This window comes from Rhinatrema bivittatum, unplaced genomic scaffold (assembly GCF_901001135.1).
Source record: "Rhinatrema bivittatum unplaced genomic scaffold, aRhiBiv1.1, whole genome shotgun sequence".
Classification (NCBI taxonomy): domain Eukaryota; kingdom Metazoa; phylum Chordata; class Amphibia; order Gymnophiona; family Rhinatrematidae; genus Rhinatrema; species Rhinatrema bivittatum.
In genome coordinates, this window is record NW_021821234.1 from 5,855 (window position 1) to 77,943 (window position 72,089).

Here is a 72,089-nt window from a genome sequence, read left to right on the forward strand (position 1 = left end):
AAAAAACAAAACAAACAGTAACTCACAGTCTGTACAAAGAGTAGTAAAAATCCTCTTTCCCCAGGGATGAAGACTCCAAATGGGTGTCCTCAAAGTCTCAATTTCTTCTCACAGTTCTCCTGCAAATCTGGAACTTCCTCTTTTCTGTTAGCCGAATGCCAAGTTGGAAAGGGATGCAATCTGGAACATGCAGCTCTCGATGTTCTTTGAGAGGCCAAGAAGAGGGATACCAAAAATCTTCCTCCCAGGTCTTCAGCAAAAAACTCTGCTTCCCAAACTGAGGTAAACACCAGAAGTTCCTGATATCAGGTCACCTCCTGAGGTTACAGAGGGGCAGATCTTCCCTAGCCTGGGTCTCTCAAAAAGGGGGTTCCCCATGCCCCCCCACCTCAGGCACTGGTCTCACCAGGCTTCTTACAAATAAATCTGTATCAAAACAACCCAGGATACGGTCCCTACCCACCAGGGAGTGGATGGGCAGAGCAGATCCCCGACCTGTCTCACAGACTCCAGGCAGGGTTTGCTTGAGTCCTACAGAGGCCTCGTTCCAGAAAAGCTCCAACACCTCCTATAACTTCTAAAATCAAGTATACTGCTCCTAAGAGAGAGGTTTATAAAACGCACACAGGCGGGCAGCCATCCCAGCACCCTCAAAGGGAAGAACTGTCCCAAATGCCACCTCCCCTCACCATTCCGATCTATACTGTCCTAAGCTAAAGGCATTAACCCAGGGCACTACTGGTAATAAACCCAGGGGGACATTACATATTTATTGTTTATTATTTCACTTCCACCAGGACGGGGAGCGCATGAAATGTGAGAGGATCTGGCACCTGACTGAGCCAAGAGCCAGTCACTCAGGAAGGGATCAGGGGGAATGTGGGTCAGGCAGATGGGTGAAGTGGACCCAGGCAAGGAAAGCGTGCAAATAGGCCTGAGCTGGATAGGGATTTCACGTTCCGGAGAAACCCCTCTATGACCGTGGCCAGAATTAAGATTTTGGCACCCGTAGGCAGAATGCCACGGCAGTGCCCCACTGAAGCTCTGCCGGCACATGGTACGGAAGCAATCGGAAGCAGGCTCCCCTGGATATTTGGTGCCTTCAAAATTTGGCAACTTAGGTGATGGCCTGTGTCTGAATCTGGGCCCATCTATGACCTCCACCCCCCCCCCCCCCCCCCCCCCCCCCCCCACTTTACATCTCGCCACACCAAAACAAGGGAGCTCATTTTGCAAATCTATTCAAACAACAAACTTTTATTTTCTGGTGGTTACCAGCAATCAAAGTGTATAAGAATAGACAGAATAAAAAAGAATAGATCAGGGTTTATAGGCTTGCACAGCTAGGGCGTGGAGGTCACAGGAAGAACAGAAAAAATTAAACATACTAAGTCTTTAAGAGTTATACGCTCCTTTCCCCAGTTTGGCAGAATTAACTATGGCGTCTTTTTCCTCACTCTTCACCCCAGTGGTTCACAGGATGCTCAGTGAGTGAACATTTATTTCCAATCACGTTCTCCTCTAGCTCTCTTTTTCCTTAAAAGACTACTTATCACAGTCTTAGAACAAGAGTTATCTCACATATCCACTTCAGTACTCACTCTCTCGACCTATAGTCGCTCTCTTCCGTACCGGAGGCTCTATACGCTTCAGAACCCCCATTCCTCATAGCTCCCGTTCAAGCAATAGCCGTGCCTGTTCCCGGCTGTCCCCGACTTTCACGCTTCTGAGGCTCTATGGGGCCTCCTGACTCTCATCCACCTCTTCCCGGCTGTCCCCGACTTTCACACTTCTGAGGCTCTATGGGGCCTCCTGACTCTCATCCACCTCTGGGGCTCTGGTCAAAGGGAAGCGAGCAAGGGGCTTGAGGAGAAACACCTCCATGCCTTGACGGGGAAAGCCCCTGCAGGGCTCTGTCACAGGAGAGGCCACTCCAGCTGGTTGATGAAACAGATAAGTGTGGGAGCTTGCTGGGCAGGCTAGATGGGCTGATTGGTCCTTTTCTGCCGTCATTTCTATGTTTCTATGTTTCCAGCTGTGTTCTCTCTGAATCCTCAACCCGGCACTTTTATACTGAGAAACACTGCCTCTACAGGACCTTGCTCCCCATCCTTTATAAAGGGGAACATTCCCACATGGACTATTTTCAACTCTTTCGTGCTGACACAGTGCAAATGCAAAACCAGAATGGAAGCCACCTAGTGGCCATTCAGAGTAACACACCTTCTACAATCCTACGGACATAACGCCCTGTCCGTTTCCACCGCTGTAAATCTGACATTCAGCTGGGGCAAGATATCCGCCCCCCACCCAGAATCCTCTCCAAGGAAAAAAGGCTCTTTGTTGGGAGACCCGTCACATCTACTGGGAGCCGTGGCAGACATTCATGTACCTTAAAACCAATGCCCCTGATTTGCTGCTGCAAATTATTCATGATTCTAGGGCAAATTTTCATAATTTTGCATTATTTGCCTATTAATGTACATTTTCATTTTGCTCCATAAAAATGTCATTTTCTGATATTGTTATGTCCAGTTAATTTATTTGGTTCTCTTTTGGGGGAAGGAATCTTAATGATGGGATTGGGATGGAAAAAGAGTGATTGAAAAAAAGGAGAAGAGATCTGGGTCAATGGAGAAGAGAGAGGATCTCAGAAGGACAGTGAAGAAGGACTCTCAGGCAGGAGGGGGTAGGAGAAGAGGATGGAGGGGTGATAGAGGCTCAGGAGGAGGGAAGGATATTTCCAGGTTTATAATAGGAGTGTAATGGTAGTCAAGCCCTTGTGCTGTGGCGTAGTTGACGCAACCTAAGAGGCAAACCTACTAGGCCCACGCCAACAGCTGGCGGACATGCCCTACCCCGGGACTGAGCCGGATCTTCACCTGTACCAACCCCGTTCGCCACAGGTTGAGTCCTTGGGCTCCAGGGGCTGGCAGGACTTAGGCGAGAGTCCCTGTAGGTGGTCAGAGAAGGAATGTCTAAAGCCAAGCTGAGGTCAGGGCAGGTGGCAAGCAGAGAGTTACGCAGTTCAGGCCAAGTGTCCGAACAGGCAGCAAGCAAGGCATAGTCGAGGTCTGAGGCAGAGATTAGTACCAGGTGGCAGGCAAGAGAGTGTCCAGGTCCATAGCAGAGGTCAATACCAGACAGGAAGCGGGACTGGGACAGGCTGGACAAGACAGACTGGTAAAGGCATTCTGGAGCAAGGGAGCCTAGTCCTGGGGAAATTCTGCACACAAAAATGTAAAATTCATACAAACATTTAAAATTGTGCACACAAAAATTTACAATTCTGCAAAATTCTGCCTACTTTATATTTATCAAAACAATTCATCTAAAATGTTATGCAGAAAAATTATTATTCAAAGATGCCGAGTTTAAAATATTTTGAGCAGATTTCCCCTAAAAGCACAGTATAAGAATGTCCCCTCTGCCTCTCTCCTTTCTCCCCTCTGCCCTCACAGGCCCCAACTCCACTATATCTCCCATTCCCCTGCAAGCTCAATCTCCACCCCCAGCCCTCCACTCCCAGAGTTTGATCCCTCTCTCATACACAGGCTCCCTTTCTTTCTCTCTCTTGCACACACACACACACACTTCCTCCCTGCATGACACAAGCTCCCTCTGTTCCTCACACACACACACACACACATATCCTCACACAGGCTCCCTTTCTCTCTCATGCGCGCACACACAAACACACACTCCCACTCTCTCACACATACACACCCTCCCTCTCTTGTACACACACTCACCCACCCTCACACAGGCTACCTCTCTCTCTCTCACAAGCGGGATGGGCTCCAGTCATGGTCGCTGGCCTCCCCTTTCTGCTGTGAGCAGGATGGGCTCCTCTCGCAGCCGCCGACCTTCCTCTTCTGCCGTGAGCGCGATGGGCTGTGCTGGTGGCCCACTGGGACCTCCCTCGACTTCAGCCACGCATGGGATGGACTCTGCTCGCATCCGCCGGCCTCTCTCTCCTCTTCTGCCATGAGCGAGATGGGTTCCACTTGTGGCCCGCGGGCCTTTCTCCAAATCCTGCGCAGGAGGAGTACTCTTGCCCAAATTCTGCGCTCCGCCGCAGCGCAGAATTCCTCCAGAAGTAAAGGCAGGCCGGACGAGGCTTCCAGACGCAGCAACACGCACCGTTGCTGAGGCAGGGCTACAGAGCGCGGCTGGGGCTTGTATACCCAGCCGCGCCATCTCGTCTGTGAGTGCTGCAGCCCTGCTGTCCCGCCCTGGGACCTTTAAGTAGCGGCGCACCCTGCCTGCGCACCCCTAGGGGGGACCCTCAGGAGGAGCATCGAGGTGGCGCCTTGCTGCGTCGGCGTCTTAGAGGCGAGTGCGGCCGCTCGCTTCGGCGGCCCCGCGGCCGGCCAAACGTTACAAGGAGAATCAGGGATCAGAGGGGAAAGGGAACATCTGGAGAAAAAGGCAAGGGAATGGGGGGAGGAGAAAGAGAAGGGACCCTGGATTGAAAAAAGGGAGGGAAGGTTCACTCACACCCTTCCTCTCAACACCAATCCCTCATTCACAGCCTCTCTGATCAATTTGCGCTCTCTCTCTCTCTCTCCCCCCGCACCCTGCCTCCAGTCCCCTCACTCACACCTCACAGAATCTCCAGTCTCACTCCCTCTCCATTCCCCCATTCACTCTCCCTCCTATCCCCTTACCCCTTTGATTCTCTCATTGGCTCTTCCCTCCACCCCCAATCCCTTCACTTAACTCGTCATGCCCCTCTTCCCCAGCCTCTCTATTCAAACCCCATCCAATCCCCTTTCCTGGATAGAAAGGTGCAATCTATTTCATGAGCAACAGTCATAGTTTTAAGAGAATCAGAGATGGGGGGGGGACGAGCAAGTCTGCATCTCGAGTTCTGTGCAAAATTTGACCTTTGACCTGTGGGTGGACCGTATCTATAATAAATGTGACCGATAATTGTTGGGGGGGGGGGGGGTTTCAGTAGTTTGTGAATTGACCCATCCAGTCTGCCCAGTTATTCCAGTTTCCACAGCTCCAAGGCTTATATCCCAGCTGCCAGCCTTAGAGCGTGACTGAATGTTAGATCTCTCTTCTTATCCGGGACACTCCGTACAGAGTCCAAGCCCCACTTCAGACCTGAGTTCTGGACGGGGATTGCTCTATTCTCTGAGTGCAGTAAAAGAATGAATGAATGAATGAATGGTTAAGTGCTGGGGGGCTGTCAAAGTTTAGTATTCAGCCAAGCCAGGAGGAGATAGGACCCTCTCCTCCTCCCAGCTGGGCTTGGGGAAGGCAGGGAAGTTGCCAGGGAATGCCAGTGGGGAGGAGGAGGGGTCGGGGGGGGGTGGGGGGAGGAAGCATGGGGCAGTTGCTGAAGTTCTCCCAGCTTAGGTTGTGAAATTGCCGGAGGCAGGTAGGGTGCTGGGTCGGGGGAGAGGTGCTGGCAGATCCCCCCAGGCACATACGTTTTTGTGTAACACCAGAGGTAGGGGGACGATGGGCAGCCAGATTTAGGTCTGCTCCGGCAACATCTGGATTTGGCTGGCCAAGTTAGGCAGCTAGCGCTGAAAACCACAAGGCCCCCATTTTGCTCCTTCTTCACCGCCTTCCCGCGGGTTCCCATAATATACTGAAGGTAGCTTGTCTGACTTTCAAGTCATTATGGGGACAGGGACCAGCCAACCTATTTATCTACTCGCTTTATTATCTTGTGCTCCGCTCTGCCAGGCACAGTCCTCTCGGGCCGCATCGTTGAGCCCAAGCGTCCCCTGTCCGGAGAGGGATCCATCGTTCACTGGCTCATGCAAGGGTGCTGAGTGACACAGCTCCAGCTCTTTGCAGCGAAGCGCCTCAGAGAGCTGGGGAACGCAAGGATTATTTCACTCTCCGGAAACTTGGGAAACACATGCCGCTGTAGCCAGTTGCCCTGGTAAAAGTCAGCTTTTTGTTACAGGCCATTTTTATCCTATGAAGAATCATATGCTGCTTAAGGAATGGCGATTAGCAGAGAAGATGGTGCTTTTAATATATGCTGGCGGGGCGGTGGGGGGTAACGCTGCTGTTAGTTGTGTAAAACGATTTGCTTACATCTCAGAATCTACAACCCAAACCCTTACAGACTAGGCCTCTTCACGCTTATTACGGTTCACTGGCTTTGTTGTGGCAGCTAAAGACAGGAGTTGCTTTAATGCGTTTCAATTAATCATTCGTGGTCCAAATGCTCTAAAACACCTTCTGCCCAAGTAATCTCAACTTGCACTTCCCAGAAACTTTGCCATCTGATTTCCCAGCATGAAAGAATAAACTGGCCCAGTCCTGCACAGGTTAGTCAGGAGCGCTGAGACGGTCTCTCGCTCTCTGTAGGGGTCCGGCCGCCGTTCCCAGCTCTGCTCTGCGCGTCAGCAGGAAGGCAATGCCACTGCGCCCAGCAGGAGACCGTTTCATGACGTCCACACAGACACAGTCCAGAGATGGCAGGCCAAGAGCTCTTCCAGAAGGGAATTGTACCAAAAGTGTGCAGCATTGGTTTCCATCCTTTGTCTTCAGCCACTGTTTAAGACTTTTCCTGGGCTTACCAGATGCTTCATGCAAATACACAGGATCCAGAAGTAGACAAAAATGAATGGACATAGCGCAGTCCCTGGGATAGGATTGCTGGGTTTAGAAGTTGTTTCATCTCAGCAGGCATATTCACGGATGGTTTGTAGGGTGAGGACATGTGCTGGATGTCACCCGATTAACCAAAATGGCCTCCTCAGATTCTGTCAAGGCCACAGAAACTTCATCAGGTCTGAGCTAATCACAGCTGGGAAGCAGAATATCCAGTTTATTCAGTTTCTGGCAGTTTTGCAATGTCCATCTTGCATTGCTGTGACTCTAATTTGTTTGGTTCAACGGACACACAGCTCCTTAATGGAGAACTGGGTCCGTTATTCTCTCTCCGCTATATGCTTCTCATGCACAGCTTCAACAGATAGTTTAACTCGGTCATTAACTCCTAGACAGAGGAGGCCACATCTTCAACTCCAAACTTTGTTAACAGGCAAAACAAATAAACCGAGTCTTGCTGTGCATAAACAGGAGATAGCAGCAGCCAATCAGCGCAGTCTGGGCCACAGAACTAAGGACAGGTAAAATGAGAATAATTATGCAGGGATAGCCAGTTTAGCGGCTAAATCACACAGGCCCAGTCAGTGCAGAGCTGATCAGAGTTAACCAGGAGGAAAAACACCTAGAAACCCCTGCTTCCAAATCAGAGGTCAACCCCTCAGAGCCAGATGCACTAAATACAGCAGTAGCTGCGAAGGTGCAGGATGACTACCAGTTAGCAATACAACAGTAACAAGGAAACTATGCATACAGCATTAGCAACCGAAGCAGGACACTGCGACGAAACAGAAATACACCTATGGAGGCAGGACACGAGTCCCTACAGTTCTTACTCTATTAGTTAGGTTTGTGTTTTATACGGTGATATTTTTCACATTGGTTTGCTATGCTTTTAGTTGGCGTTAGCTGGCAGGTGTACTATTTCGGGGATCCACTAGACCAAAAAAATAAATAAGTAAATCAAAATAAATAAATAGGTACCTAACCCCCCTTTCCCCTGACCTGTCTTCCCCCTTGGCTATGCCTCCTCTTGAGGCAGCTAAATTTAGGGGTTCAGCCTGTGAAAAGAGCCAGAGCTAGGCACTTAACTCTTAAAGTCAGGCACCTAGATCTTTTGAATATTGGGCTCTATGGTTTTCAATCTGCTTAAGATGAATTCTGCCAATTTGACATTGTTTAAAAAAAAACAAAAACCACCTTTTACTAAGCTTGCCTTCTTTGATCAGTGGCACTCTGGGCAGCCACGTAACAGTTAAAACCGGAAATTCCTTTTCTGCCTATTTATCACAGTGATACTAGGGCTGAAATGGAGATCTGGTTTGCAGAGATTGCTCCAAAAGAATGCTACCTGTTTAATTCAGATTATCAATTGTATGAACAAAGCCAGGGTTCCACCTGAATTACTGGCAGATAAGAGATAAGAATCTCATTTTCCTGACTGAGAATTAGCATTTAAGGCGTTTTTCTTTTTTCCTGGGTGCACTACAATGTGCTCTTTGAAAACGTGTGCTACAAATTAAGCAGGAGAAATTGCTTTATCCATGCATTTCAAAATACAGATTCAGGCCTTCCAAGGCCCCCGTCGTTCAGGAACGAACGCACGTGTGTGTGTGTGTGTGTGGTGTGTTGTGTTGCAACCATGGCCCACAGAGGAGACCACAGATGCTAGATCTCCACCTTTGAGCTCAGCCCACAAGAGGTAGATAGTTGCCCTTGGCTGGGTTATCCACTGTGTTCACGTGGCCTGGCACCAGACACAACAGAGACAGTGCGGAAGGTCTCTGGGACAGCTGATGACGGATGAGGCGAGTCTCGGTCACCGAGCCAGCAGCCCTGTTGTTAAAACCAGGGGGGTGATTCAGCACTTAACGCCTCCAGAGAGTAATGTTATAACAGCCCGTGAGCAGGCAGCACCCGTGGAATAATTCAGCCCCAACTTCCAAACCGGACCTGCGTGCGTCACGTCCCCTTTGAGACTTGGCGGGCGCCCGCAGAACCCTTCGCAGCATCCACGCACGCGTTTCATGCCTGCTTGGGAGCAGGCGGAAACCTGAGCGCCTCCGTTTCCACGCAGGCTTTTTGAAAAATCAGATGCCCTGCAGTTGGAGTGTCTTCCCCGCTCCATCTTCACCCCCTGGCAACGCTTCTTTCAAGCAGCTGTGGAAGTATTGCCTTAAATTGCTTCCGCACGTACTTTTTCGAGCACAGCCCCCGGGGCAATTTTCAAAAAGCCCATTTATGTGCATAAACGCTTTTGAAAATTACCTCCCCATAAGGAGAAAAAAGTACAAGACAACCACCCCCTTTATGTAACCCCTTTTTTTTTAGTGGATGGGCTATATCCTAAGGGCCCATGAACGGTTTTATAATCTCGGGGCTCAATCCACTTGTCCCTCTCACCAATCTTCTTGCCCCAAGGGATGGGTTCTTTTCTACTAGGGGGGGGAAGGATTCCCTTCAGGGCCCAGGTGGTTTGCTGGAATCCCCTTCTTTCTATAGTGGGTAGCTGTGCTTGCTTTCTGATGGTGCTGCAAGGACCAGACAGGGCACGGTTTAGGACGGTGTTCAAATAAACTATACTGTGATTCTTCATAAATAAATACATGTCCAGTCAAATGGATAAACTGTTCCAAGTTACATCCGTGTCAGACTGGTTTCTTTCTCCAAATTCCTTCCTACTCTCTCTCTCTCTCTGTATGGGTCCTCGGTTCAGGATCCTGAGTTTGAGCTTATCCTTCAGAGAGTGAGAGAATAAGATATCCCAGTTTGAGCAGGGAAATCTCTATGTACGACTACTACCACTACTTAAAATTTCTATAGCGCTACATGACATGCGCAGCGCTACACCAGTCCCTGCTCAATAGAGCTTACAGTCTAATGAGACAGACATACAGGACAAGAGACTTGGGGTATTTCATAAAGCAAGACAATGGTTAAAAAGTAAACAAAAGTTAGTTAACAAGACTAAAAGCAGACAGTCAGACATGAGACTTAAAAGTAAGAAGGACCCCCTTAGTCTGAAAATCGTACCTGAGTGTTCAGGATCTGATGCTAGGAGTTAGCAATCTGTTATTTTTTGTTATTTATTTAGGAGCGTAGTGGGTGGATCCTTGGACCGGTGGCAGGTGACCACGCCCCCAGGGGAAGATCCCAAGAGGGACCACTGGTCAGGTTCAGAGTATGGAGACAGACACACACTAGTTCTTTTATTAGACAGTATACTGAACCACCAGAGGTGGCAGTAGTGAGCTGGAATGCCCAGCAGGGCTGTAGTCCCTCAGATACTGGAACAGCGATCCCTGGAGGCTGAGCTGAAGAGAGACTGAGAAATAGTGAGTAGGCAGGGTATGCAGATGGTAACACTCACACAGTGTCCCAATGAAGCCCGGGAGCTGGAAAGAAGTAGGCCCTCGAGGAGCGAGTACCTTGTTCCAGGGAAAGCTCAGAGAGAGCGATCGTAACTCACTGATGGAGCTGAGATAGTTGGTAGTGATGACTTCCAGGCAGAAGAGTATACGAAGCAAGTCTGGGAACGAGTGCCCTTGAGGAGCGAGTACCGGTTCCAGACTGTCGCCTGAAAAAACAAAGAGAGAGCGAGGCCCCCGAGGAGCGGGTACCACTGGTAAGTCCGAGGAGGCAGAGCAGCTTAGGTAGCGAAACCCAACCCTTGCTAACTCCATGTGTTAGCAATTCTGAGACCTTAAATATCCATCGCGGGTGATGTCATTTTCGGGGGACGCCCCCGAGGTTCGCGCCAATGCCGGTAGTTCAATCGGGGCCACGCGCGCGCGCCCCTTGGCCTCCAGGAAACATGGTGGTTGCAGTGTCGAGCCGGTCCGGGAACGCCCGAGGACAAGTGGCAGGAGAACGCCGCAGCAACCAATCTACCCGCGTACGGAGAGGGAGGCGCCAGAGAGGTAAGGAGGGCGGAGAGAGGGCGTCGGGCACCGACGGACACAACACTGAGGTCCACGACAGTGCAGTTCTGCCAAACCCCAACCTATCTCCTGTGGAGATCCCAGGGATGGGTCTCCAAATACCGTCCTTCCTCTCTGTGTCCTTCTTACTCTGGACTCCTCCTGATGTGACCTTTCATTGGAAAAGGTCTGATGCTGGGAGAAAAAAACAAAAACGGGCTATTATAGGCCAGCTTCAACGTGAGGAGGGGCGGCACTCAACCTCCTCACTAACCAAAAGGGGGGAAACGCTTTCAAAGTCCCAAACTTCCTCGGAGGTGAAAAGTCACTGCATCCCCTCACGTGCAGGGAGAGAGGAACACAGATCTTCTAACTCCTGGCCTCCGCATCCGGGGCACGTCCCTCGCCAGGATGGTCCGGGATCTCATACAGGGAAAAACCCCAAATGTGCACAAACTCTCTTTGCCACAAAACTGGAGGCAGATCCTGACAAGCGAGAAGTGCCCTGCAGGAATCGCCTCTCGAGACAGCCCCCCGACTCAAATTTAGCAGTAACTGAAACGGCTCCTCACACTCCAGAAGCCAAGCCAAAATGACCACGCTCTCTAGGCTCCTAGCCCTGCCTTGTGCACTGAGGATCTACCATTGGCAGTGATATGTGTGCCTGAGTCTGAGACCAACATGGGGACTGTGACTGACCCAGAATCCTCTGCTGCCTTGGCCTGCTTGCAGTTCTGGCCATGTGAACCCTGAATGCCCTATTGAGCCTGATTTGGAGAAATTCTAGGAGACGTCAGGACAGCTGCCGGAGCTGTCTAAAACTTGTGGTGGATGGTCATAGGGTCACAATAAGCAGAAAGAAAAGGTCAGAATCTCAGGCTAAAATTTCAACTACAGTGGCACCTGTAGAAATAGCCTAAAAGCCATGAAGATCTCCCTGAGCGAGTGAAAAAATAGCAGGACAAAGGACTATCATAAGATTGTTCTGAACACTAGGCAAGTAGGCCCCAATTTGGGAAGGGGATCAGGGTAATATAGGTCTAATTTATCTTCTTTTTGACATGAGAAACTGTGTACAAGATACTACCATTGGTACATATAATTTAGAGATTTACTTTCTTAAGACTGCCTATGTTATCTATAAAGAAGAATCAGCTGATGTACAAGGAGAGAAAGAGAGTAAGTAGTGCTTCTCATGAGCATCTTGCCAGTGAACTGCTGCTATTCTGTAACTCCAAGGGATACCTGTATTGCTTACTGAGAGAGAGAGAAACATGCAGGACAAGAGACTTGGGGTATTTCATAAAGCAAGACAATGGTTAAAAAGTAAACAAAAGTTAGTTAACAAGACTAAAAGCAGACAGTCAGGCATAAGATTTAAAAGTAGGGAGGAGAGGGAGAGGGAGAGGGAGAGAGTATCTATAAGGCCCTTCTAGTAGTTAGCTATTTATCTCTATAGGAGGCCCACTCAAGGTGAGGTTTAGGTAGTAGTATAGGGTAGGGGTTAGGGGCCACTTTGACATACAAAGTGAGACGTATGAACAGAACAGCGCTCTCTTATGAAGATTTGATGTCCTTCGGAGTGAGGAAACTCACACAAAGATGAGATTTGTACAATGTTCTCTCAACCTACCTTGATGGACTCTCTAGCTGCTTACTATGGGCCACCCCCAGAGGCTCTGTCTCTCTCTCTCGCCCCCCCCCCTTCCTCCTCTCACATCTCAGATCCTCCCTCCATCTCAGGGCCCTCCCCCAATCCCCCTCCCCCATCTCAGGGCCCTTTCCCAGCCTAAGAAAATGCCCAAAACACAATTTGCATTATGGGCATATCGCACAGGTTAACGCCAATGAAAAAGGTGTAGATATTTTCGGCATTAAAACTGTGCAATATGGCTTCGCAAAGTGCAAAGCCAGCTCACTTTTCCAAAAATCCCGCCCCCAATTCCTCCCCTTTTAAAAATTATCATCGCACCATGCGTTATGGTGCTTTTCGTATACGTTAAGGCGTTTTTCACATGCGAAAATGCCTTAACGCATGCGAAAACGCCATAGTGTGACTTGGAAAATAACTCCCAGAGGTTGGCTGCAGCGTCGCTGCTCTAGCCTGAGTCAATTATTGGAGACTGTGGATAGCTGTTGAGGTGCTGGAGACTAGAAGGAAGAGGTAACAAGCTTAGGTTAAGAGTTTCACACAAAAAAAACCTGCTTTTTTTTATTCCAGAGGTCTCGACAGGTTTCAGCGTTAATCCATCAGGGGCAAGATTTAGTTCACTCTCCCCAGGCTCACCCGTAACTTAAGTCCTCTAGTCGGGCCTTGCTTCAGGGTTAGGTTCCTAAATCTGCCACTTAAGTTCCATATATTCTCTCAGATGCCTTCCCTTTAATGTTGTCCCTTACGAGCAAATCAGCCTTCCCAGGCTTTGGGAGCGGCTAGTCTCCAGTAGCAGGGGACGTACAGGTAGGCTGCTGCCACCAGCGATGTTCGGTGCAGCCCTGAGATAAGTAGACGGCAGCTTAAATGCAGCCTGGCAGGGCTCACAGGCTGCACACCTTGCTGGCTCAGAGGGACAGTTCTTGTTTTCAGCTCACGTTTAAAAATGAAATCCACGCTAGGGGGGTGAATTTTAAAAGCCAGGTGCTGTTATTCTAAAGAGACCGTCTTCTCATGATTTTTCGAGGAAAGGGGGCCCGATAATACAAACGAACGCATTCCTGATTTTCCCGGGAAACACCATCTTAATTATTTTGTGCTTTCCGTGGCGAGGGTTGTGGCGGTGAAGTGAGGTCGCGGCGCTGAAGGTGGAGGCAAAGAGGACCAAAGTCAGCGGAAGGCAGGTAGCAGGCGCGGGCTGGGACTGCAACCGGGGACCAACGTAGGCAGAAGACGAGCGGGCGGGGGGGGGGGGGGGGGGGGGGGGGTAACCGCAGCCAAGCAAGGATGCGAGCGCTGTGTCCGGTTTATGGATTTTTATGGAATGGGAAAGGCTCAGAAGCTCAGGTAGGAAAGGACTTGAAGAATGGCAGCAGCAATATGAGGTGGGGGAGGGGGGACCCGAGGAGTGGTAGCAGCGGGGGAGGGGGGGGGATAAGGTTGGGAGAGGAGGTCAATAAGGAGTGGCATGAGGGGAGGGAGAAACACCCCCCCCCCCCAAGGACTGGTGGCTGGAGGTGAGGGAAGGGGCAGAAGAATGACTGGAGGAGGAGAGGGCCGGAGGAGCAGTAGCTGGTGACGTGAAGGGAGGGGCGAGTGAGGAGGAGAGGGCCGGAGGAGCAGGAGCTGGTGACGTGAAGGGAGGGGGCGAGTGAGGAGGAGAGGGCCGGAGGAGCAGGAGCTGGTGACGTGAAGGGAGGGGCGAGGGAGGAGGAGAGGGCCGGAGGAGCAGGAGCTGGTGACGTGAAGGGAGGGGCGAGTGAGGAGGAGAGGGCCGGAGGAGCAGGAGCTGGTGACGTGAAGGGAGGGGCGAGTGAGGAGGAGAGGGCCGGAGGAGCAGGAGCTGGTGACGTGAAGGGAGGGGCGAGTGAGGAGGAGAGGGCCGGAGGAGCAGTAGCTGGTGACGTGAAGGGAGGGGCGAGTGAGGAGGAGAGGGCCGGAGGAGCAGGAGCTGGTGACGTGAAGGGAGGGGCGAGTGAGGAGGAGAGGGCCGGAGGAGCAGGAGCTGGTGACGTGAAGGGAGGGGCGAGTGAGGAGGAGAGGGCCGGAGGAGCAGTAGCTGGTGACGTGAAGGGAGGGGCGAGTGAGGAGGAGAGGACCGGAGGAGCAGGAGCTGGTGACGTGAAGGGAGGGGGGAGTGAGGAGGAGAGGGCCGGAGGAGCAGGAGCTGGTGACGTGAAGGGAGGGGCGAGTGAGGAGGAGAGGGCCGGAGGAGCAGGAGCTGGTGACGTGAAGGGAGGGGCGAGTGAGGAGGAGAGGGCCGGAGGAGCAGGAGCTGGTGACGTGAAGGGAGGGGCGAGTGAGGAGGAGAGGGCCGGAGGAGCAGGAGCTGGTGACGTGAAGGGAGGGGCGAGTGAGGAGGAGAGGGCCGGAGGAGCAGGAGCTGGTGACGTGAAGGGAGGGGCGAGTGAGGAGGAGAGGGCCGGAGGAGCAGGAGCTGGTGACGTGAAGGGAGGGGCGAGTGAGGAGGAGAGGGCCGGAGGAGCAGGAGCTGGTGACGTGAAGGGAGGGGCGAGTGAGGAGGAGAGGGCCGGAGGAGCAGGAGCTGGTGACGTGAAGGGAGGGGCGAGTGAGGAGGAGAGGGCCGGAGGAGCAGGAGCTGGTGACGTGAAGGGAGGGGCGAGTGAGGAGGAGAGGGCCGGAGGAGCAGGAGCTGGTGACGTGAAGGGAGGGGCGAGTGAGGAGGAGAGGGCCGGAGGAGCAGTAGCTGGTGACGTGAAGGGAGGGGCGAGTGAGGAGGAGAGGGCCGGAGGAGCAGGAGCTGGTGACGTGAAGGGAGGGGCGAGTGAGGAGGAGAGGGCCGGAGGAGCAGTAGCTGGTGACGTGAAGGGAGGGGCGAGGGAGGAGGAGAGGGCCGGAGGAGCAGGAGCTGGTGACGCGAAGGGAGGGGCGAGTGAGGAGGAGAGGGCCGGAGGAGCAGGAGCTGGTGACGTGAAGGGAGGGGCGAGTGAGGAGGAGAGGGCCGGAGGAGCAGTAGCTGGTGACGTGAAGGGAGGGGGCGAGTGAGGAGGAGAGGGCCGGAGGAGCAGGAGCTGGTGACGTGAAGGGAGGGGCGAGTGAGGAGGAGAGGGCCGGAGGAGCAGTAGCTGGTGACGTGAAGGGAGGGGCGAGTGAGGAGGAGAGGGCCGGAGGAGCAGTAGCTGGTGACGTGAAGGGAGGGGCGAGTGAGGAGGAGAGGGCCGGAGGAGCAGGAGCTGGTGACGTGAAGGGAGGGGCGAGTGAGGAGGAGAGGGCCGGAGGAGCAGGAGCTGGTGACGTGAAGGGAGGGGGCGAGTGGTTGCCAGAGGTAATGGGGTGGGAGTGGAGGAGCGGCGTCTGTGCAGTAGACAATCGTTAGAATGATTACATAAACTCTGAAAGAGTTAAAATAAATATTGCACTCATCTCCTTTTGCTGCGATCTCACACCACAGCGGTGTTGCCAACTCAGCTGGAAAAAAAATAAAAGGGCAAATGCGCACCATGCGTTCCTCATCACCCAGCTCCCCCCCCCCCCCCCCCCCCACCTCTTGTCCATCGCATAAGGGCAGCTACACCCCATGATCCTGGGGCCCGGCTGCTAGTGGGAGCAGGAGGAGCAGCCGCAGCCTCGCCAAACCCGGGGAACGTGAGCCTGGAAAGAAGTGTGAGCTGGACGGGGAAGCAGGCTGGCACAGAGCATTTGGGGATTTAATGTTGCTACTTCTTCGCCGACCCTCAAAATCTTCTCCCATTTCACCAGATTCTGCTGCAGAGGTGTCCAATTCCATTGTCCTCAAGAGCCACAAACAAGTCTGGTTTTCAGGATATCCACGATGAATATGCATGAGATAGATCTGCAACTACTGCCTCCAATGTATGCAAATATATCTTATGGATATTCATTAAAGATAGCGTGAGAACTAGTGCCGTTTGTGGCTCTTGAGGACCGGAGTTGACCTGCCCCTGCCCTACCATGTGGATTTCCATTCCCTGGAAATCTAGTTTGAGCACGGCTGGAGAGTCCCTGATGATGCGGACACAGAGAGAGGCTACATTAGCACCAGCACTGCTTCCCAACGAACCCTGCATCTGCCAGGCTGCAGCGGAAACAGCACTGTGATGTCACTGAGAGGTGCATCTGGGGGTACATCCAGCACCAAACAAAATCCAACTATTTGCAACTTCTGCTAAAGTAACAAAGTGCAATATATAAATCTGTGCAGATGGTAGTTTACTATTTGATATGATTTAATGGTTTGGAGAGGGCTGCTATACATAACATAGTAACATAGTAATGATGGCAGAACAGGACCAAAGTGGCCCATCCAGTCTGCCCGGCAAGCCTCTTATGGTGGTATCTCTTTTACTGGGTGATGAGCCTTCTTGAAAATTCAGCCAGTGCTGCTTGACTTATTTTTACTTCATGGACTTGGCCGCAGAAGCATTCCTGCCTATCAGTACTCCAGGCCGTAAAAGTTAGGGCCTGTGTTGGTCGCCGTCTTTGCACCCCACCCCCACCTCCGTTGTCAAAGCGGAGAGTGATGTTGCAGTTGTGTCAAAGGAATCAAGGCTTATTGGTTAAGGGTAGTAACTGACGCTCCTTGCAGTTTCCCCAAACCATAAAAGTGGGGACCCTCGTTGGTTGTTGTCTGAATCCAGTTCCCTTTTCCCCTCTACGGCCTGACGCGGAGGACGATGTTGCAATTACATCAAAGCATCAAGGCTTATTGGTTAAGGGTAGCAATCCCCATACCTTCTGTTAAGAGGAGTAACCGCCTCGCCAGCAAGTTACCCCCATGCATTCTTTTCCTTATTTCCATCCTCTGGCGTTTAGGGATCCACAGGGTTTATCCCGTGCCCCTTTGAAATCTTTCACAGGTTTCGTCCTCACCACCTCCTCCGGAGGGGCATTCCAGGCATCCACCACCCTCTCTGTGAAGAAATATTTGGTTCTGAGTCGTCCCCCCTGGAGTTTGATTACATACTCCCTAGTTCTGATTTCTTTCCAATGGAAAAAGTTCGAAGTTTGTGCAAACAACAGAAGAGGGAGACAGAGAAAAGAAGAGCCTGGTACAAAGCCAGACCGGGACTGGAACGGGAAAGATTATCTCCCATTCTGCAGAAGGAGTAGCTTTATAGGTTTGCATCATTTGAATTCAGGCAAGCCTGGGAGGAGCCCAGGGGATCCTCCGGGGAGTGGAAGGGGTTGTGTAGCTGGGCAGACTAGATAGGCACTACGCTCTTTCCCTGCCTCATGTCTTTATGTTTCTAAATTGCCCTCTCTCGGGACTGTCCTGTATTTTCCCTCAGTATTCAGTAGGAGAATCGTCCTTTATTTTTCAGCCACAATGTTTCTGGCCCTAGAGATAATGCTCTAAAGATGTCTCGGTTTTTCAGACCACATTTTTATTTGGCCCCAGTGGAGGGCCCAATGGCGTGTACTGGCACTGGGGTGGTGAGGAGCGGGGCTGCTGGGGGCTGGCTCCACGCCTTCCTTTGGGGCCACAGGCTCCTCGCCGCGCCCGCCAGGCCAGAATCCGCCGTTGCCCCGGCGACCGCACCTCCCCCTCCCCCTCGTCTGTTGCGCCCGTGACGTCACAGAGCCGGCAGGCCTATAAAGGGCGCGGCGCGAGGGCGGGGCCCCGGCAGGCGGCTCTCGGCGTCCCTCTCCCTCCCGCTCGCGCTCCTCTTCTTTTTTTCCCCCCCAGGCTACTCCCGCACCGCTCATCGCGCCGGAACGGGACCGCGCCGCTCACCCCCCGCACCCCGGGCGCCCCCCGCGGCCCCCGCCGGCACCAGCGCCAGCATGGAGTCCCTGCAGCGGAGCCTCATGGCCAACGCGGAGCTGCTGAAGCGCGACGTGCTGCTGCAGGCCAACAGCGAGCTGCGGCACGCCATCCGCGACCTGCAGAACCAGGCGCGCAGCCTGCCCCCGGCGCCCCAGGCCCGGGAGCTGCGCCGGCGCCTCTACGAGCAGCGCCTGCCGCCGCCGCCCCCCCCGCCCCCGCCGCCGCCGCCGCCGCCGCCCCCCTCCGCCAAGGAGCAGCAGCAGCAGCAGCAGCGGCCGGAGAAGGACGAGGTCGAGGAGGAGCTGCAGCTGCAGGTGGCCAAGGAGCTGAGGCGGCGCCTCTACGAGCAGCAGCAGCGGCAGCAGCAGCAGCAGCAGCACGCGGCCAAGGAGCAGCAGCAGCAGCAGCAGTCGCCGCCCTCGCGGCCGCCGCCGCGCCGCTGCGAGCACCAGCACCCGCACCACCATCACCACCACCACCACCACAAGCCGCCGCCGCCACCGCCGCCGCCGCCGCCGCAGCAGCGCCGAGGGGGCAAGGCCCACTGCGAGCGCCTGCACCCCTGCCGCAAGCACGCCCCCTTCGCCTTCGAGAAGGAGACTCGGTGAGCAAGGAGAGGGGGAGCGGAGGGGGCTGACCTCATCGCCCGGTTTAGATCCCAGGCCCCCAGCACCCCTCTAACTGCCCCCCCCCCCCCCCCGGGGGGTGACCAGTCTGAAAGAACAGCTGGCAAACGCCTGACAGACTGAACTTTCGCCAAGCGCAAGAAGTGTAACTAAACTCATTTTGATTGCCTGGCATCAGCGCTCCCCTTCTGCTTCACCTCTAGAAAAATAAACAATATATATATATATAGAGAGAGATGACCACCCTGCCCTCGCAAAGGGGAGAACAGAGAGCCCCTTTCTCAAAGGCCCTCATTAGGAAAAGAAAGATAAGGTCCTATCAGGCTACCTCTCCCCAGTGGGGGTAGGGGGAAGAAGCAGACACTGAACAAAAGACCCACACAGAGCACACACACAATGAACACATGACAAGGCGCAGGCAGCATGCACCCATGTTACATCTAGGCTGAGGAGTCGAGCAGCCTGGTGTTTATGCTCCGCAGGGGAGGGTACGTGGGTCCCAAGGAATCCTGTGCACAATTCCTGGGGAACTCCTGTGTCCAGGCCTGCCCCCCTCCACATAAACTGCTCTCCTGCCACCCAGAGAGGAGGCGATCCAGTTCTTGACTAAGGGCGCTCTCTGCTAGCTCCTGGTTCTTCTGCCTTTGGGTAGGGAGGAGAGGCATCCACTGCTGAGCTGTTGGCCACCCCAAGAGCCTTAGTATTTATCTTCTCCACTCCACATCCACCAGGGGAAGATGAAACCTGGTACAGTGAGGAGGTTCACTCATTATAACAGCCTGTGAGGACAGCAACAATGAAATCCCTCAGTGGGGAATGAAAACCCTGAGTCCCTTGACCCTCCCTTGGAGTGGGGAGCCTTCCAACATTTTATTGGGGGTGGGGCTCCTTCACCTCTGGCACCGTTCAAGGCACTCCCAGGGTTGTGTTTACCACTGATTTCCCTATTTCGTTGCCTAAGAAAAGTAATACTACAAGTCCCTGCATGCAGTGGGGTAAACCCAGACCTGGATCAACCCTGTCGGACATAACTGGAACCAGTTGGTAACTTTAACGTAGAAAAGGGATGGATAGAAAAGGAGGAGGGATGGTTTTGCATTCAGGTCAGGAGTGTAGTGTTTTCATGTAACGCTAAAGTTATCTGGCTAGCTCAACCGTATAATGCCGAATGTCGGCATTTATCCAGTTAAGTTAGCTGCATATCTGACTGCTTGCTTTCCATCGATAAACAGGCTGAATTAGCCCTGCTATTTAGATGATGTCATTGGCTCACTCTAATGGACACTTTTCTTCAAGATTCAGTGTCTTTTGTGCTGCGCATGCACGGCACTTCCCGCGCGCAGCTCACGGTCCCTCTCTTCACTTACTTTTTTTCCCACACTTAGGCACAGATGCTTTTTCTTCTTACTCTCTTCAGGGAATCTTGACTTGTGCTAACAATTTCCAAACAGCACTTTTCAGTGCTAACATGGGCTCAAAAAAACCTGGCTTCAAGTATTGTCAGTGCAGACATATAATGTCCGTAACTGACTATCATAATTATTGTTATACTTGCCTGGGCCCGGTGTCCATGACCAAGCGACATGAAGGGACTGCAGACACATGTCCCCCCTGAAAATTGCCAGCCTCCGGAAGAGTCGTTCACCAGCTTCAGGATCTTACGTGCCCACTCCAGGACGTTCAATCCAATTATCCCCAGGCTTGCAGATGAAGTCTCAAAAGATGTCTAAACATTCCTCTTCCGCTGAACCGAGGCCCAAAAAACATCGCTCCGATTCTGAGCATCAAAAGGTAAAGTCCAGGCAAGCTCTGCGTGGACTCGTCACAGTTGCACCATCTGCGCTGCAAAGTATTCGGTGCACAGCGCAGGAGCCGAAGGGAGCGTTGATGCTAGGTGCTGCGCCGAGATGTACACTTCCCTGTACGTACCTGGATCAGTCCAGACAGTGGGTTATGTCCCCAATCCAGCAGATGGAGTCAGCACAAGCTTTGAGGGGGCGTATCCATATATACTACTACCCCCTCTGCAGGACTTCAGTATCTTCTGACTCCAGCAGATGCGAGTAGGGGAATCAGGCTTCCCCTCCTTTTCCTTCACTTTCTTGCTTGATTATGGCTTGTTGTTGTCTTTTTCTGTGGATCAAGTTTGTATCAAGTTTGTATTAAGTTTAAAAAAAAAAAAAAGGCAGAGTTCTTTCAACTTCTGGGGAGTGGCTTATCTTCCTTGTCTCTTCTCTGCGGCCTTGCTGTTTATTTCTCGTTGCAGCCAGGGGTAAGTTTGTTTTTCCTTTGTAGTTTTTTCCTTTACAGCTCAGCCCCCGGTGCCCGCGAAAGCCGGTGGAGCCGGCCTCTTCGCTCTTTACTCCCTCACCCGCGGCCATTTTACAGCTCCTCATGGGCTGCTGAGCCATTTAGGGAAAGATGTCTGGGGCGGGTCGTGTGGCCAGGAAGGCCCCCCCGCGGCACCCTCCTCTATTTTCAGACAGCGGGCAGTGCGGGCCGACCGGGCCCCCCCGCAGCGGCGCCTTTGTGCGCGTGGGCCCCCCCGTGGCTTTTTCTTTTCTCCTGCAGCGATCCCGATGCCGCGGCCGTCCCGCTGTGCGGCCTGCGGAGACCCGGGGTCCCGGATTTCCCGGGAGGGCATCTGTGCACGATGCCTTCCCGGGGGGGAAGGTACCTCACAGTCCCTGACTGATTTCTCTTTTTTGCCCGGGCGGTGCGGGCCGGCCACTCCGCCATTTTTGGCGGGAACGGCGGCCATTTTACATTCTGAGCGCCCTGAGGCGCAGGCCACGAGGGGGAATGGATCCCTGGAGGCCATGAGGGAGAACGGATCCCTGGAGGACTCTACCAGCGGGGGTGTTCCCCCGATTTTGGTGCAGGAACCAAGCACCCAGAGCCAGGGAACAGGAACCACGCCACCCCCGAAGCGCACCCGAGCAGGCCGGGGTTCTCTCCGGAGTTTATCCTGCTCATGCATACCGCTTATCTGCAGGGGCTGGAAGCACCTGTGGGACCCCCCCCCCCCTCCTAAGATCCCTCGGATGTCGCCCTCGACGCCGGCCCCCCCCCGACCCTCCGGGAGTGGGGGCCTCCCGCCTTCCTACCCGGGTCCGATCCACGCCCGCGGCAGTGGGGGCGATGCCAGACCCAGCGGGACATGGACTTGACCTCCTGGACGGGGGACAAGGAGACGGCACACAGGAGGGGGATGATCCGCGTACCCTACGCCTCTTCCAGAGGGAAGAGCTGGACGACCTCATCCCGCAGATCATCCAAGAATTAGATTTGGATCCGCCACCAGACCCGCCTGCCCCAGTAGCTCCCGCTGTCGTCACTTCTTCAAGGAAGGGAGATCCTGTCCTGGCGGCACTCCGGCCGAGGGCGCGGGCTTTTCCCATTCATGACTCGTTTTTACAACTTCTCACCAGGGAATGGGACACCCCGGAGGCCTCCCTGAAGAGCAGCCGGGCTATGGAAAAGCTGTACCCGCTCCCCGAAGATTTTCTGGACCTCATCAAGGTCCCAAAGGTGGACTCCGCAGTGTCGGCGGTCACGAAGAGGACGACTATCCCAGTGACGGGAGGTGCGGCGTTGCGGGACACACAGGATCGTAAGTTGGAAGTTTTCCTTAAGCGGGTTTTCGAGGTCTCCGCTGTGGGTATGCGGGCGGTGATGTGCAGTTCGCTTGCCCAGCGGGCTAGTCTCCTTTGGGTGCAACAACTCCTCACGTCTCAGAACCTGCCGTCCGATGAGGCTGCCCAGGCAGATCGGCTAGAAGCCGCAGTGGCGTATGGGGCGGACGCCTCGTACGACCTTTTTCGGGTCCTCACAAGATCCATGGTTTCGGTAGTGGCAGCACGACGACTACTGTGGCTACGCAATTGGGCGTCTGATATGTCCTCTAAGTCCAGTCTGGGCTCTCTTCCCTTCAGGGGCAAGTTCCTCTTCGGGGAGGATTTGGACCAGATCATCAAGTCCCTGGGGGAGAACGCTGTTCATCGGCTGCCGGAGGATAGGTTTCGACCATCCAGAGCGTTTTCTTCTTCTCGGACCAGAGCCAGAGCGCAACGGCGCTACAGGGGCTACAGACAGACGGGCTCCCGGCCATCCGCCCCCAGGTCTCAGCCCTGGTTGCGCGCCTTCCGCGGGCATCGGCCCGCACGCACTACTCCCGGAACCGGGAACCCCTATACCAAGTCTTCACAATGATGCCAGTCTCGCCCACTCCCCTGTCCCCAGGATTGGGGACCGACTAACGTATTTCTAAGCGGAGTGGGCACGGATCACCTCGGACCAGTGGGTCCTGGATACCATAAAACACGGCTACGCATTGGAATTTGTCCGCCCCCCGCAGGGAAGGTTCATCTTTTCCCCCTGTGGCTCGGACCTCAAGAGAGGAGCGGTGCAGCTGACTCTGGACAGACTCCGGGAGATAGGCGCTACTGCGCCCGTGCCCTTCGGAGAGGTGGGCTCGGGCCACTATTCCATCTATTTCGTCGTACCAAAGAAGGACGGTTCCTTCCGGCCTATCCTAGTCCTCAAGGAAGTCAACAAATCCCTTCGAGTCGTTCGGTTCCGCATGGAAACGCTCCGGTCAGTGATTGCGGCGGTGCATCGGGGGGAGTTCCTCGCCTCCCTGGACTTAACGGAGGCCTACCTGCACATTTCCATCCGCCCGGACCACCACAGTTTCCTTCGTTTCAAAATTCTGGACCAGCATTTTCAGTTCACGGCTCTCGCGTTTGGATTGGCGCCGGCGCTGCACACCTTCACCAAGATCATGGTAGTTGTGGCGGCAGCTCTCCGGAAGGAGGGCATCCTGGTTCATCCTTACCTGGACGATTGGCTCCTCCGGGCGAAGTCATTCGATCATGGACGCTCAGCGGTGACTCGAGTAGTACGGTTTCTACATTCCCTGGGATGGGTAGTGAACTTCTCCAAGAGCTCCCTCATGCCCTCGCAACGCTTGGGTTTTTTTTGGGGGCAACTTTCGACACCCTACTGGGCAAAGTTTTTCTGCGCCAGGACAAAGCTCAATCCTTGCGGGATCACACACGATGGTTCTCTGCGTTACCAGAGCCCACCTCCTGGGACTACCTGCAACTCCTGGGAGTGATGGGGTCCACCATCGACCTTGTACCTTGGGCTTTCGCGCACCTCAGGACCTTACAGTGGGCGCTCTTCTCCCGTTGGAAACCAGTATTGCAGGACTATCAGATGATTCTCCCGCTCCCACAGAATGCCAGGGACAGTCTGGGCTGGTGGTTGGATCCGCCGAACCTGGCCCGTGGCATGTCCCTCGATCTGCCAAATTGGGTGGTGGTGACCACCTATGCCAGTCTAGCAGGCTGGGGTGCAGTCTGCGATCGAAGCGCCACGCAGGGGATGTGGTCCACGGTGGAGGCGAAGTGGTCAATCAACCGTCTGGAAACCAGAGCGGTCCGGCTAGCTCTGCGACATTTCCTCCCGCTTCTTCGGAACCGAGAAGTCAGAATCCTATCGGACAACGCTACCACCGTGGTCTACATCAACCGACAAGGAGGCACGCGCAGCCCGCAGGTCGCGCTCGAGGCGGCGCTGCTGATGCAATGGGCGGAGCGTCATCTCGTCCGGCTAGCGGCCTCGCACGTCGCCGGTGTGGACAACGTCCAGGCGGACTTCCTCAGTCGTCAACTGCTGGACCCGGAGAGTGGTCTCTCTCCGACAAAGCAATGCAACTTCTCGTCCATCGGTGGGGGGCCCCCCACTTGGATCTGATGGCGTCCGCTCTCAACGCCAAGGCTCCACGCTTCTTCAGTCGCCGGAGAGAGCGCGGAGGGAGTGGATGCCCTGGTCCTCCCGTGGCCGCCATATCTTTCTTTTCCACCATGGCCCCTGGTGGGCAGGATGCTCCGCAGAATAGAAAGCCATCAGGGGACCGTGGTTTTCGTCACCCCAGAATGGCCCAGGCGACCCTGGTTTGCGGACCTGCTACAGCTGGTGATCGACAGGCCAATCAGGCTGGGGCACCTCCCCCAGCTCCTACATCAGGGCCCGGTATTTTTCGAGCAGGCAGAACTCTTCTGTCTTGCAGCCTGGCTTTTGAGAGGCGCCGCCTCCGGCGTCGGGGCTACCTGGAGGCGGTAGTATCCACGCTATTGCGGGCACGAAAGACATCGGCCTATGTTCGAGTCTGGAAGGTGTTCGAGCTGTGGTGTACCAGCCAGGCCACGAGACCCGCTAAGGCTTCTGTACCTCAGATCCTTCAGTTTCTACAGGCGGGGGTGGAAAAAGGGCTCGCCTATAATTCACTACGGGTTCAGGTGGCCGCCCTTGGTTCGCTGTTGAGCGATGGGGGCTCTCTTCTACAGCATCCTGACATTGCTCGTTTTCTCAAGGGTGTCAAGCATATGCGTCCTCCGTTACGGGACCCTTGTCCCTCCTGGAGTCTTAACCTTGTGCTTTGCTCCCTGTCGGGACCACCGTTCGAGCCGCTGCGCAGCGCAACGATAAAGGATCTCACTCTCAAGACTGTATTTCTTGTGACCATCTGTTCCGCTCGACGCATCTCGGAGATGCAGGCTCTGTTGTGTAGAGAGCCCTATCTCCGTTTCTCCGACTCTGGAGTTTCGCTTCGCACCGTTCCCTCCTTCCTTCCGAAGGTGGTTTCTGCATTCCATGTGAACCAGACGGTGGAGTTGCTGTCCTTCTCTTCCTCAGAGCCGAAGTCTCTCCGTCTCTTGAATGTCAAGCGCACTCTGCGCCTCTATCTGGAGGCTACAAATGAGTTCCGAACCTCTGACCATCTCTTTGTACTCTGGGCCGGTCCTAAGAAGGGGTCTCAGGCCTCGAAGACTACCATTGCCAGATGGCTGAAGGCCGGCATTGCTGCTTCTTACATTGGGGCGGGTCGGACTCCCCCACCCGGAATCGTAGCGCATTCTACACGTTCTCAGGCGGCTTCCTGGGCGGAGGTTCGCTCTGTATCCTCGCAGGAAATTTGTAGGGCAGCCACCTGGAAATCGTTACACACGTTCTCGAGGCACTATCATCTGCACCTCGCCTCTTCGGTCTCTGGACACTTTGGCGAGCAGGTTCTCCGAGCAGGCCTCGCAGGACCCCACCCGATTTAGGGAAGCTTGGGTACATCCCACTGTCTGGACTGATCCAGGTACGTACAGGGAAAAGAAAATTATTATTTACCTGCTAATTTTCGTTCCTGTAGTACCATGGATCAGTCCAGACGCCCACCGCGTTTGGGTTCTTGATCCTGCTCAGCTCTGCGCTGCTTCTTGCTCGCAGTGTTCTGTGTCTTCACAGTTGTTTCTTTTCGCTGTTTTTCACAGCTCCCTACAAGTTGGTAGGATGTTTGCAGTTACTTGTTGCGGTTACAATTGTTTTCATTATCTGTTTCCACAAACTTGATCCTTCGGGGGTTTCTACTCGGGCTTTGATATACTCGATACTGAAGTCCTGCAGAGGGGGTAGTAGTATATATGGATACGCCCCCTCAAAGCTTGTGCTGACTCCATCTGCTGGATTGGGGACATAACCCACTGTCTGGACTGATCCATGGTACTACAGGAACGAAAATTAGCAGGTAAATAATAATTTTCTTATAATGCTTTGACACCATCAACAGCCCACAAATCGAAGTATTCTACCTTGACGCATATTGCATCGCGTTTCACCAAACATAATGCATCGGCGCAGTCTCATCACATGGCTTGCAACGCATTGATTCATTTGCACTATCACGACGCGTCTACGACGCATGAGGGACATCCATCGACGCATGCTTTGTCCAAACAAAATATTTCAGTACCCACTGATCATAAAAGCAGAAGATCTCCATCTAAATCTCAACTCAGAAAGCATCCCATCCTGGATATCTTATCGCATCCTCCTTGGGTATCCCCATCCAATACCATTTTCCATTAGCTCAGGTTCTTCGCAAAGTAGCTGCTCGGAGTGCTCTGGATTATCTTCCCACTCTCAGCAGGAAAGATCAAATCTACAGGAAGAACTTTCTCTGAGAAGACTTGCTCCTCTAGAAGAGCAAGGTTCTTGGGCACCTCCACCTTCAGAAATTCTCACCGTGGGTATACACCGCCAAAAGATATTCTCTCATTCTTCACACATAAATCCACAACGAGAAATGGGGGAACCTCCTGGAAGTGTTTGGGCAATAAAATCCCAGATCTGCAAGCCCTAATGGTGGAGGCAGACTTGGATGTTGTTGCTGTCACAGAGACGTGGTTCACGCAATCTCATGATTGGGATACGGCAATACCAAGCTATAACTCGTTAAGGAAGGACAGAGAGGATAGGAAAGGGGGAGGAGTGGCTCTTTATGTCAGAAACAATATCCAAGCATCTGAGCTGCAAGGAAGATGGGGCAATGAAGAAGTACTATGGGCAGACCTAAAAAAAAACGATGGGACATCCATTTTTATTGGAATGATTTACAGGCCTCCAAATCAAAAGGAAGAGCTTGACAGAGATCTGGTTGAAGACATCCAAAAGATGGGAAAGAATGGAGAAGCGGTGATCTTTGGAGACTTTAATCTGCTGGATGTAGACTGGAGAATCTCTTCTGCAGAATCTAACAATAGTAGAGAGATAGTGGATGCCCTGCTCGGGGCTCTGTTCAAACAAATGGTAATGGAACCCACGAAGGAGGGAGCTATACTCAATTTAGTGCTCACTAATGGAGATAATGTCTCTGATGTCCAGGTGGGCGCCCACCTCAGCACCAGTGATCATCAAACGGTATGGTTTAATATCACAAAAAGGATACGGAGAAGAAGCACGAAGACCTGAGTTTTGCAGTTCAAAAACACAGACTTTGATGAAATGGGGAAGTACCTGGAGGAAGAAGTAAAAGGCTGGGAGAACGAGAGAGATTTATTTATTTATTATTTTTATATACCAACATTCGATCTCAATTGAGATATCACACCGGTTTACATTCAGGTACTGGAGGTATTTCTCTATCCCCAGAGGGCTTACAATCTAAGTTTTTGTACCTGAGGCAATGGAGGGTAAAGTGACTTGCCCAAGGTCACAAGGAGTGACAGCAGGACTCGAACCCTGGTCTCCTGGTTCATAGTCCACTGCTCTAACCACTAGGCTATGCCTCCTGATGTGGAACAACAGTGGACCAAACTAAAAGAAGCAATTACCAAGGCAACTAATCTATATGTTAGAAAAGTAAAGAAAAGCAAAAGAAAAATTAAACCTATCTGGTTCTCAAAGGAGGTGGCTGACAAAATAAAGGCTAAAAGAACAGCGTTCAAGAAATATAAAGGATCCCAAAGGGAGGAGCACAAAGAAGAATATCTGGTGGAACTGAGGGAGACAAAGAAAGTAATCAAGATGGCAAAAAATCAAGCGGAAGAAAGGATTGCCAAAGAGGTAAAGAGAGGTGACAAAACATTTTTCAGATACTTCAGTGAAAGGAGAAAGGACCAAAGTGGTATAGTGAAATTGAAAGGTGAAAAGGATCAATGTGTGGAGAGACGAAGAAATGGCAGAAATATTAAACGAATACTTCAGTTCGGTGTTCACTAAAGAGCATCCTGGAGAAGGACCATCGCTAGCTAACAAGAAACTGGAGGGGAGTGAAGTAGATGTAACTCCATTTACAGAAGAGAATGTATGGGAAGAGCTGAGGAAACTGAAAGTGGACAATGCCATGGGGCCTGATGAGCTTCATCCCAGGATTCTGAGGGAGCTCAGGGATGTGCTGGCGGGTCCGCTGTGTGACCTGTTCAATAGATCCCTAGAAACAGGAGTGGTGCCGAGTGATTGGAGAAGAGCGGTGGTGGTCCTGCTTCACAAGAGTGGGAGCAGAGAGGAGGCTGGTAACTACAGACCAGTTAGCCTCATCTCGGTGGTGGGAAAAGCGATGCTGTCGCTGCTGAAAGAGAGAATAGTGAACTATCTACAGTCGGGAGAATTGCTGGACCAGAGGCAGCATGGATTCACCAGGGGAAGATCCTGTCAGACAAATCTGATTGACCTTTTTGACTGGGCGACAAGGGAATTGGATCGAGGAAGAGCACTCGATATCATCTACTTGGATTTCAGCAAAGCTTTTTATCCGATCCTGCACAAGAGGCTGGTGAATAAAATGAGAAGCTTAGGAGTGAGTGCCGAGGTGGTGACCTGGATTGCAAACTGGTTGACGGACAAAAGACAATATGAGTTGGTAAATGGAACTTACTCTGAAGAGAGAGTGGTGTTAAGTGGAGTGCCGCAAGGATCGGTGTTGGGACTGGTCCTGTTCAGTATCTTTGTGAGCAACATTGCGGTCAGAATAGAAGGTAAGGTTTGTCTTTTTGCGGATGACACTAAGATCTGCAACAGAGTGGACATGCAGGAAGGTGTGGAGAGAATGAGACAGGATTTAAGGAAGCTGGAAGATATGGCAGCTGAGATTCAATGCCAAGAAGTGCAGAGTCATGCATATGGGGTGTGGAAATCCAAAAGAACTGTATTCGATGGGGGGTGAAGGGCTGATGTGCACGGAGCAGGAGAGAGACCTTGGGGTGATAGTATCTAACGATCTGAAGTCGGCGAAACAGTGTGACAAGGCGAGAGCTAAAGCCAGAAGAATGCTGGGCTGCATAGAGATAGGAATATCAAGTAAGAAAAGGGAAGTGATTATCCCCTTGTACAGGTCCTTGGTGAGGCCTCACTTGGAGTACTGTGCTCAGTTCTGGAGACCTTATCTCCGAAGGGACAGAGACAGGATAGAGGCGGTCAGAGAAGGGCGACCAAAAAGGTGGATGGTCTTCATTGAATGACTTATGAGGAGAGATTGAAGAATCTAAATATGTACACCCTGGAGGAAAGAAGGACCCCCAGAGGTGCTATGATACAGACTTTCAGATACTTGAAAGGTTTTAATGATCGAAAGACAATGACAAACTTTTTCCGTTGAAAAAAAATCAGCAGAACCAGGGGTCACGATTTGAAGCTCCAGGGAGGAAGACTCAGAACCAATGTCGGGAGGTATTTCTTCACGGAGAGGGTGGTGGATGCCTGGAACGCCCTTCCGTAGGAAGTGGTGAAGACCAAAACTATGAAGGATTTCAAAGGGGCGTTGGATAAACCCAGTGGATCCATAAAGTATAGAGGATGTGAATGAAGAGAAGAGGCATGAGGGTGGCTTGTGGGAATGACAGCTACTACCTGGAGATTAATTCCCTTATTCAATAAACATACACATGGTTAATGCGACTCCAACATTGCTCTATGCTTCAACGGCAAGAGGAAATGTGGAAAAAAGGGTTTGCATTCACAAAAAAGCGGGGGAGTAGCTGCATTCACAAAAAAGCGGGGGAAGTAGTTTGTTGCGGCAGTTACTACCCCAAACCAAATAAGCCTGATACTTCACTTTCAATGGATATCCAGCATAGCTCTCTGCTTCAACGGCAGGGGGGATGAAGAAAAGAGGATTTCTATTCAGACAACAACCAACAAGGACTGAATTATATAGTCTGGGTAAACAAGCATGGGTGTAGTTTGCTTGTTACGGCGATTACTAACTCGAATCAATTAAGCTAGATACTTCACTTAGATGCAGCTCCAGCACTGCTCTCTACATCAGTGGTGGGGTTGGAAGGTAAATAGAACCAAAAAGTTACTAATAAAGGCCAAGAGTATCAGATAAGTATGAGAAAAAAAATAAGTGTGAAAGCTTGCTGGGCAGACTGGATGGGCTGTTTTGTCTTCTTCTGCCATCATTTCTATGTTTCTATAAGTGGAAATAAAAAAATTACTGGACCCTAGGGAAGGAAGTATTTGGAGTCCTTAAAATTCTGGATGTTCCTGTTGAACCATCAGCTCTACCGACGCACAAACTGTTAGACTATGTTCTCTCAAAAACTTGGGAGTCTCCCCAATCAATACCTCCCATTTCTAGAAAGCTAGATTTGAAATTGCTTACAGAAGTCCAACACCTATGGAGTAGTTCAGCTTCCCCATGCTTCGGTTATCGTGGAGTCCGCGATGAAGTGAGCGAAAAAGACCAAGGTTCATTCATCAACTCCCCTGATAAAGGATCATAGAATTCTTGAATATGCTAGAAGATCTTTTCAAAGTGTGATGCTTAACAAACCGGTAGATGTAGTGTATTTGGATTTTCAGAAGGCGTTTGACAAAGTCCCTCATGAGAGGCTTCTAAGAAAACTAAAAAGTCATGGGATAGGAGGTGATGTCCTTTCGTGGATTACAAACTGGTTAAAAGACAGGAAACAGAGAGTAGGAGTAAATGGTCAATTTTTGCAGTGGAAAAGAGTAAACAGTGGAGTGCCTCAGGGATCTGTACTTGGACCAGTGCTTTTCAATATATTTATAAATGATCTGGAAAGGAATAAGATGAGTGAGGTTATCAAATATGCGGATGATACAAAAATATTCAGAGTAGTTAAATCACAAGTGGCTTGTGATACATTACAGGAGGACCTTGCGAGACTGGAAGATTGGGCATCCAAATGACAGATGAAATTTAATGTGGACAAGTGCAAGGTGTTTCTTATGGGGAAAAATAACCCTTGCTATAATTACATGTTAGGTTCCATAGTAGGAGCTACCACCCAGGAAAAAGATCTAGGCATCATAGTGGATAATACTTTGAAATCGTCGGCTCAGTATACTGCAGCAGTCAAAAAAACACAGAATGTTAGGAATTGTTAAGAAGGGAATGGCTAATAAAACGGAAAATGTCATAATGCCTCTTTATCGCTCCATGGTGAGACCACACCTTGAATATTGTGTACAATTCTGGTTGCCGCATTTGAAAAAAGATATAGTTGTGATGGAGAAGGTACAGAGAAGGGCAACCAAAATGATAAAGGGGATGGAACAGCTCCCCTATGAGGTAAAGCTGAAGAGGTTAAGGCTGTTCAGCTTGGAGAAGAGACTGCTGAGGGGGGATATGATAGAGTTCTTTAAAATCATGAGAGGTCTTGAACGAGTAGATGTGAATCAGTTATTACACTTTTTGATAATAGGACTAGGAGGCACTCCATGAAGTTAGCAAGTAGCACATTTAAGACTAATCGGAGAAAATTCTTTTTCACTCAACGCGCAATTAAGCTCTCGAATTTGTTGCCAGAGGATGTGGTTAGTGCAGTTAGTGTAACTGGGTTTAAAAAGGTTTGGATAAGTTCTTGGAGGAGAAGTCCATTAACGGCTATTAATCATATTTACTTAGGGAATAGCCACTGCTATTAATTGCATCAGTAGCATGGGATCTTCTTAGTGTTTGGGTAATTACCAGGTTCTTGTGGCCTGGTTTGGCCTCTGTTGGAAACAGGATGCTGGGCTTGATGGACTCTTGGTCGGACCCAACATGTCAATTTTCTTATGACTTCTCGTATACAACAGCATCTGTTTTACATTGTCCAATACCTTTATGATTCCCTTCAGCTTTTAAAGCCGTTCCTTCATATAGAGACAGGAAGAAAGTCTGAGACATTTACTAAGAGTGGTATCCTTTGAGAGATCCTCCAGAACTTCAGTCCAGCCATTGCAGCTTGTCGCATGACGTGGCTCCGTTCTAGTTCCATCAGAGAAGATGTCCATGACAAACTAGAAAATCTACCTTGCGCAGGAAGCAATTTATTTGGAGAAAAATTCAAAGATACAGTAGCTCATTTAAAAGAGTAAAATGTAGCAGTCCAGTCTCTCTCAGGATCTTTACATCCTCAGCCTTCAGTGAGGCACTATTATCAACGAAAGCCTTTCTACTATCAAAGAAAGCCATATAAAACTTACATACCATATAGAGCACAGCAATTCGTCTTACTAATTGCCCTACTCACAGCTCCAATCAACTCAAGCTAGACCTCTCCAGAGGGAGAGGAAACAGCAAATACCAACCCAAACCTCTCTTCAAAAGCCTCCTCCGTCTTTAAAGCCTCCACCGTCTTTTTGAAGATGTCTCAGCCCAATTGAGTAAAGAATTTGAAATTATAAGATTGTACGCGAGGAATACCATCTCAATTTCCTAACCAGACTTCATCTTCCTTGCCTCACTTCCCCAATGAGGGATGTCTCCAATATTCATCTCCTAGAGCGAGAAGTACAGATTGTATCCAAGCAATTCAGATGATCCCAAAGAACAAAATCAATTCGGGTTATTTCTCCCAATACTTACTCATCCTGAAATGCTCAGGGGGTCTCCGTCCAATACTAGACCTTCGCTCACTGAACAAATTCCTTTGGAAGGAGAAATTCAAGATGTCATCTATCAAGTTGATTCTTTCTCATATAAGAGAGTGATTGGATGTGTGTTATTATTTAGGAGAGTTCTGGGTGGATTCTTGGGCCAGTGGCAGATGACCACGCCCCCGGGGGAAGATCCCGAGAGGGACCACCGGTCAGGCTCAGACTTAGGAGACAGACACACACTAGTTCTTTTATTAGACATTATACTGAACCACCAGAGGTGGCAGTAGTGAGTGGGAATGCCCAGTTGGGCTGTAGTCCCTCAGATACTGGAACAGCGATCCCTGGAGGCTGAGCTGTAGAGAAACTGAAATATAGTGAGTAGGCTGGGTATGCAGAGTTCATGAACAGAACCTGATGGTAACACTCACACAATGTCTCATAGAAGCCCAGGAGCTGGAATGAAGTAGGCCCTCGAGGAGCGAGTACCTGGTTTCAGGGAAAGCTCTGAGAGAGCGATGGTAACTCACAGATGTAGTAGGCAGCGATGATTTCCAGGCAGAAGTGAATTCCGAAGAAGTCCGGGAACGAGGGCCCTCGAGTGAGTACCGGTTCCAGACTGCAGTCTACAAAGTAAGAGAGAGAGCAAGGCCCCTGAGGAGTGGGTACCCCTGGTAAGTTCGAGGAGGTAGAGTAGCTTGGAAAGTCGTAGCAAGTCCATTGCCATTCCTTGCTAACTCGAGTTGTTAGCAATTCAGAGACCTTTAAATATCTGAAGTGGATGACATAATCTCAGGGGGACGCCCCTGAGGTTCGCGCCACTTCTGGTACTTGAGGCGGGTCTGCGCTGTGCGCGCGCCCCTAGGCATCAGGTCAACATGGCGGATTGCAGCCTCGGGCCGGTCCGGGGATGCCGGACGAGGACGGCCGAAAGACGCCACAGCAGCCAGCCTTCCATCAACCCCGGAGGGAGTCGCCAATGCGGTAAGGTGGGCAGAGTGGAGACGTCGGGCAGCAACGGTCGCAACAGTACCCCCCTTCAAAGGGCGATCTCTTCGGGTACCAGGCTTAGTTTTTGAAGGGTGCGCGAGATGGAACTGACGAAGCATCTCTTTAGCCAGGATATTAGTCTGAGGCTCCCAAGAGATCACTTCGGGGCCGAAACCTTTCTACTTTAGAAGGTATTCAAAAGTCTTGTCTTGTTTACGAACATCCAGAATCTCTGACTTTGAGTTCTAATTCGTCCTCTGTATTGATAAGTGAGCCTTGAGATATAGAAGGTAGTTCACTAGGAATTGTATCATCTTCGTCTTCAGATATTGAAGAACCTTCACTGGTTAGTCTATTGTCTTCGTCTTGAGATATTGCAGAACATTCACTGGGTATTGTATCATTTACCTTTCCCCCAAAGCAAATGTCTGCACCAGCTGGCGACTCTGATGGTTGAGTAAAGTCCTTCTGGAGATTCTCTTCCATATTTTCCGACGTTGCTTTATTCTCAAAAGCTGAGAGAAAGTACACCTGTCCTTTTGGAGGCTCAGCTTTAGACTTCTGTCGTATGGCACAGTCATAGGGCTCCTGTGGAGGAAGAACATCAACTACTTCTTTGGAGAAGATATTCCCGAAGGGGGTGTACTGGAGCGGCAGTCCCGGTACTGCTGGAGTCGCAGGCATGCCAATAATAGGCGATATCTCCTTAAGGCATTTCCCATGACATTCTAGGCCCCAGTGGGAGAGATCCAAAGATGCCCAGTCAAATTGGGGTTGGTGTACTTGCAACCAGGGTAACCCCAGGACAATAGGGTGCACAGCCTTTTCCAGTACGAAGAAGGAGAGCGATTCCGTATAAAGAGCTCCGGTGCGGAGAGTAACTGATTCGGTTTGGCAAGTCACATCTCCCGGTAAGGGCTCTCCATGAATGGAAGATAATCGTACTGGGTCTTTCAACTTGATGAGGGGGATCCTCAAATATTCCACTAGCCATCTGAGAATGGAGTTGCCTCCTACCCCCGAGTCCACCAGGGCAGGAGTCTGAACCGTGACTGGTCCGTAGATCAAGGAGACTGGGAGAGAGAGCGTAAGAGAGGGTGCAGTAAGGCCTAAGAATAGTCCTCCTGTAGGACTTTGGCCTATCCGTGCTTTTGGACGGACCAAAGAGCATGTAGAGACATCATGGCTGGGCTGATCACAGTACATGCAAAGGCCACGCTTCTAAAATCTTCTCTCCTTGGAAGTCAAGCGTCCATTACCAAGTTGCATAGATTCATCTGTATCAGCAGCAGGGATTACTGGAACCATCCGAGGTGTAGAGACAGCACTGGCCTGTTTCAACCTGGGTAACACCCTAGGCCGGAGTTCCTTCACCTTGACCCGGAGTCGTTGATCAATCCATGTGGCCAAGGCTACTAATTCGTCCAGCGAGTCAGGTGTTTCACGAGCAGCCAGCTCGTCCTTTAAACGGGTATCCAGGCCCCCGCAAAAGAGAGTCTTGAGACATTTGGGGTCCCAATGGAGTTCTGCCGCAAGAGTTTTGAACTCTATGGCAAATTCAGCCAATGGTCTGTTGCCTTGCTTCAATTCAACCAAAGCAGAACCGGCGACAGAGCTTCGAGCAGGGTCATTGAAAACAGATTTAAACAAGTCCATAAATCCTTCTATGTCCTGCAAAATGGGGTCTTTACGTTCCCACATGGTGGATGCCCAAGACAGGGCCCTACCATCCAGGTATGAAAGGATGTAGGTATTCTTGGAGAGAGCTGTAGGAAATAGAGATGGCTGTAAGGCAAAGTGCATGCAGCACTGGATCAAAAAGCCCCGGGTCTTCTGGATTTCTCCGGAAAAGCAGATTGGAGCCGCCAGTGGTACAACAGTCTTTAAAGTTACCTCCTGTAACCGACCTTCATGGCTGGAAACGGTGCCTTGAACCTTCTGTATGTGTAACTGACGAAACGCTGAAGTAAGTTCCTCCAAGGCGTCTTGCTGCTCCACAATGCACCGGGCCAGGCCCAGTATGGCCTGCAAGGCATTGAGTTGTGCCGGATCCATGGATTTAGCAATCTGTAATTATTTAGGAGAGTTGTGGGTGGATCCTTGGGCCGGTGGCAGATGACCACGCCCCCGGGGGAAGATCCCGAAAGGGACCACCGGTCAGGCTCAGAGTTAGGAGACAGACACACACTAGTTCTTTTATTAGACAGTATACTGAACCACCAGAGGTGGCAGTAGTGAGCTGGAATGCCCGGCTGGGCTGTAGTCCCTCAGATACTGGAACAGTGATCCCTGGAGGCTGAGCTGTAGAGAAACTGAAATACAGTGAGTAGGCAGGGTATGCAGAGTTCATGAACAGAACCTGATGGTAACACTCACACAATGTCTCATAGAAGCCCAGGAGCTGGAATGAAGTAGGCCCTTGAGGAGCGAGTACCTGGTTCCAGGGAAAGCTCTGAGAGAGCGATGGTAACTCACAGATGTAGTAGACAGCGATGACTTCCAGGCAGAAGTGAATTCCGAAGAAGCCCGGGAACGAGGGCCCTCGAGCGAGTACCGGTTCCAGACTGCAATCTACAAAGTAAGAGAGAGAGCAAGGCCCCCGAGGAGCGGGTACCCCTGGTAAGTCCGAGGAGGCAGAGTAGCTTGGAAAGTCGTAGCGAGTCCTTTGCCATTCCTTGCTAACTCGAGTTGTTAGCCATTCAGAGACCTTTAAATATCTGAAGTGGATGACGTCATCTCAGGGGGATGCCCCTGAGGTTCATGCCACTTCTGGTACTTGAGGCGGGGCCGTGCGCGCGCCCCTAGGCATCAGGTCAACATGGCGGATTGCAGCGTTGGGCCGGTCCGGGGACGCCAGACGAGGACGGCCAAAAGATGCTGCAGCAGCCAGCCTTCCATCAACCCCAGAGGGAGTCGCCAATGTGGTAAGGTGGGCGGAGTGGAGACGTCAGGCAGCGACAGTTGCAACAATGTGTTCTCTGGACCTCAAAGACGCATATACTCACATCTCGATTCATCCCCCTTGTTGGTGGTTTCTATGCTTCCAAGGAACTCCATACATTATCAGTACAAGGTTCTGCCCTTTGGTCTTTCCTCTGCTCCCAGAGTCTTCACCAAATGCCTGGCTGTAGCAGTAGCCCATTTGAGATGTCAAGGGATTCATCTATTTCCTTACCTAGATGATTAGTTAATAGTCTCTCCTGACTCAAACTCCATGTCTCAACAATTGAAGATGACAATCTGATGTCTAGAATCTCTGGATTTCCTTATCAGCTATGAGAAATTGGTACTCAGACCGACTCAGATTATTCAGTTTGTAGGGGCGAGCATAATAACGGTCAAAGCTCATGCATTCCTTCCACAGGAGAGGATAGATCAAATTCATCACCTAGATACAGACTTACTTTTAAAGACAAAAGTAACTGCCCACCAAAGTCTGATTCTTGTGGGTCACTTGGTGGCTGCCATTCACGTAACTCCTCACACTCGCCTACATATGCGTCATCTTCAATGGGGATTAAAGGCACAGTGGATTCAATTTCTCCTGCCGATGTCCACAGTGGTGACAATTACAGAATTAATGGCAAAAGGCATTTGCTGGTGGTTACAGCCCGAAATTCTGACAGAGGGATCTCCTCTTCGAGAACGCGCCCACAACTTAATCCTCCCAACAGATGCCTCCGCACAGGGTTGGGGAGCACATCTACTAAATTACAAGATACGAAGTCTATGGACACAAATCGAAAGAACATATCCAATAAACCTCTTGGAACTCAGAGCCATGAAGTACGCACTAAAAGCTTTTACACATCTTTTACAAGGTCAGACCCTAATGATACACACAATCAAGTTGCAATGTTTTATATAAACAATCAAGGCGGGTCAGGTTCCTGGAGTTTTTGCAGGGAGGCAGATTGAATCTGGGAATGGGCTCTCAAAATTTCAGTAATGTTAAAGGCAACTTATCTTCCAGGGATAGCGAATACATTAGCTGATCGTCTCAGCAGAATATTTCATCCCCATGAATGGTTGCTCAACCAATGAGTAGCAAACCAAATTGTTATACAGTGGGATCGTCCTTGGATAGACCTTTGCGCAATGGAACAGAATCGGAAAGTTAAACAATTTTGCTCAGTATGCCCCTGCCCCATCAGATTCAAGCAAGATGCCTTCCTTATGTCATAGTCTTAAGGTTTCCTTTATGCATTTCCTCCAATTCCTCTCAAGGACAGTTCAGAAATTGATTTGAGACCGATCTCGAATGATACTCATAGCAGCTGCATGGCCGAGACAACCCTGGTTTGCTTATCTAGTACAGTACTCCGAAACCAACCCTTGGCATCTCCATAGCCTCACATCCTTTAATATCTCGTTTCATAAAAGGACTTTTTAATCTTCATCCTCCAGTCCGAAAACCTCCAGTCCCTTGGGATCTCAACCTAGTCTTATAAAGCTAAATGAAACCTCCATTCAAACCGCTATAATCTTCTCATTTGAAATGTCTATCTTGGAAAGTGGTTTTTCTAGTGGCAATAACTTCAGCCCGAACAGTAAGTGAACTTTAAGCCCTAGTTCATTTCTCCGAACTCATCCTAAATTCCTTCCTGAGGTAGTGTCAGCTTTTCATATCAATCAAAGCATCACAATTCCAATTTTCTTTCCCAAGCCTCATGCCAACAAGCCAGAATCTATGCTCCATACATTAGATTGCAAAAGAGCATTGGCCTCTATAAAAAAAGAACTTGGCCATACCGCAAGTCTTCCTAACTATTCGTATCATTCGTATCATTCAGCCCAAACTCACAAGGAGTGGCAGTTTCCAAAAGAGCCATATCAAACTGGATCACAAACTACATTAAGTTCTGTCATGCTTCTTCACAAACTCCCTTATCAGGATCAGTTTCAGCGCATCAATTACGAGCAAAAGCGTCTTCCATTGCACATCTGAGGGATGTTCCCATTGAGGACATTTATAGAGAGAGCTGCTACTTGGTCCTCAGTTCACACCTTTACTGCTCTCTACTGCTTAGACCATTTAACAGCTACAGATAGCGTACTGGGGCAAGCAGTTTTAGCCTGTGTGCTAGACCAGAAAACCATGTCCACTAAGGAGTGAAAAAAAAAGAGAAAAACAAGACAAGTAGGGTATGGAATAGTAGGTAAGATAAGCCATAACCTTTACTCCATACCCTTGATTTATTATTTATATGCTTGGGACTTCCAAATAGGGCTATTTCAGCCTGCTTATTGATGGAAAAAAGCAAGTTTGCTAACTGTAAATGGTGTTTTCCATAGAGAGCAGGATGAATTAGCCTTGCTTCCCACCCTCTTCCCTGGACATGTTTTCTGTTTCTATACACTAAGGCAGATGCCTTCTAGCTTTTTTCATTAACTGAAGAGAGTGACCTCGAGCTGTGCATGGGAAGTGCCTTGCATGCGCAGCACAAAAGACTTTGAATCTTTATTTATTTATTATTTTTATATACCGACATTTGATCTCAATCGAGATATCACACCGGTTTACATTCAGGTACTATAGGTATTTTTCTATCCCCAGAGGGCTTACAATCAAAGTTTGTACCTGAGGCAATGGAGGGTAAAGTGACTTGCCCAAGGTCACAAGGAGCGACAGCAGGACTTGAACCCTCGTCTCCTGGTTCATAGTCCACTGCTCTAACCACTAGGCTATTCCTCCTCCCTTGAAGAAAAGTGTCCGCTAGAGTGTGCCCAAATAGCATGGCTAATTCATCCTGCTATCCTATGGAAAGCACCGTATACGGTAAGCAAACTTGCTTGAATGCCTCCACCCCCGTTTTTATCTGGCTAACCTTTTAGGTGGATTAAAAGTTAGATGGATAAGTACCAGCTGCTGAGCATGGCTGGATATTTGAACGGTGCCACTTGTCCTGCTGAGTCCAAACTTAGCTGGACAAATGGTGTTCAATGTGCAGCTCTTAAGGAGTGAGTCTAAAGACGGAATTTGAATGTATGTTCCTTAGCCAAAGGACTGTTGGCTGTAGTAGCAGGGCTTGACTGCTGTAAGTAGCTATAGCACCAAATAGGACAACTTCTAATTGAGGTGCATGTTCAAAGGAGCAGGATGAAGCTGCTAGATTAGGAAAAAAATAGTATCTTGCTCTATATTATGAAATATTAGTGGGATGGGAAGGTATGAGACTTAGATTTGGAACTTTACATTATGAAATAGATTGAGGTAGGGTCAACTGTAAGGTCATACAAGCATCTCATAAACCTGGACCTGAGCCATTTTCTATAATCAATTTTGTGTTTTGTTTTGTTTTTTTGTTTGTTTTTGTTTTAGGACATAGAAAACTCCTGAAGAAGCATTTGTGTGGGAATGTCATTGGGGAGCTGGGGTCCTGGTTGAGCCATGGAGAACTCTGCTTTTAATGTAACAATAAAGAGTTCTGTTTTATATTAAGCTTGTGGTGGTTGGAGTGCGTCGAGTCTTGGATTCCGATAGACAACGTCTTGGAAGCCCTGACAAGCTGCAGGTACAGAATGGGAGGAGTAACCACTCTCAGAGGATACTTGCAGATTAGAGTTCATACATCTTCCTAGAAATTGAGTACACCCTTTCGGGTCTGATTTTTGTATTGAATAATCTGAGCAAAGACCCTCCTGATCTAGAATGACTGAATCATAGGAAAGGTATTGTATAAATAAAAGTAAGTTGATGTATTTTGTGTGGGTTTTTTTTTTTTTAATTTCGAGCAGAAGAAAAAGATAATTCAAGGGTACAGAAAACAAATTTTAAAAAACACCCTATGTTTTCTGTATTTTTCACTCTTGTGCCAGAGGAGCTGATCTATCCCCATGGCCTGATTGAAGTCTTCAGTTGCATAGGTAACCCCCTGAGTTTACTAAATGGCCCAGTTTGGGATTTAACCATGTATAATGTAGCTGACTCTTTGAATTGAAGCCCTTGAGGATTTTTCTGTAACAGGTTATTTCAGACTGGGTTCATTAATATAATAAAAGTAACATCTGTTGAAGTGACTGGCTTAGGAACATAAAATTTGCCATACTGGGTCAGACCAAGTGTCCATTAAGTCCAGTATCCTGTTTTGCATCAGTGGCCAATCAAGGTCACAAATACCTGGCAGGATCCCAAACAGTAAATAGATCCTATAAAAATAGTGTTGTCGATGAGGATGGCATGTGTTGCGAGCAGGAATGGGTGCTTGAGAATGTGAGCCACTGCGCCGCGACGTAACTTGCGCAAGCCCAGGGCTGGCTATGGTCCATGCTGCTGGCAGATGAACGCATCCAAGCATAGGCTGCCTAAAACAGAAAACTCTTGACTTTGAAACAGGAGCACTCTTGACGTCCAACATGCACCAGGACCTGAGACCTAGCATTGCAATACTGGTCTCTAGGGTAGCCCTCTGGCCACTTGAAAGCCCTTTCGGACTGCTACTTGGCAGCAATTTGTGTGTGAGAACAGATAAAGGCTGAAGACATGATATGATGAAGGCTTGGACATGACTGAAAACTTGGAACAAGATGAAGGCTCAGGACTTGGAAACATGATGAAGGCTCTGAGAGAGTCCAGCGCTGCTAAACGTCCTTCACAACCCTGGGGATGTTTGCAGTCCACGCCAGTAGTGGTGCAGGCATTGGCACAAGATGGGAGCTGGAACTAGAATTCTGAAGACCATGGCAGTGGAGTGCCTCAGGGATCTGTATTGGGACCCTTACTGTTCAATATGTTTATAAATGATCTGGAAAGAAATACGATGAGTGAGGTAATCAAATTTGCAGATGATACAAAATTGAGTAGTTAAATCACAAGGAGATTGTGATAAATTGTAGGAAGACCTTGTGAGACTGGAAAATTGGGCATCGAAATGGCAGATGAAATTTAATGTGGATAAGTGCAAGGTGATGCATATAGGGAAAAATAACCCATGCTATAGTTACACAATGTTAGGTTCCATATTAGGTGTTACCACCCAAGAAAGAGATCTAGGGCGTCATAGTGGATAACACATTGAAATCGTCGGTTCAGTGTGCTGCAGCAGTCAAAAAAGCAAACAGAATGTTGGGAATTATTAGAAAGGGAATGGTGAATAAAACGGAAAATGTCATAATGCCTCTGTATCGCTCCATGGTGAGACCGCACCTTGAATACTGTGTACAATTCTGGTTGCCGCATTTCAAAAAAGATAAAATTGCGATGGAGAAGGTACAGAGAAGGGCTACCAAAATGATAAGGGGAATGGAACAGCTCCCCTATGAGGAAAGACTAAAGAGGTTAGGACTTTTCAGCTTGGAGAAGAGACGACTGAGGGGGGATATGATAAAGGTGTTTAAAATCAAGAGAGGTCTAGAATGGGTAGATATGAATAGGTTATTTAGTCTTTCAGGTAATAGAAAGACTAGGGGGCACTCCATGAAGTTAGCATGTGGCACATTTAAAACTAATCGGAGAAAGTTCTTCTTCACTCAAAATTAAACTCTGGAATTTGTTGCCAGAGGACATGGTTAGTTCAGTTAGTATAGCAGTGTTTAAAAAAGGATTGGATAAGTTCTTGGAGGAGAAGTCCATTACCTGCTATTAATTAAGTTGACTTAGAAAATAGCCACTGCTATTACTAGCAACGGTAACATGAAATAATAGCCTTTAGTTTTTGGGTACTTGCCAGGTTCTTATGGCCTGGATTGGCTACTGTTGGAAACAGGATGCTGGGCTTGATGGACCCTTGGTCTGACCCAGTATGGCATGTTCTTAAGGACAAGATGCAGGAACTCAAACTCAGGAGCTAGGACTCAGACTCAGGAACTTGGAAGACTTTCAAGACTCGAATCAGCGGAAGATTCAGGCAGGATACAGACAAGGAACAAGAACCAAAGACTTGGGAACAGGCTGAAGACTTGGACTCAGGAAACCAGGAAGACATAGGAACCAAGAACACGACAAGAGATCAGGAACGAAGACATGGAGGAGCCACGGGGCTTTTCTCGCCATGGTCCCTTGTCTGCCACCACATGTAAACGCTGCAGTGCAGCGGTTCCTGATGATCGAGAGGATGTGGATCAAGATGACACTAGTGATGACTTGGGTTTCTCCCCTCTTGAGGAAGGGGAATTTCCCCCTGATTTAGAGCCACATAGAACTCTGCTCTATTTCTTTCAGAAAGATTAATTGACAGGTCTGTTATCTCAGACTCTGAAGATGCTTGGAGTGGCTGGGAATGATTTATGAGTGCGCAGAAGGATCCCATAGTGTTCATCCTCCACAAGGCATCATATTTCTTCCCCCTCATGGATATGATTCAAGAGTTGATTGACCTTGAATGGAGCACACCAGAGGCAAGCTTTAACGATAGTTGTACCTTGGCGACTTTATATCCCTTGGATCTGATGGCAAGGGAGCAGTTGCGATTCCCGAAGGTGGATGCGCTGGTGTGTTCATTACTAAACAAACCACCATTCCTGTGGAAGGAGGGGCAGCTCTAAAGGATTCTCAGGATAGTATTGAAGCTATCCTTAAGCAAGCCTTTGAGGCCATGGTGACGAACTTGCAAATTGCCTCTTGTTCCCTGGTGGTTAGAGAGAATCTGCATCTCTCTCAGGAATCTGAGGGAGCTGGGTCGGATTTCAAAGCAGTAATGGAACTGAGAGCTGACACCTTAACTGATGTGGACTGTGACCTAGTTTACACTGTCACCAGGAGAATTGCTTCTGTGATAGCGGCTAGGCATCAGCTGTGGCTGCGAAATTGGTTGGTGAACACCATTTCTAAGTCCAATCTAACAAGATTACCCTTTAAGGGTTCTCTTATTTGGCAATGAGTTGAAGAAGATGGCAAATGGATGGGAGAAGCCCAAGTCCCTCATTTGACAGAGGATAAGAACCCAAGTTTGTGTTCCTTTTGGGTACATGACCGCTCTTGAAATTTTTGTCCTTCTCAGGGGAGTATCTACTCAGAGACCTCATCCCTTTGGGAGGTCTCAGTCCTTTCACCCCCAGGAAGCCTCAGAAAATGTGGGTGCCAGGAATGGAGCCTCTTGATGTTAATGAAAGTTTGTGTGCCCACCTTCTGTGGCAGGCGATAGCTTTTATCAGAGGTGAGTCCAGATTTTGTTGGACCAATGGGTCCTGGAAGTGATATGGTATGGCTAAGCTCTAGAATTCCTTCACATTCCTCTGGATGCCTTTATGATTTATCCATGAAACTCCCTTCAGAAGAGGTTGGCAGTGGAGACTGCTGTAAGGAGGCTATTGGACTTGAAGGCCATAATTCCCATTCCCGAATCGCAAGAAAATATGGGCCACATTCCATTAATTTTGTTGTGCCCAAGAAAGAGGGGTCTTTTCAACCCATCTTGTATCTCAAAGGAGTCAGTCAACATTTACGGGTTATTCATTTCCAAATACAGACTTTGTGCTCTGTAATAATGGCTGTGCGATCGGGGGAATATGCCACGTCTCTGGATCTGACGGAAGCATACGTGCATATTCCCATTCGCTGAGAACATCAATGGTTCCTGCAGTTTGACATTCTAGGACATCATTATCAGCATTAGGCCCTGCCTTTCAGGCTGGCCACAGCACCCAGGACTTTCTCGAAAGTCATGGCAGTAGTAGCAGTATCCCTGTGCAAGGATGGCATCCTGGTTCACCCATATCTAGACTAGTTGATTCAGGCCAAGCAGGTGGAGGGGAAGCTTCTGGCTTCTCACAGGGTGGTCTCTTTACTGCAGGATCTAGGCTGGGTGGTGAACTTGGCCAAGAGCAGCTTACAACCATCTCAGACACGAGTATCTGGGTGTTTGTTTCGATATGAAGCAAGGCAGAGTGTTTCTGCCAGAATGTTGTATTCAGAAGTTGATTGCCCAAGTTCAAACCCTGCAGAGGACTATTCGATCAACAGTGTGGTCTTATCTACAGATCCTGGGTTTGATGGCAGCCATGTTGGAGGTTATACCCTGGGCGAGGGCGTATATTCAGCCTCTTCAGTGCACTTTGCTTTTCTGGAGGAGTCCACAATCACAGAACTATGGATGAAGCTTCACTTGCCATTAGAGGTGAACACACAATTGCAGTGGTGGTTATAGGCAGATCATCTTAGGAAGGAAGCTTCTTTGGACATGCCAAATTGATTAGTACAACAGATGTGAGCCTTCTGGGTTGGGGGGGCTTACTGTCAGACATTGGTGGTGCAAGGTCACCAGAATGTCAAGGAATGGCAGTGGACCATCAATCATTTGGAAGCACAGGCAGTATGGTTGATGTGCTTGTGGTTCGCGGAGTGTCTAGAGGCTCAGGCAGGATAATGTCAGACAATGTGACTATGGTGGCTTAAATCAATCATCAGGGCAGAATCAAATTCAACAGCTGTCGGAGGAAATAGATGTGCTCATGGTATGGGCAGAGCAAAATCTTCCTGCCCACATTGCCGGAAAAGACAATGTAAGGGCTGACATAGCAGAAAGAGCTTGAACCCAGGAGAATGGGAGTTGGCAGACGAAGCCTTTCAGCTCATAGAGAGCACTGGGGTAACCGGCGACTTCTGGTAACTCAAAGGTTCTGTGTTTTTTCAGTTGCAGAAGGGATCTGAAAGCTTGTTCAGGTTTGGCCATGGGGCAGGGTATTGTATATCTTCCGGAAGATTACAAGTCAGGTTAAAACCGTACATTTGGTGGCTCCAGATTGGCCCCGGAGGCCGTAGTATGCCAATTTGCAGAGACTGCTGCTGGGCAGTCCTCTCAGACTGCTACTCAGGAAGGATCTGTTGTGCCAGGGACCCATTCTACTCGACAATCCGGGTCGATTTTGTCTTATGGTGTGGTCTTTGAGAGGGTTTGGTTGTTGAAGCATGGTTATTCTGCTGCAGTGATTTCCACTTTACTTCAGGCCAGGAAATTTTCTCTATGTCTGGCTTATGTTATAGTTTGGAGAATTTTCAAGGCCTGATGTGAGGAGCAAGGTTCTCAGCCTCTCAAAGTGGAAATTCCAGTCATCTTGGAATTTTTGCAGGAAGGATTGCATAAAGGCTTGGCCTTTAACACTTTGAAGGTTCAACTGGCAGTTCTTGCTTGTTATAGGGGGTGGGTCAGTGGTGAATCTTTGTCCTACTATCCTGATGTGTCCTGTTTCTTGAAGAGACTTAAGCATCTTTGTCCTCCCTGTAAATAATACTCTATGCTTAGGGCCAGGGACACAAGAACACTTAGACTCAGTAAAAGGTATAAAGTATTTTTATTAGGCAATATAAGTGTTCTTGGGAGATACTGGGTGCCCTTAGTCTTACAAACTGACCAGCATCTCCTTGGATACAGGAAGTGACCCTTCTTTTATAGATAAACATACACTATTGTGGAAGCTTCTAGACTTATGTGACTGCCCAGAGAATCATTTACAGAGTCACATCATGCTGTTGTCATGACAACCTATCCCTGAACTGCCCTGATTAGTTTTCCCAGGTGTAGCCCATTTGCCCTCACTCTCCAAATAATCCTTTGTTCTGTTAATTAACTTGTCCAGTGAGATTTTAACAGAATAGTGCCTGAAGCTCCCGCCGTTGGTTTCTTCTTTGTGATCCAATGAATAGGCTTCACCTTTCTGGTGCCAGCTTGACTACCTGTTCTGGGACATTCTGCAACGTCATGCTCAGAAAGTCACTCAGAGTTCATTCAGCCCAGGCAGGCTAAAGAATAGCAGAGGTTTCTGGGGATTTTCCTTCTCCATGTTGGTTTTCTGTTCAGGCATACTTCTCATCCCTTGCAGCTGCCAGTGCCTCTGTGGGACCTTAATCTGGTTCTGGATATCTTGGCGGGTCCAACTCTTCAGCTGTTATGTGGCTTCTCCTTGCAGCTGCTTACCTTGAAGACAGTTTTTCTCGAATTAATCTGTTCCACACCTCAGGTTTCCGAACTGCAGGCTCTTTCTTGCATGAGCCTTTTCTGAATTTGACTCGGGGAGCAGTACAGCTTCGGTCTGTGCCTTTCTTTTGACGAAAATGGATCAGAGTTTCATTTGAATCAGTCTTTTTCTCTGCCCACGCTGGATAAGAATAGCAATGAGAGTCAATATAATCTCTTGTGTGCCTTTGATGTCAGGTGGCTTCTGATGCAGAACTTGGAGGTTACTAAAATTGTCAGGAAATCTGATCATTTGTTTATGCTGCATAGTGGAGGTAAACGGTGAACCAGCGACACGGGCAACTAATAGCCTATTGGTTTAAGGAAGTCATCACGGCCGCCTAGGTGGATGCCAAGATTCTTTTGCCAAAGCAGATTAAACCTCATTCCACTAGGGCTCAGGCAGTATTGTGGGTGGAGATTTAATTATTGTCTCCTGTCAAGATTTGCCGAGCGGTGACATGGTCAATCCTGTCACACCTTTTCCAAGTATTACCGCCTGGATGTTCAGGCTCGGGAGGACACCGCATTTGCAAGGGCGGTGTTGACTGAACCGCAGGCAGCCTCATGCCCTGTTTGAGAGTAGCTTTGGTACATCCCACCTGTGGGGATTGGCGTGCCTGAGTGCAGAGGAAGGAGAAAATACTACTTGCCTGATAATTTCCTTTGCTCTAATGAAGGCAGGCCAATCCTCGACCCACCCTCGGCTGCCGATTTTTGGTTTGCCTTTTAGGTGTAGACGTTCCAGAGTGTTGTACCTATTATTCATAGGAGGACTGGTAAGTGTTTTTCACCAGCCCCTTAGTTTAATGAATGTTCATTGCTTTGTCTCAGCTCATTGTTGCCTGTTGGTTGGAAGTATGAGTGGTTTGATCGTTAACAATCATTTTCAAGTATACTCAGTTTGGCCACAGTTTGGCTTTTTCAGAGAATACTGGCAGGCTGATGTCGGGGAAGGGCTATATGTCCATGACATCAGCTTTTACTCTGTCTCCATCTACTGGCAGAGGTGCATAATCCACTTGTGAGGACTGGCCTGCCTTCATTAGAGAAAAGGAAATTATCAGGCAAGTAGTAATATCTCATTTTTATCCAGGCAAAAAGCAAAACATTTGAAAGAAACAAATCAGAAATGAATTGTGCAAGTGTAAGGTTTTACTTACAAATGAAATCCCAGCTGCCTCCAGTGGGGGATGACTGGCTAGCTGTGCTCATGAAAAGGCTGTAGAAGTGCTAGCCAAGGCCCCCCAGGCTCCTGAAGCCACTCCAGGCTACGTCTTGTGACCCAGGTTAGGTGATCTGGAAGGAATTTGAACAGCTGTAAATCTTTACAGAAATGTGGATAGATTTTCTCTAACTTTTCCAATCACTTGTACCTATCTGCATTTTTCGTACACTTTTTCTTTCCATGATTACACTTGACATTTTTTTTTTCTCTCCTCTCTTCTGTCACTGCAGCTTGTTCTTCCCCCTCGCAAAGGTGCCTGTTTTCAACTGCTTTTATTCGTCTCTTTTTTTTTTTGCCTGCCAAACTTTCATCGCTTACATCTCCTGTGCTTTCCCATCTCGTCTCACCTCAGTCCCCTCAAATCACATCGCATTCCTCCGATAGAGGCCCTGTTTTCCTCCCCCACCGTCATTCCATCTCTTCCGGTCTCACCTGCCCCTCCAGTCTTTCAGCATTTCCCCCCCCCTGTTCCTTGTCTATCTTCCCAAACCTCTCATTCTGCCCCACCTGATGCCTGGAACGCCCTTCCGGAGGAAGTGGTGAAGACCAAAACTCTGAAGGATTTCAAAGGGGCGTGGGATAAATACTGTGGATCCATAAAGTCTAGAGGATGTGAATGAAGAGGCATGGGGGTGGCTTGCAGGAATGACGGCTACTACCTGGAGATAATACCCTTATTCAATAAACATACACCCAGTTAATGCGACTCCAACTTTGCTCTATGTTTCAATGGCAAGAGGAAATGTGGAAAAAAGGATTTGCATCCACAAGGGGAGTAGCTTGTTAACGGCGGTTACTACCCCAATCCAAATAAGCCTGATACTTCACTTTCAATGAATATCCAGCATAGCTCTCTGCTTCAACGGCAGGGGGAATGAAGAAAAGATAAACACACACACGGTTAATGTCCTTATTCAATAAACATACACATGGCTAATGCGACTCCAACATTGCTCTATGCTTCAACGGCAAGGAAATGTGGAAAAAAGGATTTGCATCCACAAAAAAGCAGGGGAGTAGCTTGCTTGTTACAGCGGTTACTACCCCAAACTAAATAAGCCTGATACTTCACTTTCAATGCATATAAAGCATAGCTCTCTGCTTCAACAGCAGAGAGAATGAAGAAAAGATGATTTATATTCAGACAACAACCAACAAGGACTGAATTACATAGTCTGGGTAAAACAAATAATCATGGGTGTAGCTTGCTTGTTATGGCGGTTACTACCCCAAATCAAGCCTGATACTTCACTTGGAATACATATCCAGCGCAGCTCACTGTTTCAACAACAGGGGGAATGAAGAAAATAGGATATATATTCAAACAACCAACAAGGACTGAATTGCACAGGCTGGGTAAACAAGCGTGGGAGTAGCTTGCTTATTATGGCGGTTACTACCCCAAACCAATTAGCTAGATACTTCACGTAGATGCAGCTCCAGCACTGCTATCTACATCGATGGCGGGGGGTGGAAGGGAAATAGAACCAAAAAGTTACTTAAAAGGGACAAGAGTAATAGATAAGTATGAAAAAATAAGTGTGAAAGCTTACTGGGCAGACTGGATGGACCGTTTGGTCTTCTTCTGCCGTCATTTCTATGTTTCTGTATGTTTATATGTGGTACTCCTTCCTCCATTATCCCACAGCAACAGTCTTCCCCCCCCCCCCCCCCCACTTGCCCCGATACTGCAGCCTGACCCTGAGTATTTAAATCATTATTTCCCAGTGCCCCTCTCCCTTTCCTAAAGACCCTGCTGCCTAAGCTTGTAGTGCCACGAATCAGGGAAAGGGTTTGGAGGGATGTAAAATGTTTGGATAGTATGGAGCATAGTGTATGCAGTGACCGAGGCAGAAACGTAGAACATGACGGCAAATATAAAGATCATGTGGCTTTTCCGTCTGCCTTTCCATACCCCACACTCCCCTGCTTAGCTTTTAAATCCCTTAAAGCTGTCAGTTTTTCCATATAGTGCACCGATTTTAGTTTTGTACTCATTGCCGTCATTGGTGGGGTTATGTCCTCCCACTATAAAGCCAAAATACATCTTGCTGCCTTCTCTGCACGGTGAAGTCATTATTTTGAAAGGCAGATAAGTCCTGATACAGCATATTCACTAACCATATTTTCAGATCTTTTGGTATAGATCATCTTAGAATGTCCCCTGCCAATATAAATATTTGTTCCCAAAACTGAATTACCAGACAACCTAACCAAATATGCCAAAAAGAGGCCTTATTTTCCTTTTACCCCCAAGCTGATCAAATCCACCGACCGCGAGGCACCACTCTCTCTCCCTTCTCCGGAGACCAGACGCCACCTTCCCGACCCTCTTCCGGGCCGACAGCCAATCCGCAGAGCCCGCGGGGCAGCCAATCGGGGAACAGCCCGCCCGGAGACCTTTAAATCCCACGCGGCAGCAGGACTCTGCCTCTTCGACTTCTTCTCCAGCCGGGATCGGAAGGGAAGCGTGCTAGGCCTGCGCAGCCGAGATCTGCCAGGGTAAGGCCTTATTTTCCTCTTACCCCAAGCTGATCAAATTGCCGACTGCGAGGCACCACTCTCTCTCCCTTCTCCGGAGACAGACGCCACCTTCCCAGCTCTCTTCCGGGCCGACAGCCAATCCACAGAGCCCGCGAGGCAGCCAATCGGGGAACAGCCCCGGAGAACCTTTAAATCCCACGCGGCAGCTAGGCGTTGCGCGTCGAAGAGCACGACAAAGGAGTAGGCCCCTTTGTGCGCCCCTTCGTGCAGCACCGAAGTGATTTCTCAACTCTCACCTGCCTGCACTCAAAATCTCCCTCTTAAACTTTCGTTCCGGAAGTCCTTCATCTACCAGCCTCTTCCCCCATGTTCTCTCCAGCTTTCTTCCGAATCACTCAGCCAGTCCACTTCGTTCAGGCTCAACAAGCCAGCAGGTTCCCAGCTTCCACGATTCCTATTCCCCAAAGCTACCCATCCTCTACAGGAAATTCCAACAGGCAAGCCCGACAGCACTCACTAATAACCTTTACCCCAATCATGATCGCTCCAATCACCCAACTTCTAGGCTTTATTCTCCTTAACTCTTGTTAATGCGCAATCCCTTACCAAGAAATCTCTGATCCTCAATGATTACCTTCTAGATGCCAAGCCAGACATGTGCAATAACTGAAACGTGACTAAAACCCACAGATTCAGCAATAATAAATCAACTTCCAACACTGACCTACGACATCTTCTCTCTCCCTAGACAGAAAAAAAGAGGTGGGGGCATCTTATTAGCAACAAAAAAAGGCCTCAGATTCACTCAACGACCTGCTATATCTGATCCTACACTAGAAATCGGCCTTTTCACTTCAGACCATCTTCAAATACTACTAGTCTACACCCCCCCGGGCCTCCTGGAAACAGACGCCTCTCCTATTATCGAAATAATCACAACCCTTATTAATTTGGACGCCCCAGCAATAATCCTGGGAGATTTCAACCTGCATGTAGACGACTCCACACCCTCATCTAGTTGCGAAGCCTTCCTCACTGCCCTCTCAGCCTTGGGTTTCCACCAGATAGTCAACAAACCCACACACAAAGCAGGTCATAAGTTGGATCTAATATTCGTCAACTCCGGCATCAAGCAGTCATCTCACCTTAATTGCAAGAAGGTCTCCTGGTCAGATCATTCACTAATCTCAACCAGGCTCACGATGAATGAACCTTCACTGACCACGCACCCCAACCATCCTTCCAATATAGAAGATCCTGCTCCTCCAAAGACCTCATCAATCAACTTACCTCACAACTTTCTCGCATAAATCTCACCAACCTTAACACAGCTCTCCGCTCCTGGAACAACGTTACAGAATCCATAGCTAACAAACTATGCCCCCTTATAACAAAAAAATCCAACACCAATGCGACTAAAAGACAACCGTGGTTCACCAACGAACTCAGAAAACTGAAACAAAGCTTAAGACAGAAAGAGAGCAAATGGTGTAAAGCCCCTTGTACAAGCACACTCTCCGCCTATAAACTGGCACTACACCATTACAAGACCGCCACCTCTAGATCTAAAAGGGACTTCTACTCACATAAGATCCACGACCTCGTATTCGATGCCAAAGCGCTGTTTGCCTTTGTTTCCAATCTAACCCAAATCAACGCACCAGGCATCCCCAACAATCATGCACATTCAAAGGCCGATGAACTGGCCCTGTTTTTCCAAAACAAAATTGACAATCTTCTAACACAGCTGCCCACCTCCCCCCCCCCCCCACCCCCCCGACATGAGCCTACACCAATTATCCAACAACAAATCCATTCAACTACATTCATTCGAACCCATCACCGCCACAGAGATTCAGTCAGTCTTAAAGAAAATGAAACCTTCCTCTCACCCTTCAGACCATATCCCCACCAAACTTCTCATGGCAATCCCTGACTCTATCTCACAAATGCTGGCGGACATCATTAACTGCTCTCTCCCAAGGAATTTACCCAGACGAACTCAAACTGGCATCCCTCAAACCACTGTTAAAGAAGCCAAATCTGGATACTACAGACCCAAACATCTTCCAACCGATCGCCAACCTACCTTTCATAGCTAAGATCATGGAAAAACTTGTTAACATTCAAATCTCAGACTACATCAAAGATAACAAAATACTACTTCCTTCTCAATATGGGTTTTGCAAAGCTTCCAGTACAGAATCTCTCCTTATATCGCTGACAGACTACCTCATTTTGGGTCTCGACAAAGGTCAATCATTCCTCCTGATACTTTTAGACCTCTCGGCAGACTTCAACACCGTTAACCACTCCATCCTCATAAATCAACTCTCGACTATTGGTATAAGTACGGCTCTTGCCTGGTTCAAAACTTTCCTCAACAACAGAGGCTACAAAGTGAAAATCCACAACAAAGAATCTGCCCGCCATAACTTACCTGTAGGAGTTCCACAGGGATCCGCCTTATCACCCACCCTCTTCAACATATGCCTCCTTCCGCTGTGCCAGCTTCTAACGAAGCTAAAACTCAAACACTTTCTCTACGCAGATGATGTCCAGATAGTGATCCCACTCAAAGAATCCTTCTCCAAAACCCTCGAACATTGGGAATCCTGCCTCCAAAAAATCAACGACCTTCTTGCCAGCCTAAACCTCGTATTAAATGCTGCTAAAACCAAACTACTTATCTCCCCAGAAAACACCAACACCATCAATACTCTTCCAGTCTACCCACTCTCCACCCAAGTGAGAGACTTAGGAGTTATAATAGATAACAGGATCAATTTGAAAGCATTTGTCAACCGTACAACCAAGGACTGTTTCTACAAACTTCAAGTTCTGAAAAGGATAAAACCACTCTTCCACTTTCATGATTTCAGAACGATACTACAAGCAATAATCTTCTCTAAGTTAGATTATTGCAATGCTATCCTATTAGGTCTCCCATCCTCGTACACCAAACCTCTACAGATGGTCCAAAATACGGCAGCAAGAATTCTCACCAATACGAGGAGAAGAGACCACATATCCCCCATCCTAAAAAACCTACATTGGCTCCCTATTCACTTCAGAATTATCTTCAAATCCATCACCATTATATATAAAACCATCCACCACCTTACCACACTCGACCTACAATTCCCGCTCAGCCAACATATCGCCTCTAGACCGACTAGAGCAGCATACAGAGAATCCCTCCAGGTACCTCACACCAAATTCACTTGGCATATAACTTTTAGAGAAAGGTCCTTCTCAACAGCGGGACCTTCACTCTGGAACTCCATCCCACCGAATCTCCGGCAGGAGCCTTGCCTCCCAACATTCCGAAAAAGACTTAAGATGTGGCTGTTTAAACAAGCTTTTCCGGACCTATCCTAATTGCTTCCTCTCCACTTCAAGAATGCAGCCACTCCAGTTATCTGTAAATAACTCTACATGATGTTAAATCACTTCTGTTTCTACTCTGTATTTCACTTCTCTCCCAGTTCGATCCTCCTTGTTTTTTGTAACTGCAATTTCTTCTGCACAAGTTCCAGTTTTTTGCTTTCTGCACCCCCTGTTCAACTGTAAACCGGCATGATGTGATTGCTTCATGAATGCCGGTATATAAAAACCTTAAATAAATAAATAGACCCTTTTGACCCACATTTACGCCAGCATTGCCCGTCAGTATTAGGGTAGATTCTTTGCAATCTCTCTGGCGTATATACCATCTCTGCATGACCTTATAGCCATTTTCAACCAACATTGATGATAGAAAGGTGCGCTTAACAGACATATAATAGAGCTCCCACATATTTTCATCCCACACTTCCCCAAGATCAGATTTCCATGCCTCCATGTATTTGATCCCATTTGCTTTATTCAGAATAGCATACATCTTGAAAATGGTACCTTTTAATTGTTGCCGCCCTCTGACAGTCTCCGTCAAAGAGAGACTTCCCCTTTAAAAGGTATTATTTCACTCTGGGGGAGATTATAAAATGCTTTATTTCAGGATAAGCAAAGCAGTCTCGTGACGGGATCCCAAAAGTATCCTGGATATCCTGAAAATCTGTCATCTGCTGCCCTCCCCACACATGTTCCAATCCGTCCAACCCTACTTTCTCCCATTGTCTGAAGGCAACATTGCTACTTCCTGCCAGAAACTCTTGGACATACCTAATCGATGTTCTGTAACAATAAACCCCGATTCCCACAATTGTCTTCCACCACTTCCACCATATACATAATGTGCAGCTTGTACACAGCAATGATTTACTATTTTATTCCAATGAAGAAACTTCTCCCATCACGTGGTCGGACTTCTTTTTTAAAGCCTTCGTTAAGTGGCCACCCATTTTTGTGTAATGGAAGGAAGGAGCTCTTGTTTGTCAAGGTTGGACAGAAGGTGTGGAGCCTGAAGAATTTTTGGTTGCCCATGAGGAAACTGAATTTGTCTCTTCTCCAGCCTTGGAGGACAGTATTAATAGCCGGTTTTAATTTGTCCTCAGTTTTTAATCGCTCAACCCCTGAGAAACATTGTAGGACTAGAGAATGTACAGGGCCTTGTGAAAGTTTTCACATACTTGTATATTTTTCACATCCTGCTGTCTGAAAAATATAAATCAAAATGCATTAGTGTAGAGGTTTGTTTCACTGATCTACACAACATATTCTACACTTTCCTTGTGAAAGAACAATTACAGACGCAAGTAAGAATAAAAAAAACAGGAAGTCTTAATTTGCATATTTTCATCTCCCTTGACGCAGTCCTTGGAGGCCCTTTTGCAGTAATAACGGCCATGAGTCATTTAGGATAAGTGTCTACCAACTTTGCTCTGCTCAAGCGCTTTCAGATTGAAAGCATTCAGTAGAACATCTGTGCCAAGATGAAGGCTGCAGTCCACAGATGATGCCAGCCTGAAAGAGCTTGAACTTTGTATCATCTGCTAATACAAATAGAAATAAAAGTGAAAATAAAAAAAAAAAAACGTACAGTAAAAGGTCTGTATGCGAATGCCAGAAGTCTGAATAATAAGACTGGAGAATTGGAATGAATACAGACACAATAGGCAACTCTGAGGTGAACTGGAAGGAGGATAACAGATGGGACACAGTAATACCAGGGTATAAATTATGCCGACGTGACAGGACAGATCCAATTGGTGGAAAGGTGGCTGTTTATGTAAAGGATGGCACAGAGTCGAGCAGGATAAAATTCCAGCAAGAGGCGAAATGCACTCTGGAGTCCTTATGGGTAGAAATACCAAGTGTGAAGGGTAAGAGTACTGCAGCAGGTATATACTACCGGCTACCTGGCCAAGAGGAAGAAACAGATTGAAACGCTAACTTAAATTAGAAAGGCAAATACATTTTGCAACAGAGCACTAATGGGAGATTTCAATTACCCCAATACTGATTGGGTCAGTGTCCCATCTGGACATGCTAGAGCGGTTTTTAGATGCCGTAAATGACTGCTTTATCATCTGAAAAGGAATAGAGAATAGAATGGAAATATAATATTGTCTCTGTGTCAATCCATGGTGCGACCGCACCTTGAGGTAATTTTCAAAAGGATTTACACATGTAACTCCTTTGAAATTGTACTGAATTTTCAGAGGTTTAAGTATATAAATGGACTTTTCACACATAAAAGGGCTCATGAAATTTGCCATGATATATATTACTTTTATGCATGCAAATTCTTTTGAAAATTACCTCTATTGAGTATTGTGTGCAGTTCTTGTCACCCCATCTCAAAAAAGACATAGAACTAGAAAAAAGTGCAGAGAGCGACAGAAATGATCAAGGGAATGACATGGCTCCCCAAAGGCTACGCCGGTTAGGACTGTTCAGTTTGGATAAGAGACGGCTGAGAGGGGACATGAAAGAAGTTTATAAAATCATGAGTGAGGTGAAAAGGATAATTAAAGGATGGTTATTTACCCTTTCAAATAATACTAAAACAAGAGGACCCTCTGTGAAACTTAACAACCAGCAGATTTAAAATAAATCATGGAGGGGACTTTTTTCACTAAAGACTGAATTTTCCATGGCTTGCTCGCGTAAAATCCAGGGGATATGCGCATGGCCGGGCTGTGCGCACACTGAGCACATTTTAGAAACAGTCCAGCCACGGGTCTTATCTCCCGGTATGCGCAGAAGTGCCGGGCTAGCGAAAAGGGGCGGGCCAGGGGGCAAGGTCTGGGCGTGGAGGGAGGGGCAGGCAGGGGCCGACCGGGACAGTGATCATTAGGCTCTGTCCCGGGAAAGCATGCACCGGCAGCCAGCCAGTGCACGGAAGAAACTTCTGCTTCGAAGGAGCAGTAAGTATTAAAGCAAAATAAATTAGGTAGGAATTAGGGGTCAGGAGGAGCGGGGAAAAGATAGGAAGGGCAGTTGGGATAGGAAAGTTCCCTCCCAGTCTGCTTCTTAGTTGGAGCAGACTGGGAGGGAACTGGGGAAGGCCTCTTTGCATCGCTGTGCATTGGTTTTTTAAATCCCCCCCCCCCCCCCCGCACGCGAGACCTGCCCCACCCGCACATGCGCGTGTGGATATTAAAATCTGGTCGCATGTGCGCATGGGAACAGTATTTTATAACATGAGTGGTGACGCTCGCATGTTATAAAATCGCCGTGTCCATGTGCGCACGCCGGGAACCACGCACACATGGATGCCCGCGCACTTGTTTTAAAATCGACCCCTTAGTGCACTATCAAGCTGTGGAATCAAGGTGGTCAAGGTGAGGAGCATAGCAGAGATTAGAAGAGGTTTGGACAAGTTCCTGAAGGAAAAGTCCATAACAAATTATTAGCCAGGGAGACGAAGGAAAGCTATTGCTCTCCCTGGAAGTGAGTAACAGGAATCTTCCGGGTACTTGGGACAGGCAGGATACTGGGCTTGATGGACCTTGGGCTGACCTAGGATGGCATTTCTTATGTTCTGTGTCACACACACACACATGCTCTCTCTCACTCCCATAGGTTCCTGCTCTCCCTCTTTCTCGCACACACGGGCTCCCTCTCTTTCACTCACATATGCTCCCTCTCTGTCATTCTCAGTTACTGGTGACCCTGGGGCCCTCATCCACTCTTCAGCCACTTTTGGGATGGGATAGTGGCCCTAGGGTCTTCATTGGTCATCAGTGGGATGGGATCCATCTGGGGCTTGCCACTGGTGGGATTTTGCTGCCCCACCCAAGGCTTGGTGCACTAGGTAACTGCTTACTCTGCCTAGTGGTAGCACTAACCCTGCAGCTGTGAGTCTGAAGGGATAGGTCTCCACTAATTTTGTACACCTAGATTTGTGATACTTGATTCTTCTTTTCAAAACTATGCAAGCTGTTATCAAATTCCTTGGAGAGAATTAATGGAAAGTAATCTTCCAAGTCATACCACAGATTTCCAATTGGCTTGAAGTTGGGGCTCTGACTGGGCCACTCATGGACTTCTACCTTTTTTTGTCACTTGTCCTCTCCAGTGTAGCTTTGGCTGAGTGCTTCGGGTTGTTGTCATGCTGAAAAGAGAGCTTCCATCCCAATTTCACCTTTCTTGTAGAGGGCAGTAGGTATTCCTTCTGGATTTTTCCGTACATCATTCATTGTTCCTTCTCTTTCTGTACTGACAAGTGCCCTAGTCCCTACCAATCAGAAACATCCCCAAAGCACAATGCTGCCACCATGATGCCTCCTAGTAGGAATGGCGTTCTTTGGACAATGTGCCCTGTTGGGTTCATTCAAACCAAAAAATTCTATTTTAATGTCATCAGACCACAAAACGTTTTTTGCCACATGGCTGCTATATCCCCTGATTGTTCCTTTTCATACTTCAGATAGGATTTAAGATAGGCTTTCTAGAGTAGTTGCTTGCTTTTAGCCACCCTGCCTGCCCTATAGCTCCGAATTATGGTGTGCTTGGTATACTGTGGTCAAATGCACTCTTTGATCAGTCTTGGCCATAGAAACTTGTAGCTTATTCAGAGTTATCAAGAAAAATAAGGCCTATAATCCAAAAACAATAGAAAACCATATTTAAAAAATGCAAAGCAAAACATTGAAATAATGGGTGCTAGCAATATCTATCACATTATTATTAATATTGAGGGTGCAGAAGACGATAAGTGAAAAAGATGCATTTAAAGTTCTGTTAGAGCAACGGGTATATAAGAGAACCAAGTTGTTATCATGATGCGTGAAAAAACGCTTATCAAAAATTTTAAACAAGATACTGATTAAAAACGCAAACAAAGAAGTGTACTTTTGAATCTTCAAAAACAGAAAAATATATGCATGCATAGTCATTCGCTTTACTTGATCATATATCCCACGTTACATTCATAAATGCCAAGATATTGTTTTCTCCATAGATACCAGGATGTTATGTCCTCTGACATGGGCTATGTTTCACCAGACAGCTGTCTCGAGGCTGAATTAAAACAATATCTTTTTCACTTAGCATCAATGACCTTTGTACTAAAGGGCTATATTAATATTATGATAAATACAGCTAGGATACACATGTTTTTGTAATGTTTTGCATATTTAAAATTGTTTTTCTAATTTTTTTGAATTATAGGCCCTGTTTTTCATGATAGTTTATTCCTTGCCTTGATCCTTACTATTAAGCCCATTATATATAGCTCTTTCAAACTTGATGTTGCCTTCTTGGCTGCCTCCCTGATCAATCTCCTCCTTCAGTCATCTAGTTTGGAGGGACAGCCTGATCTAGGCAGCGTGTTGGTGGTGCCATATACCTTCCATTTGTTAATAATCAGCTTGACTGTGCTCCCAGGGATATTCAAAGACTTTGCAATTCTTTTATACACATTCCCAGCTCTGTACCTGTTCACAACTTTGTGCCGGCATTGTTTTAACAGCATCTTGGTGCTCATGGTGGGGTCTTTGCTTTGAAATGCATTACCCAGCATAGAGAACCAACAGTAACTGCTGAATTTATCTTGTCAGTACAGTTAAAAACAGGTGGGGACAATTCACTTGATATGTGTTTTTGAAGGCTATTGATTACACCAGAGCTTTAAGTAAAGGGTGCTAAGTAAGGACAAGACCATAGTGGAGAGAGTGAATGAATGCTTTGGTCTTTACTGAAGAAGATATAAGGCAGATACCCATACTAGAAATTATATTTAACGGTAATGATTCAGAGGAACTGAAACAAATCTCAGTGTACCTAGAAAATGTACTAGGGAAAATTGACAAACTAAAGAGTAGCAAATCACCTAGACCAGATGGTATACATCCCAGAGCGCTGAAAGAACTGAAAAATGAAATTGCAGACCTACTGTTGGTAATCTGTAAACTATCATTAAAGTCAGGTTGGAGCCCTTCTTTTTGGACCTGATAGAAGCTTCTTTACTTAAAACGGAGACATTATGCAATGCATAAGGGATTTCTCTTGCTGCTTCTTTTTATGGACTTTAATTTATACAGACTGGTTTTCCTGTTAGAGGAAGAGTCATTGGATTTTGTTATGTAACGGGTGGTTTAGTGTGCACATGGGCCTCAGCCCGACCCAGACCTTCTGGACCGAGCCAAGGGTTGACGGTGGCCCCGCATGGCTGAACAATCGTGCCCTCGGCCAGGCCGGCAAGCTCCCTTAGCCAACATCTAAGGATGTTGGAAGGTGAATGGTCCTCCGATCATTCCGGGCCCTTTCGGACCTGCTGCGAGCAGCATGGAGCAGCAGGCCTGGCCTGAGGTTGAGGGCAGACGGGCCTTGACATGAAGACATGACTATGGAGTGATGCGACGGCATCTAGACGAAGACACATGGCTGATGCAACGGCATCCAAGGACGAAGACACATGGCTGATGCAACAGAATCCAGGGACCAAGACACATGGCTGATGCAACGGCATCCAGGGACAAGACTCTTGACATCCAAAAGGCAACACAAGGCATGGACATTGGCACTGTCTCTCAGGGCGCCCTACTCAGGCCACCCGCAGGACTGAGTCGCGGACCACCCTGTCCGTTATGCGCCCTAAACATCCCCAAGGCTGGTCACGGACCACGACGAGAGCGGGACAGCACAGGAACACACATTCGAGACATGACGGCTCAGGAGCACAGGACGACCGTCCACCGGCAGGCTAGTCCACCCAGGAGTACTGCATCTGAGGGACCCCTGGCCTACTGGACCAGAAGGCTCGAGAGCGTTGAAGGTGAGGCGAAGGAAGGAACATCACGGAAGGCAGGAACACCAGGACGTAGGAGAACGAAGACACCTGGACATGGACCTCAGGCACGAAGACTTGACATGGAACAACTGGACGAAACAAGAAGCTCCTAGAAGACTGGAAGACCTTACATGGACTCTGGCAGGCCGGAGCCTCCAGAGCGAAGACTCGATGACGATGCAAGGCCAGGAACAACAGACGGAGCAGCCCTTTATAGGGCTGGTACAGGAAACAGCAAGGTGGGACCCAGACACTTCCTGTGTCTGGCCCTTTAAATATTGCAAAGAGACGCGGCCACGCGCCTAGGAGCAGGAACGGGCTGTGCAGGACCATGGCCAGCGGCCTGCACAGCGTCTGTGCGGAAGATGTCAGAAGAGGCAGGGCTGAGCCTGGGCGCAGGCTCCAACGTCGGCAGCGGCTCCAGCCGCTGCAGGAGGCCCTGGGGGCGGCTCCAGCCACTAGTCCAGCCCGGGGCTGCGGCCTGAACGCCGCGAAGAGGAAATCGGTGTCGGGGGTGGTCCCAGCCCCAAGGAAGACCACGGCTCCGGCCGCGGAAGACAAGATGGAGCACGGGCGGCCTCCAGGCCGCGTGGGCAGGCCGAAGGCGGCGTCCTGCCGCGTCGGTGAAGAAAAGCAGCGAGGGTAAGTGGCCTGCTCGCGGGGGAAACCCGTGGGCAGCGCAATTCATGACAGATTTATTCCTAAATGCTTTTACATGTTTTTTATTTATTTATTTGTCGAGTTTTATATACCGTCATTCGGTTTCGCCATCACAACGGTTTACATGGTTCGACTGGTCGAGCAAATCAGAGTTTGTTATCTAATAGTTAGTGCATATAGATGTTACAAATTACTTACAAGGTTTGTGAGCACATATAGGTATTGTAAGTACATATAAGAATTACAAGTACATCTCAGTGTTGTTGGTATTATTGTCCATAAGCATGATAGTATAAGTTAGTGCGTATGTAACAGCATTATAGTACATCTGGTTGTGCGTAATCAGTGCTGGTTATATATATCTATATTTTTTTCACAGGGTTGCAAGTGTTTATATTGAAAGGTTTGGGTTGTCGGATAATAAGAATTGTTGTTTTGGTAGGCCTTGGTGAATAACCAGGTTTTTAATTCTTTCTTGAAAGTTTTTAAGATTGGTTGTGTTCTTAATTCTGTTGGGAGTGAGTTCCAGAGCTTGGGGCTTCCGAGAGTTATGGCTCTATCGAGGGTTGAGGTTAGTTGTTTCGGTTTTACAGGTGGAATTTTCAAGAAGCCTTTGCTGGTTGAGCGGAGGTTTCGTTGTGGTGCGTGGAGTGTTCTCTTTGGGGCAGATTTTAAAAAAGTACGCCCGCGTGTACTTTTGTTCGCGCGACCGGCACAAACAACAGTACGTCGGATTTTAATAGATACGCACGTAGCTACGCGTATCTTTTAAAATCCGGGGTCAGCGCACGCAAGGCTGTGCAAAATCGGCAGCCTGAGTGCGCCGAGCTGCGCAGCCTGCCTCTGTTCCTTCCACCCCCCCGCACCTTCCCCTCCCTTCCCCTACCTAACCCACCCCCCCAGCCCTATCTAAACCCCCACACCTTTGTTTGAAAAGTTACGCCTGCCAGCCCGGGAGCTGTTTCGGATGCCTCGGCCATGCCCCCGAAATGGCCCCGGGCCAGAACCACGCCTGCGGCCCCCCGGATGATGCGCCGCTGCGACACGCCCCCCAGGAAAGCCCCGGGACTTACGCACATCCCGGGACTTGCGCGCACCGCTGAGCCTATTCAACCTAGGCTCGGCGCGTGCAGGGGGAGCTTGGGGCAGGTTTTCGGGGGGTGCGCGCATATCTTACGCGCTACCACTTTGAAAATCTGCCCCTTTGTGTTTAACCAGTCAGGTTGCCCTTCGTATATAAGTTTGTGTAATAGAGTCAGTATTTTATTTATTTATTTATTTATTTATTTTTCTATACCGGCTTTCGCGACCGGGGATCGCATCAAGCCGGTTTACATTTAACAAGTCGTGCATTGAACAGATAACTTAAGCAACTAAACTGGTGAAGAATTGTAGTTACAATGAACAAGGGAGTATACAACTGGGAGAGGAGGATGAAGAAGAGATAGAATGAATTAATAAAAGAGAGTAGAATGAATTAATAAAAACACTTTTACAAAGAATATTTACACAATATATAGAGTTAAATCCATGTCTCAATGAAGTCGTGGACTGAATGAAGATGAAGATGTAGTAGGTGATAGAGTGCTGGTATTTGCACTGGTGTTAAGGGATGATGGTAGTTTGTGGTGATGGAATTATGGGATGGGTTTTTTTACTCTTATGGGATTATGGATTTTATGGGATTATGGGATGGGATTTTATACTCTATTCGGAATTTTATTGGGAGCCAATGTAGTGATATCAGAATTGGTGTGATGTGTTCATGTTTTTTGTTCCAGTTAGGATTCTGGCGGCTGCATTTTGTAAGATTTGTAGTGGGCGGATAGTGGAGCTTGGTAGACCGAATAGTAATGAATTGCAGTAGTCCAGGTTGGAGAAAATGAGTAGTTGTAGGACGGTTCTGAAGTCGTCTGGGGTTTGGAACGGTTTTAGTCATCTTAATGTTAGTAGTTTGTGGTATCCCTCCTTAATTTTAGTGGTGATGTGGTTCTTGAATGATAGTTCACTGTCGATGATGATCCCTAGGTTGCGAGCACGAGTGACAGGTGCAATTGCTGTTTTTTGGTTCTCAATTTTTAGAGGAGTGGGTGATGGCTTCTTTTTTCTATTCAGGATGATTATTTCTGTCTTTTCTATATTTATTATGAGTTTCAAGTCGGTAAGTATTTTCTTTATTTCGGTGATACACGTGGCTGTTTTTTTTGTAGGTTTCCTCTATTGTGTTATTTATTGGGATTAGAATTTGGATATCGTCCGCATAAAGGAAGTGGGTGAGCCCAAGGTCATCAAGGAGGTGACATATCGGAAGCAGGTAGATGTTAAAGAGTGTCGCGGATAGTGCTGAGCCTTGGGCAACTCCGGTGATTAGGGTTATTTTCTTTGAGAGGGTATTGTTGAATGAAGCCTGGTAGGTTCTGTTTGATAGATATGACGATAACCATTGTAGTGTTTTTCCGGTTGCTCCTATTTCAGTCAGACGGTCAATAAGGATTGAGTGATTGACCATGTCGAATGCAGCGGATAGGTCTAGGAGGATTAGTAGATAGCTCTGGCCGTTGTCAAAGCCTTTGAGCACGGTGTCATTTAATGAGAGGAATAGTGTTTCTGTGCTTAGGTGTTTCCTGAAGCCGAATTGAACTGGGGAAAGGAGGTTGTTTGTTTCTAGGTGGTCGGTGAGTTGGGAGTCTACGATCTTTTCTATGATTTTGGCGATGAATGGTAGGTTAGATATAGGACGGTAGTTTAGTGGATTGTCCTATATATTGTTCTTTTTCAGGATGGGTTTAATGATTGCTGATTTTAGGCAGTCTGGGTAATTTCCTTCTGTGAGGGATAAGTTGACTATGTCGGTTATTGTTTTGGTTAATGTTGGTTCAATAGTTTTGATTGTTGGTATGGGTATGCTGTCGATGGGGTGCATTGCTGGATTCATTTTTTTTGATGATTGATTGGATTTCCAGTGATGAGGCAGTGTCAAAGTTTGGCCAGCTTTGTGATTGTTTAGTTTGCATTTTGGTGATTTGTGTGTTATCATTGAGGTTGTTCTTGATGAGATTGTTGTTATTTTGGGATGCAGTGTTTGATTAAATATTTTTGGATATGCTAATTTTATGAAATAGTTTAAGGTATATATTTGTAAGCACTGAGAATTAATTTCATTAGTGTTCATGCTTTTGTGTTTGATACTATTTATAATTGAACACTTAGGGCCTGATTCACTAAAGGGCGACTTTTAAAAGTCCTACTCACAGCAAATCTGGGAGGTATGTGCATGACTGGGACGTGCGCAGGCCACGCGGATTTTAAGAGTCCCGCAGCCATGCATATATCTCCCGGTACATGCATTGGAAAGGATTTTGCAAAAAGGAGCGGGCCGGAGGCGGAGTGTGGGCAGGCCGGGACAGCGCCATTAAGTCAGCGTCGCGCACAAGTGCGCGCTGGGATTCAACAACCACGTAAGTCGCTGCTGCTATGGACTGCAGGTAAGTAGTAAAATAAAAAAATGTAGGGTAGTCAGGGTTTTATGGGTCGGGGCTAGTAGGGTAAAAGGAAGGCAGGCTAGGTAGGGGGTTTAGGAAGTCCGCTCTTTTACAGGGGCGAACTAGGAGGGAACAGGGAAATAGGCCTTAATGTGTCACCGCGCGCATCTACTAAAATCCCCCGCACAACACGGCATTCGCACGTACATGCGTGTGGCGATATAAAATTGTGCATGCGGGTAGTGTATTTTATCATATGCGTGCATATACACGTGCAAGTTATAAAATTGGCGCGGCCATGAACGCGCACCAGCAAACGCGTGCGAATCTAAAAACCTACCTTTAAGGCTTTTTTTTCCCATTCTGTGTCCGGGAAAACAGCTTAGTGAATCAGGCATTTAATTTGTTTTATAAACTGCATATTGGTATTTTTCTAATACAAATATATCTCAACATGTTTATCTTTTGTTGTCTTATAGCCTGGAAGTAAAATGCATTAAAGAAGTATTTGTTCTATGTATCCACATATCCTACTCCACAACTGCCAAGTGAAAAGCATATTTCAGAATTCCTTATAAAACAATGTATATGTGTGTAGATATGTAGATATATATATATATGCAACAAAGTTTAATGCAGGAACATACATTTATTGCTGGAGGATGTAGTAAAAGATGTTAGTGTAACTGGGTTTTAAAAAGGCTGGAAGAAAAGTCCATAAACTTTTGGGATCCTGCCAGTGTTGGAAACAGGATACTGGGCTTGTTGGACCTTTGGTTGACCAAGTATGGCATGTTCTTATGTTATTATTCTCTCTCCACCCATTTTCTAAAAATACAATAAGTATAATAATTTGCGGATAATCAGAATTAAATGCGGAGGAAAGTATTTTATAAAGGTTGTTTTGCAAACTCGACTTCTGAAAATACTTGGCTGTGCATGCTTGGAAGCACCAATTGGCTGATGCCTCCAGCAATTCACCCAGACCTCTCTCCCAAGAACTGCAGACAAAGGGCAAGTGTGAATTAAACTGTATGAGTGTCAGATTGCTAAGCAGAGGATAGGAAACAGATTTCATTTCATTCAAGGCACTGTTTATTCATAACATAGCAGGCACTTTCATTAACTTAGCCATAACTATATAACAGCAGGTTCACCGTACTCACAATCAGTCCGGTTGGGGGTCAGAATATTGCACTTAACCTTCACATAAATATTACCAGTACTGCCCACGGGATCAGCAGGATTTATTGCACCTTTACTCAGATTTATGGATCTGCCTCATTGCGGGATCCACAGCACTGCCCACGGTCCTCAGGTTGCAGGGAACACTGGAATAGCCCCAGGGCCTCCCTCGTGACCCCCCAGTGACCAGTCTGGGTTCTCTGGCAGGGGTGGGGGGCTGCAGGGCTGGCTGAAAGCCTTCTCTCCAGTTACTTAGCAGCAAATAAATAGTCCTGCCCTCTGGCTGCTGGGCAGAGCCTCCCATGGGGCAAACTGCAGTTCCAGACCAGGTCTGGCCCTTTTTGCCCTTCCAGTAAGTCAATTAGCAGGAGTAGAAGTGTGTGTGTGGATACATTTGGTAACGTGTGTACATATAGGGGTAGATTTAAAAATGCGCGCACGCGCACATGGACGCACCAGTTTTATAACATGCATGTGCCAGTGTGCGCGTGTTATAAAATCCGATGGCTATGCACACGTGCGCACCAAATTTTATAATCCGCGCGCGCAAGGGGGGGAGAATTTATGCAAATTCCGCGCCGCGACGCATTCTGGGGGCGCCATGCAATATTTTAATTAGGGGTCGCATTGTGAAGGAGGCGCTAGAGTCGATTGCGCATGAGTGTCAGATTGCTAACCAGAGGATATGAAACGGATATCATTTCATTCAAGGCACTGTTTATTCATAACATAGCAGGCACTTTCATTAATTTAGTCATAACTGTATAACAGCAGGTTCACCGTACTCGCAATCAGGCCAGTTAATATCAGTGCAATAGTAAAGTTGGAGGATGTACAGAAAAGCAGTATTTTCTGCTTTTCTGTACAACATTTGGAAGTGCTCAGAAATTAATGCCTGCTCTGGGCTGGCATTAATTTCTGATTTCTGAGCGGAAAAATGCACGTATTGGACGCACATTTTTTTTTTTGTTTGCATTGGGAGTGAACTAATAGCCTCATTTACATGCAATTGCTTGTGATGAGCGCTATTAGTTTCCCGGCGCGTCGGACGCGGGTTGTGCAGGCGCTAATCCCCTTATTGCATAAGGGGGATTTGGTTGCGCCTACACAACCCGGGTCCGACTGCGGGTTAAACAGCGCGCTGGGCTGAGTGCACTGCGTTGCATCGGCCTCATAGAGAGATTTGAGCCCAAGATGGTGCCAAGAGGGGAGGGAGGGAGGGGAATACGGTGACCCTCAAAGCTCAGGGAGGCAGGAATACCCAAAAAGTGCAGATGGCTGGAGAGTGATAACTTCAGTCTTCTGCACCTGCCGCAATACGGGTTGAAACTCGAACGCAGCTGCCCGTGGGGGCATTACAAGAACGACAAGTTGCATCTCATCGTCATACAAGCCTGTCCCCTGCACCAAGACCAATGAGCAACGTGCAGAATGGCCCAGTCTTTATGGGAAGGAGAAAGCTTTGCTCTGGGTGGAGTGAGGAATGTGCCGTGGCTGCAAGGGTTAAGGATACGGCAGGCCCCCAGGCTCCCCTTTTACTCTCACCGCCTCCTTTTATTCTTTTCTGCTCCCACTAGCTCTCTAATCTGCAGGAGAACGGGTGCAGGGGAAGATCATCGCAGCTTAAGTGGCTAAGGATGAGTCACCAGAACCGTAGCTGCAAAACCAACTTGAAACAAATCAGCCCAAACCCTGGTGGCATCCTTCGGTTAACAGCCTGCAGATGCACCTGTTTCCTTATGGAGGGGGGGGGGTGGAGGAGGGCAGGGGGAGGGGGTCCTTTATCTTGCTTTGACCCCCAGAATCAGCAGCTTCAGCTGTGGAGGGAAGCAAACAGGTTTGCTGCAAATTAACCCCGATTTTGATTTAAATTAGAGCTGCTATACCTGAAAGATCTAAATAATGCATAAGGGGCGGCTGTATGTCAAATGAAACCATTGATATTCTAGAGGAAGAGAATCTGTTATCGGGCTTGAAGGGAACGGAGTGAGGAGTAAGGTTAGAAAACGCTAGCAGGCTGGGCCAGTGCATCAGAGCCAAAGGCTCCCACGTTTGATCCCCACGTCAGGGGCTAGGGCTGCTGCAGGGGCTGCGCGCATCAAGGCGTGTTACAACAGAACTTCACAAGGCTGAATATCATAAATGATAAAGCATTACAAAATTAAATATAAACATATAAACACTGTCCCTGTAGCATGCCACCGTTATACACCGTTATACACCGTTCTCTGTAAAGGCTACGCCTATATATCTTTTGTTGCAAGTTACTTGTAAACCGGCACGATGTGCAAACGGTTGCCGGTATATAAAATTAAATAAATAAAAAATAAATAAATAAATAAATGCCACTGAATTCTGGGAGCCCAGCTCAATTTCTTTACTACGGAGCACTTCGTTTTTGTCACTAAACATTTCCAGACATTACAATAAAATCCTTAATGATCAACACCAAAAACTTCCCCAGAGTTCCTTGGGGCTGAATTTCATAGGACCGAAGCAAAATAAGTGAATGCCAAATGCGGTGTGGACATCAGATGTATTGTTAGGGGTTCAGACCATGCACACTGGTATCCGGTGTAGACATCAGATGTATTGTTAGGGGTTCAGACCATGCACACTGGTATCCGGTGTAGACATCAGATGTATTGTTAGGGGTTCAGACCATGCACACTGGTATCCGGTGTAGACATCAGATGTATTGTTAGGGGTTCAGACCATGCACACTGGTATCCGGTGTGGACATCAGATGTATTGTTAGGGGTTCAGACCATGCACACTGGTATCCGGCCTGATGCGCAGGAGGTGGACCCTTGGGCCGAGGTGGGTTCGACGCTACCCGCAGGGCGAGCCCTTCGGGTCCCCACCGTCGCCAGGCGGAGCTGGCTGACAGACGGAGGCCGCTGGAGCTTCGGCTGGAGCCGGGTTGCGTGCACAAATCTACTCCCGTGCGTAGGTTCGAAAATCTGGCCCTTAGTGAATCAGGTGCTAAGTTAGCAGGGGAGTTCAGCATAGCTCCAAATACAACTGAAGGTGCTTCTCCCCCTCATTTAATAGGCAAATCAGATGCTTAAAGAAGGAACTAAGGAGTTTCCTGCAGGCAGAGGATGAAGATTACACCTTTTGTTCAAATGTGCATGGGTCCTTTTCTAGAACAGATTTATTCCTCAAACCTCATAGCTTCTGTGATAAAGCTCAATCTGCAAATATAGGGGCTGTCCTGCTTTCTGATCATTCGCCTGCTTATGTCACAGAGGGGAGAGACAACCATTTTCTTGGAGACTGAACCCTGTATTAATTCAGGACAAGGATTATATTCTAGAAAGATGGCAAGCATCTGAATTATTGAACTGTACTCCAGATTTGGATCCTAGAGTACTCTGAGAAATTGCTAACACTGTGCTACCCAGAGATAATATCTTACATGGCACAAACAAGGAAAATGCAAGACAGACGTGCACAAAGCAACTCAAGATCTAATTCAAGGAAAAGAGGACAATTTTCACATTTACATAAGAACATGCCATACTGGGTCAGACCAAGGGTCCATCAAGCCCAGCATCCTGTTTCCAACAGTGGCCAATCCAGGACATAAGAACCTGACAAGCACCCAAAAACTAAGTCTATCCCATGTTACTGTTGCTAGTAATAACAGTGGCTATTCCCTAAGTAAACTTCATTAATAGCCGTTAATGGACTTCTCCTCCAAGAACTTATCCAATCCTTTTTTAAACCCAGCCTCACTAACTGCACTAACCACATCCTCTGGCAACAAATTCCAGAGTTTAATTGTGCGTTGAGTGAAAAAGAACTTTTCTCCGATTAGTTTTAAATGTTACGGGACCGGGCCATGCCCCGGTCCCTCCACTCACCTCGGGGCCGGCCCAGCCCGTGTGACGCTCTCTTCAGCCCCCTGGGCCTGTCCTGCTGCCTGCCGCGGCATCTCCACCGCGAGGGAGACACCGCTGACTCCCGTCGCTGGCCCCGCCCCCCAGGCGCGCGCGGGGACTCCCCTCTTAAAGGGGCCAGCGCAGGAAACCGAAGACTGCCGGCACATGACGTCAGAAGCTGCAGAGTATATCACCCTGCAGCTCAAAGAAGATCTTTGCCTTGCAACAAGGTTCCTGGTCTCCGGTCTACAGTTGCTGCGTTCTTGGATTGCTCTTCGTTTCGACCCAGCTTGTCTCCTGTCTCCCCTCCGCTTCATCCTTGGTTCTGGTTCTTCGTCCCGCTTCTGCTCTGCCCTCCTTGCTGGATTGATTCTTCTGGACCCCGACCTCTGGACTGGCTTTGGACCGCTCTCTGGACATCGACCCCTGGATTGGCTGCGGACTGCTCTTTGGACTCAGACTCCTGACCGGCTTTTTGGATTTTCTTCAACTTCTCTACAGAGACTACCTACGACCTGCTGGAGGCGCCAGCCGTCTGGAACCTACGACCTGCAGGAGGCGCCTGCATCCAGACCATCTTCAGTCTTCAGGGAGTCGCCTAAGTCCCAGCTGCCGGGTCCCTACGGGCTCCTCCTGGGGGGACTCCGGCTTCCAGGGTGAATCTCCAAAAGTCCCAGTGGCTGGACTCCTAAGGGCTCCGCCCGGGGGAGTGCCGGTCTCCAGGGTGAAGACTCTTCAATCACCAGGGCCCAACGTCGTCCGTCCTTCCTCTGGGTACCGAGTCCTTGGTCGCATAGGACTCCACCGTAGTCCAGTATCACAGCTTGCTCCGAGTTCCCCGAACTGCCTCCCGGTTGGGATACCTGCTGTGGACTTCTACAGCACTCCATCCTTTGTTCCAACCGGTCCAAGGGTCCACGAACATAACATTAAATGTGCCACATGCTAACTTCATGGAGTGCCCCCTAGTCTTTCTACTATCCGAAAGAGTAAATAACCGATTCACATCTACCCGTTCTAGAGCTCTCATGATTTTAAACACCTCTATCATATCCCCCCTCAGTCGTCTCTTCTCCAAGCTGAAAAGTCCTAACCTCTTTAGTCTTTCCTCATAGGGGAGCTGTTCCATTCCCTTTATCATTTTGGTTGCCCTTCTCTGTACCTTCTCCATCGCAACTATATCTTTTTTGAGATGCGGAGACCAGAATTGTACACAGTATTCAAGGTGCGGTCTCACCATGGAGCGATACAGAGGCATTATGACATTTTCCGTTTTATTCACCATTCCCTTCCTAATAATTCCCAACATTCTGTTTGCTTTTTTGACTGCCGCAGCACACTGAACCGATGATTTCAATGTGTTATCCACTATGACACCTAGATCTCTTTCTTGGGTGGTAGCTCCTAATATGGAACCTAACATTCGGGCCGATTCAATAAAATGCGTGGGAGAGCCAGCACTCCGAGGTGAGCACCCGCTCTCCCGATGCGTGCCCAGGCCACTCTCCTGGGCACGCGATTCTCTGCAAATGAGGGCCCGTGGTAAAAAGGAGGCGCTAGGGACCCTAGCGCATCCATAGCGCCTCCTTATTGGCAGAAGCAGAGGCTGTCAGCGGGTTTGACAGCCGATGCTTAATTTTACCGGCATCGGTTGTCGAACCCGCTGACAGCCACAAGTTCGGAAAACGGATGCCAGCAAAATTGAGCATCCGTCTTCCAACCCGCGGGCTGCTGGCAGATTTTTTTTTTAAATTACTTTAATTTTGGGGGCCTCTGACTTAATATCGCTATGTTATTAAGTCGGAGGGTGTACCGAAAAGCAGTTTTTTCTGCTTTTCTGTACACTTGCCCGGTGCCGGCCGAAATTAACTTCTGCCTTTGGGCAGGCGTTAATTTCTGAGAGTAAAATGTGCGGCTTGGCTGCACATTTACTTTTTGTATCGCGCTGGTCTAACTAATAATTTCGGGGGGATTAGACGCACGTTTTCCACGCGCTATTACCCCTTACTGTATAAGGGGTAATAATAGCGCGTGGAAAACGCACGTCCAAATGGGAGCTAACGGTGCGCTCGGTGGCGAGGCAGAGCAGAAGACAGGACCAGCTGACCCTTGGCACTGGAGACTGCGGCGACTGCGGAGGCGGATGAAGAGACGAGAAGAAGAGCTGAGTCTTCACCCCTGGAAATCTGTGGACTTAGGTGGACCTTTGAGAGGTCAGGGTGACGGAGCAAGGGCTGACTGGAGCTTCGCCCTGGAAGCCCGCGGTCCCCCCGGGAGGAGCCCGCTGTGACTTAGGCGGGCCCTTGGAGACGGTAGTCTAGAAGGAGTCCTAGGTCGAGGGCCAAAGGGTCGTTGCTCACCAGTCCGAGGTCACACACCGAGGGATCACCACTTGCCAGTCCGAAGTCG

The 72,089-nt window shown here is 48.6% G+C and overlaps 1 protein-coding gene across 1 annotated transcript; it reads left to right on the forward strand.

Moving 5' to 3' along the window:
* The first annotated feature begins 17,766 nt into the window (after positions 1–17,766).
* Positions 17,767–40,364, forward strand: LOC115082534 (putative uncharacterized protein DDB_G0294196). Its single transcript, XM_029586761.1, has 2 exons — positions 17,767–18,509; positions 40,007–40,364. The coding sequence occupies exons 1-2, from the start codon at positions 17,923–17,925 to the stop codon at positions 40,011–40,013; spliced, it is 594 nt and encodes a 197-aa protein (XP_029442621.1). The 5' UTR covers positions 17,767–17,922; the 3' UTR covers positions 40,014–40,364.
* The last annotated feature ends 31,725 nt before the right edge of the window (positions 40,365–72,089 follow it).

Coding starts and splice junctions, on each gene's coding strand:
- LOC115082534 (XM_029586761.1), top strand. CDS start 17,923: ATGGAGTCCCTGCAGCGGAGCCTCATGGCCAACGCGGAGCTGCTGAAG.